Here is a 72089-nt window from a genome sequence, read left to right on the forward strand (position 1 = left end):
AAAGATAGAACATCTTGTAATACTGAGTGGAGGGAGTATTTGTGTGTTTACAATTATTTTTCTGTTATTTCGAGAAAACAAAAAGAAAAAAGATTCATTTGTGGAATGAATCAATGGAGCTGCCATTGTAGTTAGTTACAGAACCTTTCCTTGCATCAAATTCAGGTATAATGAGATGATGCCTAATTCTGATTCTAAACTTACTAGTTAAAGGCCCGTGCGTTGCCACGGGTTAAAAAAATATAGTTTTAAAATAGTTGCCTGAATTGATAAATACCCATCGATCATGAAGTCATGTAATTTTCATGCATACTTGACAACATGATTCTCTAGCAAAACAAAAACAAAAATAAGATGGCTCTGGCTTAACTGTGGCAGCTTTAAGCACTCTCATCAATGTGCCTATGTCAAACCGATGAAGATTTTCCAACAAGGATTTACTGACATCAACGAATGATTCACAACCAGTAAAAATGAAGCCCGGAAATAGAGGATAACTAGAATCTCAAAAAAGAAGCAAGCAAAAATGTTTTGGGTGCTCACAGTCTCACCCAAAGACCATGTTTCATTCAAGACGAAATTTGCAGTGTTTTCTACAATAGTATTAGTCATGTCCACCTTGCTAACCCTAGACAACACGAAATAGAAATACATACAAAAAATCAGACCTTATTCATTCACAGGAAATTAATATGAATTTTGTAGCGATTCTGCAAACAACAGTTAACATATTTACATTGTATGATAGGCTCGGACTACTCTCTCTCTTGCAAGGCTAGCGGTTGCTTCACTTTATTGAGTGTCACCATGGCTGTGTTCTCTCCTTGAATGTAATCTTCAACATTTCTGAAGAACGTCAAATGGAGCGCTTGTGTGTGCTCACCTCAAGGTGGCGCCTGACACCCTTATAGAGAAATTCATGCTGCCTCCCATGCTCAAGCGTCTACAAGCTTACATTTCAATCTATAGAATTACACAATAAGCAATTATGTTAAGCCCTGAGACCATGATTCCCTTTAGCAGGAAAAATAATTTCTCTGTATAAAGAAATTGCATTATGTACTTTGACCAGGTTCATTGTCAAGAAAATGTCTTTTTTTCCTGAAACCTTAACCCTAGCTAAATGATTTTGATGCATAGCAATCACGGCATATACTTTTCTTTACTCTGCAAGGCTTGAACAAAAAGTACAAATTAGGGTAAAGCATAATTTGTTAACAAAACATATTTTAGGTCTAATATGCTTAGATGGAAGACATTTTAGTAAAATAAAAATAGTCTATGTCTATTAATGTTTTTCTTCTTTTGCTAGATAGGAATTGGCTAGTTTGATAAAGAAAAGAGAGAAAATATAACACGTGACATTTTACTGATCCAAGTACACACTCATCCTTTTGCGGCAGCCTTTATTCATGTATCACCAAATTTAATCAACAGCTAGATGAGAAATTGAGAAACAAACGATATAAGTGTGCCCCCGTAAAATGACTAACAAGTTAAGTTTGTACATAAGAGATATCTTTCCACAACAGAATGATGCTCTGTCCAGTACTATTACCATTAGCAAATAACAACCAATGCCCACTATTACTTCGCTGTCATATTTATTATTTAGCATGCAAAATGGCATGAAAAGCTGCCTATGTACCTGTCTCCGTCTTGCCACCTTCATCTCAGTTGTCGTCGCGCTACCTCTGTATCCAACGCTCGTCTCCGACTATGTCTACCTTCACTCGTCCCGTCGCGTCGTGTCACCTCTCTACAGCAGCCGAGCAAGCTAACAAGCATGATACCAAAAACCACCAACGAAATCAATGTCGAAAAACAACAACACTTGGTAGGTAGCAAAATCAATGTAGTTCTTCAGCTTTTTTATTACAGCTGCAGATTTCTTCAGCTATTTTATTACAAGTGCAGATTATATCAAATTCAATAGTAGCTTCATGGAAGAAAATACCCACTATCTTGTAGTTTAAGTCAGCTGAAAGGAGATAGAGTTTAAGCTAACTTCTGATACAAACTAACTTCTGAAAGAAACTCATCACTGATATAAGTATTCATCTACGTGAGCAGCAAGCATCAAACCTTAAACATGTAGGACGCCACTGCTTGCCAGCTTTATCGCAGCAACCTCTGCACCTTCCACCCGCTGCAACTCGTTGGTCCCCTGTCTCACCAACACAAATATGACACTACTTCAAAGTGGCGGCATCCGGTAGTTTCTGATAATCTGCATGTCTTAGATGAATAATTAGTTACCATAATCATGAGAGGTTGGCACTTATTGTTTTTCAAACATAAGTATGTATTCAAGTCTAAACCATAATTGAACAGTAACGCACACTTAAGAGAAGTAACCTCCGTGCATGAACACTCGATCTAATAGCATGAGTATGAAATGACAAGTTGGGTCAGTTACAGGATATAATAGGAACAAACATAGCAATCAATAAAAAAGACCATCGGATCATATACACCAAAGTGAATCATTCTCCCCTATAAAAAGAATAATCACCTTCAATTTAAAGATCAGTGCTTGCATAGAATTGTAGTTGAAGATTAACTTCACTTTTAACAAATTTGAAGATTTTAGTTTTCAAATAATTCACTTGTTCCAAGAGGTCTCTTTCCACATGTAACAGACTAAAAAATTAATTTTCAAATAATTCACTTGTTCCAATAATTCGCTTTCTCCGGTTCAGCATCTAAAAAGTTCTAACAAAATCTCAAAACTGGCACATGAGAGGACATATCCGAATATTAATCGTAAGTCGGCATCAAGATGTCCCCAAGATACAAACTACGAGTAATTTATCATGAAAAATCTCCCTGATACGGTCTAAAGTCCAAATTTTCATCAACTTTATTATATAAAATAATCTTCAATTAAATATGCACACCAGACATCTCGAATAAAATGCACCCCTCCAAAATGCTTTATGAAGCTGACAGGTATAGAAAGCATGTAGCCACACCTATTGTTGAATCTTCATGTCTTCAGAGCTTCAAAAACGAGCTATCAGCATCTTTCCAATAGTTTGCTGAGTGGTAATCACCTTGCAGTCTGAACAAACACGATGGTCAATGTACTAACTAATTCAGACACAAACAACATAAAAAAACAAATTGAGATAGAAGCTACTGCACATGTACTATTCTGAATCTGACGATCAATTGAATTGATGCCTTTCTATGTGTACACATCTCTAATATCGCAACTTATAGTTCAACTTTTGCTCCCACATGATTGTGTTCACATACTCAACAATTACTGGTAGAAAAATGGTGTACAAATATAACCTGGTGTGATCTTCAAAAAGAAAAAGAATAGAACATGGTGTGTTTGTGTTGTCGCTTCAGCATTGCGTTACTAAAATGGATAGCATGATATTTCTTTCTGGGTAGGCCTTATCGTAATGATGAGAGCTTGGCAGTCACATTTCTTGTCGTGATGGTTCAACCAGGCCTTTCCTTGACGTGTAAACTCCCCGCACGCCAAAAAAACAAATCGCCTTGCCTCCTCTCCACACGTCGCACGAAAGGAAAAAATAAAACCATACCCACGTCCCAGGTCCCATGTCCCACTCCCATTCCCCAGATCCCTCCCTCTGAATCCCATTGCTCTCCAGAAATCAACGTCGGCAACCTCCTCCCAATCGTGGTCTGACTACCGAAGCACAACCTGAATTACCCAGAAAGTTCTATCAACTATTAGCAGTTTTCCCAATTCTGTAAAAAATAAATAAATCACCTAACAGCAATATTTGAGCACGCTGAACAGACGGCACAAACGAGCCAAACACATGGGACCAATCATACAATAGACTACTTGAACTAATTAACTCTGAGGATTTTTAGCAACATATAGTTATATGATGGCCACGCACAGCAGGATTCGAACAAACAAAAGTGACTGGATTACCTCTTCGCACATCAGGGGGCTTTGGGATTCACCTCCCTAGTAGATTGCGCAGAGTGGGTCGGCGAGGCATTCTTACTCCAGCGGCACTCGCGTGCAGACCGCCCAGGGCTGCCGCCGCTTCAACCCTGACACGCCTGACACCCTTTCGACCATCCCTACGCACCTGCCAGCGGCTTAGATTTCGGGTGTAGCTGAGCCCGAGCACCAAAACGACCCTCTCTTGACGTGATAAACCAAGGACAATTGGTTCCAACATGGAGAGAACATACTTAACAACTTTCTTCTTTCGTTTCCTCTCAGCATCAGCCCTCGGAGCAGGCTGAATCTTCGTAAGTTGTCGTGGAACTATATCATCAAATGGGTTCCAGAGTACCTATAAAAGCATAAACACACATAACTAATCAACAACCACTTAGGCGTCACAGGTAACACAAAAACAGATAGAAGAACCTGCTTTGTTTGAGAAGTATTCCATAACTAAATGAAACATGAGGGGAAAAGCTACCTCGACTAAAAGAACTTTCTACGGGTATACAGGCCGATCATCCTTATCAGTCTCGATATCAGCCAAGGCCAGAAGATTGAAGATAGAATCCCCAGTAACCTGGACGCGTGCACACACACACGGTAAACTGTAATCACCTCCAGTGAAACAAAGGTTTACACCAATACATGCACAACGGGGACAGTCAAGCTAGACACATACCTTCCCAAAAATTGTATTCTTCTTATCAAGCCAATCGCAGCGGTCAAGGGTAATAAAGAACTGGCTTCCATTAGAATGACGTGTGTCCCCGCATTGCCACACGCCAATAAACCCCTGTGATTAAACCTCAAACGTGAATGGAACTCGTCAGCGAACGGTGCCCCATAGATGCTCTCACCCCCTGCAGGTTGATATCTGATAATCATCAGGTTCAGTTCAGAACACCCCCAAATCCACCAATCATATATATGGCTCAAACAGATAGTTAACCAGGCACAAATTTCTAAACTTAGACACAGGTAATTATAAAGACCGACGGTGAAATCCGGAATCAGAAACCATATATTATATCTATACAGGTCTGGTTAGGGTTTAGGATCTCACCGGAGCCGGAGCCAGCGGGAGGAAGTGGGATCGTACGAGGTCGAACCATCACGACAGACGGCAGATCCTGCTTTAATAGTAATATAGTATATATAGATAGATGACTGACAAGGAGTGAGGTTCCTTTTCTAGCCAATGCAAACGCAAATGGTTTGTGTGCAAATACATACATTCTCAGAATATGTATGTCTTTGTGTACTTTTTTTTAAACATGTCTTTGTGTACTTAAAGTAAGTGTTCGGGGAAGAAAACCACATACTGTTTTCTGTCCAAGGACCACACTCGACACTGAACTCAAGCTCAGACTTTTTTGCTTTTCTTTGGAGTACCATATTAGCAGGTTTTCATCCTGCAAACAGAAAAGAGAAGTTATGTTGGGCTAGTGTGAAATGCCTTTTATTTTTTCTATACCTGAACTTTTTTACGGTTACAAGTTTTAGTACAATTATAAAATGCATACTTGGTATGAAAACAGAGAATACATGACCAATCCTGAAAGCTAGATTTGGATTTGTCTATTAACATGGCACGGTTCAAAATATATTGTGTATGAGGGTAGTGAAAGAACATGCAAATTCTTGTGCTGGTAGTATTCCGTAGTGCCAAAGAGGCTACTCACACATGATAGCCTGAAAGGGCAGAACCTGGGCTTCCCTCTCTTCCCACACTTGAGTAGATGGGCGCCTTTCGTGAGGGCAGCAATGGCCTGAAGAAAATGACTTGAGCAATTAAACCATGTAACTGGAAACGGATGGCATGTATCTTTTGCAGCATTGCTGCTACTTATTGTACTTATGTGAACACAAAAAGATCCAGACAAGAAAACTGTGAAATGAACAACCCAAGCTGTTTCAAGCTTCAAAATACTACGAGACTGAAAATGCAGAGTGCCTACTGGCTCGCTGAAAATAGCCAGGAAGAACAGATCCGTCAATGCAGAGAAGGATGCGGCGAAGTACGAGGGAGACGGAGGGGAGTCTGATCGGTGCGGTGATGTGGGTGAGGGAGCCCGTGGTGATGGACATACCGGAGGAGGAGGGTGCGGCGGCGAGGGTGCCGTCGCGAATCAGGAGGAGGCTACTCGAGGGCAGGACGAGTGGCGGCGGCGGTCCGGCCAGCGCCGAGGAAATCGAGGCCAAGCCCAAGGACTCCGACTCCCCCATGAAAAGGCTCAACCAAAGGATTCTTTCACAAGCCTAAAGTTAGTGTAAAATTCTTCAAAAACATCACCACTTTCTTAAAAGTATAAAATTATATAGCACTTCAATAGCAGGACATGCAACCATCGTTTCACCTGTAAAGATGGGAACCACCAACGAGGATAATAGCAAATAGTATATCGAAAAAAAGGCATTCCTTAACACTTCGAATTCACAGTTCACGCCCCCGACTTGTCAATCCACCGAGAAGGAAGAAGGGGAAAAGAGAAAAAGAAAGGTATCCGAGAGGGACACCTACCTGCCTCTAGTGGTCGGCCTTTACTCCTCAACTTGTTTCTCCTGTTTCTTCCTCGCCGTTCTAGGCACCGTAGTACCAAGTACTCCCCGGGGGAAGCGGTTTCCGAATCGCACAGCGGATCCAACGTTAGGGCCGGAGCCGAGACGTATATAGGACTAAGAAGAAGAAGAACATGGGTCGGGGGAGGAGACCTATGCATCCATGGCGGCGGCGGTGTGGTCCGAGGTCGATGGCGGCGTCCCGAGAAGAAGCACGAGGGGGGAGGGCGGCGTCCCGAGCCAGCCATGGCGTGGGCGCGGAGCAGGCGCCCCATCACGCCGCTAAGCAGAATCACGCGCCGAGGACGGACCACAGGGCCGACGGATCTGCGAGCGCCATGGTCGTCGCCTCACCTTCTCGCTCTCCCTCTTATCTTTCAGAAGGGAAGGGAAGGGAAGGGAAGACTACTTGAACTAATTTACTCTGAGGATCTTTAGCAACATATAGTTATATTTTAGCACGCTGAACAAACGGCACAAACGATCCAAACACATGGGACCAATCATACGGCACAAACGATCCAAAGAGGGAGAGCGAGAAGGTGAGGCGACGACCATGGCGCTCGCAGATCCGTCGGCCCTGTGGTCCGTCCTCGGCGCGTGATTCTGCTTAGCGGCGTGACGGGGCGCTTGCTCCGCGCCCACGCCATGGCTGGCTCGGGACGCCGCCCTCCCCCCTCGTGCTTCTTCTCGGGACGCCGCCATCGACCTCGGACCACACCGCCGCCGCCATGGATGCATAGGTCTCCTCCCCCGACCCATGTTCTTCTTCTTCTTAGTCCTATATACGTCTCGGCTCCGGCCCTAACGTTGGATCCGCTGTGCGATTCGGAAACCGCTTCCCCCGGGGAGTACTTGGTACTACGGTGCCTAGAACGGCGAGGAAGAAACAGGAGAAACAAGTTGAGGAGTAAAGGCCGACCACTGGAGGCAGGTAGGTGTCCCTCTCGGATACCTTTCTTTTTCTCTTTTCCCCTTCTTCCTTCTCGGTGGATTGACAAGTCGGGGGCGTGAACTGTGAATTCGAAGTGTTAAGGAATGCCTTTTTTTCGATATACTATTTGCTATTATCCTCGTTGGTGGTTCCCATCTTTACAGGTGAAACGATGGTTGCATGTCCTGCTATTGAAGTGCTATATAATTTTATACTTTTAAGAAAGTGGTGATGTTTTTGAAGAATTTTACACTAACTTTAGGCTTGTGAAAGAATCCTTTGGTTGAGCCTTTTCATGGGGGAGTCGGAGTCCTTGGGCTTGGCCTCGATTTCCTCGGCGCTGGCCGGACCGCCGCCGCCACTCGTCCTGCCCTCGAGTAGCCTCCTCCTGATTCGCGACGGCACCCTCGCCGCCGCACCCTCCTCCTCTGGTATGTCCATCACCACGGGCTCCCTCACCCACATCACCGCACCGATCAGACTCCCCTCCGTCTCCCTCGTACTTCGCCGCATCCTTCTCTGCATTGACGGATCTGTTCTTCCTGGCTATTTTCAGCGAGCCAGTAGGCACTCTGCATTTTCAGTCTCGTAGTATTTTGAAGCTTGAAACAGCTTGGGTTGTTCATTTCACAGTTTTCTTGTCTGGATCTTTTTGTGTTCACATAAGTACAATAAGTAGCAGCAATGCTGCAAAAGATACATGCCATGCGTTTCCAGTTACATGCTTTAATTGCTCAAGTAATTTTCTTCAGGCCATTGCTGCTCTCAAGAAAGGCGCCCATCTACTCAAGTGTGGGAAGAGAGGGAAGCCCAGGTTCTGCCCTTTCAGGCTATCATGTGTGAGTAGCCTCTTTGGCACTACGGAATACTACCAGCACAAGAATTTACACGTTCTTTCACTACCCTCATACACAATATATTTTGAACCGTGCCATGTTAATAGACAAATCCAAATCTAGCTTTCAGGATTGGTCATGTATTCTCTGTTTTCATACCAAGTATGCATTTTATAATTGTACTAAAACTTGTAACCGTAAAAAAGTTCAGGTATAGAAAAAATAAAAGGCATTTCACACTAGCCCAACATAACTTCTCTTTTCTGTTTGCAGGATGAAAACCTGCTAATATGGTACTCCAAAGAAAAGCAAAAAAGTCTGAGCTTGAGTTCAGTGTCGAGTGTGGTTCTTGGACAGAAAACAGTATGTGGTTTTCTTCCACGAACACTTACTTTAAGTACACGAAGACATGTTTAAAAAAAGTACACAAAGACATACATATTCTGAGAATGTATGTATTTGCACACAAACCATTTGCGTTTGCATTGGCTAGAAAAGGAACCTCACTCCATGTCAGTCATCTATCTATATATACTATATTACTATTAAAGCAGGATCTGCCGTCTGTCGTGATGGTTCGACCTCGTACGACCCACTTCCTCCCGCTGGCTCCGGCTCCGGTGAGATCCTAAACCCTAACCAGACCTGTATAGATATAATATATGGTTTCTGATTCCGGATTTCACCGTCGGTCTTTATAATTATCTGTGTCTAAGTTTAGAAATTTGTGCCTGGTTAACTATCTGTTTGAGCCATATATATGATTGGTGGATTTGGGGGTGTTCTGAACTGAACCTGATGATTATCAGATATCAACCTGCAGGGGGTGAGAGCATCTATGGGGCACCGTTCGCTGACGAGTTCCATTCACGTTTGAGGTTTTATCACAAGGGTTTATTGGCGTGTGGCAATGCGGGGACACACGTCATTCTAATGGAAGCCAGTTCTTTATTACCCTTGACCGCTGCGATTGGCTTGATAAGAAGAATACAATTTTTGGGAAGGTATGTGTCTAGCTTGACTGTCCCCGTTGTGCATGTATTGGTGTAAACCTTTGTTTCATTGGAGGTGATTACAGTTTACCGTGTGTGTGTGTGCACGTGTCCAGGTCACTAGGGATTCTATCTTCAATCTTCTGGCCTTGGCTGATATCGAGACTGATAAGGATGATCGGCCTGTATACCCGTAGAAAGTTCTTTCGGTCGAGGTAGCTTTTCCCCTCATGTTTCATTTAGTTATGGAATACTTCTCAAACAAAGCAGATTCTTCTATCTGTTTTTGTGTTACCTGTGACGCCTAAGTGGTTGTTGATTAGTTATGTGTGTTTATGCTTTTATAGGTACTCTGGAACCCATTTGATGATATAGTTCCACGACAACTTACGAAGATTCAGCCTGCTCCCAGGGCTGATGCTGAGAGGAAACCAAAGAAAAAAGTTGTTAAGTATGTTCTCTGCATGTTGGAACCAATTGTCCTTGGTTTATCACGTCAAAAGGGAAAAAATGTGAGAGGGTCGTTTTGGTGCTCGGGCTCAGCTACACCCGAAAGCTAAGCTGCTAGCAGGTGCGTAGGGATGGTCGAAAGGGTGTCAGGCGTGTCAGGGTTGAAGCGGCGGCAGCCCTGGGCGGTCTGCACGCGAGTGCCGCTGGAGTAAGAATGCCTCGCCGACCCACTCTGCGCCATCTACTAGGGAGGTGAATCCCAAAGCCCCTGATGTGCGAAGAGGTAATCCAGTCACTTTTGTTTGTTCGAATCCTGCTCTGCGTGGCCATCATATAACTATATGTTGCTAAAGATCCTCAGAGTAAATTAGTTCAAGTAGTCTATTGTATGATTGGTCCCATGTGTTTGGATCGTTTGTGCCGTTTGTTCAGCGTGCTCAAATATTGCTGTTAGGTGATTTATTTATTTTTTACAGAATTGGGAAAACTGCTAATAGTTGATAGAACTTTCTGGGTAATTCAGGTTGTGCTTCGGTAGTCAGACCACGATTGGGAGGAGGTTGCCGACGTTGATTTCTGGAGAGCAACGTGATTCAGAGGGAGGGATCCGGGGAATGGTAGTGGGACATGGGACGTGGGACGTGGGTATGGTTTTATTTTTTCCTTTCGTGCGACGTGTGGAGAGGAGGCAAGGCGATTTGGTTTTTTTGGCGTGCGGGGAGTTTACACGTCAAGGAAAGGCCTGGTTGAACCATCACGACAAGAAATGATGAGTGCCAAGCTCTCATCATTACGATAAGGCCTACCCAGAAAGAAATATCATGCTTCCCGTTTTAGTAACGCAATGCTGAAGCGACAACACAAACACACCATGTTCTATTCTTTTTCTTTTTGAAGATCACACCAAGTTATATTTGTACACCATTTTTCTACCAGTAATTGCTGAGTATGTGAACACAATCATGTGTGAGCAAAAGTTGAACTATAAGTTGCGATATTGGAGATGTGTACACACAGAAAGGCATCAATTCAATTGATCGTCAGATTCAGAATAGTACATGTGCAGTAGCTTCTATCTCAATTTGTTTTTTTATGTTGTTTGTGTCTGAATTAGTTAGTACATTGACCATCGTGTTTGTTCAGCCTGCAAGGTGATTACCACTCAACAAACTATTGGAAAGATGCTGATAGCTCGTTTTTGAAGCTCTGAAGACATGAAGATTCAAGAATAGGTGTGGCTACATGCTTTCTATACCTGTCAGCTTCATAAAGCATTTTGGAGGGGTGCATTTTATTCGAGATGTCTGGTGTGCATATTTAATTGAAGATTATTTTATATAATAAAGTTGATGAAAATTTGGACTTTAGACCATATCAGGGAGAACTTTCATGATAAATTACTGGTAGTTTGTATCTTGGGGACATCTTGATGCCGACTTACGATTAATATTAGGATATGTCCTCTCATGTGCCAGTTTTGAGATTTTGTTAGAACTTTTTAGATGCTGAACCGGAGAAAGTGAATTATTGGAACAAGTGAATTATTTGAAAATTAATTTTTTAGTCTGTTACATGTGGAAAGAGACCTCTTGGAACAAGTGAATTATTTGAAAACTAAAATCTTCAAATTTGTTAAAAGTGAAGTTAATCTGCAACTACAATTCTATGCAAGCACTAATCTTTAAATTGAAGGTGATTATTCTTTTTATAGGGGAGAATGATTCACTTTGGTGTATATGATCCGATGGTCTTTTTTATTGATTGCTATGTTTGTTCCTATTATATCCTCTAACTGACCCAACTTGTCATTTCATACTCATGCTATTAGATCGAGTGTTCATGCACGGAGGTTACTTCTCTTAAGTGTGCGTTACTGTTTAATTATGGTTTAGACTTGAACACATACTTATGTTTGAAAAACAATAAGTGCCAACCTCTCATGATTACGGTAACTAATTATTCATCTAAGACGTGCAGATTATCAGAAACTACCGGATGCCGCCACTTTGAAGTAGTGTCATATTTGTGTTGGTGAGACACGGGACCAGCGAGTTGCAGCGGGTGGAAGGTGCAGAGGTTGCTGCGAGAAAGCTGGCAAGGAGTGGCGTCCTACATGTTTAAGGTTTGATGCTTGCTGCTCACGTAGATGAATACTTATATCAGTGATGAGTTTGTATCAGAAGTTAGTTTGTATCAGAAGTTAGCTTAAACTCTATTTCCTTTCAGCTGACTTAAACTACAAGATAGTGGGTATTTTCTTCCATGGAGCTACTATTGAATTTGATATAATCTGTACATGTAATAAAAAAGCTGAAGAAATCTGCAGCTGTAATAAAAAAGCTGAAGAACTACATTGATTTTGCTACCTACCAAGTGTTGTTGTTTTTCGACATTGATTTTGTTGTTGGTTTTTGGTATCATGCTTGTTAGCTTGCTCGGCTGCTGTAGAGAGGTGACACGACGCGACGGGACGAGTGAAGGTAGACATAGTCGGAGACGAGCGTTGGATACAGAGGTAGCGCGACGACAACTGAGATGAGGGTGGCAAGACGGAGACAGGTACATAGGCAGCTTTTCATGCCATTTTGCATGCTAAATAATAAATATGACATTGAAGTAATACTGGGCATTGGTTGTTATTTGCAAATGGTAATAGTACTGGACAGAGCATCATTCTGTTGTGGAAAGATATCTCTTATGTACAAACTTAACTTGTTAGTCATTTTACGGGGGCACACTTACATCGTTTGTTTCTCAATTTCTCATCTAGGTGTTGATTAAATTTGGTGATACATGAATAAAGGCTGCCGCAAAGGATGAGCGTGTACTTGGATCAGTAAAATGTCACGTGTTATATTTTCTCTCTTTTCTTTATCAAACTAGCCAATTCCTATCTAGCAAAAGAAGAAAAAAAATTAATAGACATAGACTATTTTTATTTTACTAAAATGTCTTCCATCTAAGCATATTAGACCTAAAATAAGTTTTGTTAACAAATTATGCTTTACCCTAATTTGTACTTTTTGTTCAAGCCTTGCAGAGTAAAGAAAAGTATATGCCGTGATTGCTATGCATCAAAATCATTTAGCTAGGGTTAAGGTTTCAGGAAAAAAAACATTTTCTTGACAATGAACCTGGTCAAAGTACATAATGCAATTTCTTTATGCAGAGAAATTATTTTTCCTGCTAAAGGGAATCATGGTCTCAGGGCTTAACATAATTGCTTATTGTGTAATTCTATAGATTGAAATGTAAGCTTGTAGACGCTTGAGCATGGGAGGCAACATGGATTTCTCTATAAGGGTGCCAGGCGCCACCTTGAGGTGAGCACACACAAGCGCTCCATTTGACGTTCTTCAGAAATGTTGAAGATTACATTCAAGGAGAGAACATAGCCATGGTGACACTCAATAAAATGAAGCAACCGCTAGCCTTGCAAGAGAGAGAGTAGTCCGGGCCTATCATACAATGTAAATATGTTAACTGCTGTTTGCAGAATCGCTATAAAATTCATGTTAATTTCCTGTGAATGAATAAGGTCTGATTTTTTGTATGTATTTCTATTTCGTGTTTTCAAGGGTTAGCAAGGTGGACATAACTAATACTATTGTAGAAAGCACTGCAAATTTTGTCTTGAATGCAACATGGTCTTTGGGTGAGACTGTGAGCACCCAAAACATTTTTGCTTGCTTCTTTTTTGAGATTCCAGTTATCCTCTATTTCCGGGCTTCATTTTTACTGGTTGTGAATCATTCGTTGATGTCAGTAAATCCTTGTTGGAAAATCTTCATCGGTTTGACATAGGCACATTGATGAGAGTGCTTAAAGCTGCCACAGTTAAGCCAGAGCCATTTTATTTTTATTTTTATTTCGCTAAAGAATCATGTTGTCAAGTATCTATGAAAATTACATGACTTCATGATCGATGGATATTTATCAATTCAGGCAACTATTTTAAAACTATATTTTTTTAACCCGTGGCAACGCACGGGCCTTTAACTAGTAGAGATAGTATGCTTATTCCGTGCCCCACACACAAGATCAGAGCTTGAAATTGTAGCATCGTCGCACGGATTAAGCCACGGTCTGCCGCCTTTCATTCATTCCACAACAAAGCAGGGAAAGCAATACAAGCAGCAGAAGCCAGCAGGCGAGTTGGCCCTGACCAATTCTTCCCACAGGCCACACCCAATCTAACATCTTACAGGTGAACATCATTTTCTGTACATCTCACCATTGTAGCAGCGGAAATTTATTGGATATTATTACTAGATGGCGTAGTGTCACCGCTGCGCCAGAATTCTGGTCGCGGGGCTCACCGCGCCACACATGTTCCGACGTTCCACAACGGCGCCCTCCAGAACGAGGCCCGCCGCCGCCGCGGCTTCTCAGGCACCGGCCTGAGGCTGGGGGCATGTTTCTCCGAGCTCAGCATGTTCCACATCACCTGAACATCGTCGTATCCGCAGGTTTGCACGTCCCTTTGCAGGTCCACCACCCCTTTGCTCCCTGCGCCCGGTTTGCCAACGAAAATGGTTAGTGCTGCATCCTAGTAGTAGAAAATACTACAAGCTTTCATGTGGCAGAAAAATGCATCGCTCCTAGTTTTGTAGTAAGACTACATTTGGCTAGCAAAAAGAACAAGAAGAGAAATTCAAAGTGTCCAAACACTGGATAGTCTATAAAGAACATGTTCATTGGTTTTAGTACTATGTATATGTGTCCAAATAGGCCGTTAGAAGCAAAGGCAGCATAGGTTTAGCACCAGTAGCATTGTAATTCTCGCCGTTGATTTTACTACTTTATGCATGGACCAGTTCTTTCCCTACGCATTTGTCTATTTTTATTTCAGGAAAACATATACTCCTCTGTAAAGAAATACTATAAGAGTACTACTGTAATTTTATAAGAACTACTCGTATAATATACAGAGTGCAGCAACTGTAATCATTTCGTAGTTACGTACTAATCTTCCGTTTATTTGGGACGATCGAGGAACTAATGCACGCTCGATCAAGAAGCCATTATATACTAACCAAACCAAGGGATGTGCAAGCTAATTCAGAGATAAATTCGTTGCAGCGACGATGGAGGCTGATACGGTGAGCGCTAGGTAGCCGCACTTACTGCTGCCTCGCGCCCGCCGCGCCACGGCGAGCCACGCCCGCCGCACCGGCGCGACGACCCTCTCGCGCCACCACGCCATGGTTGGCCGGCGACGGCCTGCTCCCTGCTCCCTCGTAGCCCGCCACGGACAGCTGACAGCTAGCTCTCTCTCTCTCTTTCTGCAATAATAATGCTTGCTGAGCAGTGAGCTGTGAGCACCTTCTAGCCATTTCCGCCGATGGCTAAAGCCTTATATAGGACGGGCGGGCGGGCCTGTGATCTCTGATCGGTTCGCTGCGGTTCGGCAGCGATTCGATGGGATTCGGTTCCCGGGTCCATGAGATTCGGTTTACAGGGTCGTCGGGGCCTCTGATTGGGCGCGCCGTGCGTGTGATCGGCTGCGCATGTGCTGAGGATCGTCCGTGGACGTTCACGTGGCGCAAATGCGCTGTACTACTGGCGATTGCGGGGTTTTTTCTCCCGTTTGAACTGGCCGGTGGCAATCATAGCCATTTTGTTTCTGGGAAAATCCTATTCGCTGCTCGTTGCGGCAAATTGCCCAAGCTTCGCACGGGCGCAAGGGATGCGTATGAGCCGGCCACCTTTCAGTTTTGCCCAGCCGGTTTTGAGAACATTTTAGACCTTTCTCAATCGATTTTTTTCGGTTTTGAAAACTTTTTATAAGATTTCCTGAACCTTTTTTTTTTCGTTGTCTTTTTTCTTTGTTTTGTTTTGCTGTTTCTGTTTCAAAAATGTTTTGGATTTTCAAAAAAAATTCCGGATTTTGAAAAAATGTCTCATAATTGTAAAAAATGTTCTGGAATAAAAAAATGTTCCGGGACTTGAATTTCTTGCGAAATTTCAAAAAATGCTCCGAAATTTCAAAAATTTCAGAAAATGTTCCGAAATTTCAAAATGTTTCCAATTTTTTTTTAAAAAAAGGTTTCAGAATTCGAAAAAATAAGAAAAACAGTTATTATATTTTTTTGAAACACAAAAATAAGCTGGGACGGCCTAGTTGGGGGCGAACCGAAGATGGGCTGGTCGAGTACAGAGGCTACAACACGAACACGATTGCTACACCATGGGCCAGCCCAGTCTGGATTCACTGCGTGTGTCAGGTGCCTATTTGACGTAAAATGCGTCAAATAGGAGATCCCTTCTTTCTGTACACGGACGGGCGCCGGACTAGCCGGCCCGTTGCACTCTACTTCCCGCTCATCGATCCCGGGCCTCGTCCGTTCCGTTCGGCCGAAGAGCTGGATCACGGCTACGACACCAATTCTTTGGCCTGATCAAGCGGGCGGTCAGCCCTGATGCCGGCCGTTTCATACGAAAAAGTTTCTCCTTATGATGAAAGATGAAAGATATTTGGCTCAAAAAAGGGGGAAATGTTAGCTGGCATACGTCAACGAGAAGCTAGGTTCCAGTGAACGCCCTTCATGCCGTCTGATCTGGCCGCACGGATCTTAGCGCAAACCTAACGCCACATCAGCTCCGTGGATGATACGAGTCGTAGGTGCGAACATACGTTCTTCATTTTTCTCCAAAAAAGGCACGGATTCAGGGGTCAAACTAGTGCCATCATGGAGAACCCCCGAGCGCACTTGCCAGTTGCGCTAGTGTACTTTTTGGCGCTTAAACATCTTTTACGTATTCGAGTTATTTTTTTATTTTAATTTCATTTGAAAAATCAACAAATGCTGAATTATTTTCATCGTCTGAAAAAATAGAGGTGATTTTTTCTAAGCAGTGTGCATTTTTTATTACATGTACCATAGCATTTTCCACGTTTTACATGGCATTTCAATAATTAGTAACATTACATTTTAATATTAAGATATGACAATTTTATTGTTAAGATATGACATTTTTTATATCTAAGAAATCATGTATATTAAATGCATGTATATACCTACTGAAAAATCATGTACATAAGTGGGTATGTATATATGCAATGATTTATTCAAACTTTTATCTCATGATCAAATTGTGTACATGCATGGATATGTATATACCTATTAACAACATTATGTATATACACGGATATATGTATACCCATGAAATTATTTACATACATGAATGTATATATATGCCTAATTGTGAACACACGGATATTTGAAATAATATACACGCACAGGTATGTATATACTCAATTAGTTATTCCAAAAATCAATGAATGGTATATAAGTAAGTAATAAATGTTGATTAATCTCCTACATTTCTTGCATGCATGCACTGGTCAACTAATTTAAGCCTGTCAAATTAACTGGTAATTAACATATTTATATTGGTTTCCAAATCAACCGTTAAACACGATCCAACGACAGATATGCAAAGTGCCCATGCACTTAGGTGCCCCAGTTATTCTTCACCCCCTCTATTTACACATCAATACACCGTAATTTTATGTTTCGTAAATTTTAATCTTATCTCATACGTAAAAATAGACCGCAAAAAAATACATAGTCACCGTAAAAAATATGTCACATAAAATTACAAACATAGAAACACAGTGAAAATTATACATAAAATACGATTTTTCTGGTTTTATGAACTATATTTTTGTTTTCTTATGTGAAATTTACGTAGTGAATCAATATAAATGTTACTATTTGCATTTCAAATGTAATTTATTTATGAAATGATCGTAAAATTACCTCGGGTGAGGAATAATTTATTCTGCACCCTGGGTGATGAATAGAATTTTTATGAGAAAACATTTATATCAACAGATGTCATTTTTTTATTTAAGAGGTGACATTTTTATCATTAAGGTATTCATTTTTATTTATTAAGAGATGTCATATTTATTATTAAGCGATGGAACTTTTTTATTATTAATAGAAGTTATTTGCATTATTAATAGATGATATTTTTTTTATTATTAAGAGATGACATTTTTTATCATGGCATTTTTAAGGGATAGATTTTTTTATGGTCTATGGGGAAATTTTTCTCTATATTTTACAGCATGGGGATTTTTATATTTTTTAGATCATGGCATTTTCATAATTTTGTTCTTCTCTGTTTTCGTTTATAATAAAGTGTATTCTGTTTTTGTATTCATGACACATTTAAAAAAAAGACGAGGTAATGGGCCTCTGGGCCAATGGGTGGGTTGCCTTAGACCACCACCACAACGATCGCTTGAGACTGGAAGGGTCACCTCTAAGAAAAAGGAATGGAAGAGTCGTTCGCTTGATCAACCTCCCATGACGAATCTAAACGTTCGGTGGCGTCCTCCTCCTAAGAAAAGGCAGCTAAATATTGGGGTACACAAAAGGAGATGAAAGAGATTTGGAAAATGTTTTAATCAGCAGGTTGATTTTGGTGCATGCGTCAGCCGCCCGCAATGTGGTCCGATCGCGACGCGATTTCTCTTGGTCGCTCGCTGCACAGTACGTGTCCTTTCGCATGTAAGTGGTCCCATTTAATACACTTTGATTACTTTGAATATCATCGTCACTACCGTTAGCTTAGTGAACAAAGCCACAACAATAGTCCGACATAATGCGACGACTTTAGAATGTCTCTTCATGTCGTCTTCATTGTATTTTTTTTGCAATAGTTTTATGGCACGCATGTTGCATATGTGCAATATTGCATACCATCATGCAAAGGCTGTACCGGGGCAGCGTTGCTCCTTTAAAAAAAATTGTTGCATACGTCTCGACATTTTCTGCTACAACCAAATGGAATTTGCTGCATATAATAGAATAAAAACACCCGCTCGATCCATGTGTCGCGTCGCCCGGGGGCTTCACTTCGAGCCGGAAGCATGTCAATGGTGCAAGCAAGGCATCATTGTTTCTTTGTGTTGCAAATTCGTCTGCACAATGTTGCAAGGATGGTCGAGGTTGCTGCAATGCCATTGACGATCGCTGCAAGATAAAAAGAACACCGATACTGCAAAACCGACCTTCTTTGTTGCAAAGTCAAACTATTGTGTTCCAAAGCCGGTTGCACAACTCTACATGGCGATTCCGCTGCTGCAAGACGGATGCTCAACCATGCGAGGCTGGTTGATTTTTTTCTGCTACAATCTTGGACTCTCATGCTGCAAAGTCGTTTGCACGATGATGCAAAACTGGATGACAAAATCTTGCAAGGCGGCCCCCTAATGTTGCTGCGAGCCGGACGCTCCATGCTACAAGGTCATTGTTCTCTTTTCCATGCACTCCACTAGATGCGACGGTGTCGTCGCCAGCGTGCAAGCTCTTCGCCTTCTTCCCCTCGGTCGTCGGCTCACCCCTCTCCTTTCCACCCTCTCCTTGGTCATGGCTACCACCGACCTACTACATGCTGCCCCGACCATCATCGTCCGCTCTACCAACCACGAGGCGTGCTTTAATGATCATAGCAATGCTTCAACGACCACGACCATGACAACGAGGCATGTCGTGACGGTGTTGACTACCGCGACCATGCTGCAAGGCGTGTTTTAGTGGTCGTAGCAATGCTTTGACGACCACGATGACGTCGATGACCACACATTGATTCGACGACGAGGCTTGTTGTGATATCATCGATGTCCGCAGCCATCATGCGAGGCGTGCCTCAACGATCATGGCAATGCTTCAATGACCACGACGATGTCAAGACAGTGGCAATGCTTCAACGACTACGACAACGATGCATGTCATGACGGTGTCGACGATCGCGACCATGCTGCTAGGTGTGCTCAGTGATGTCACGCCCAAGATGCGACCCTATCCTCAATTTGGCACGAGGGCCTCGTCAGGGATAGAAGCGCATCTTGTCGTGTCGCAAGAATGGATATCGTTACAAGTACATGTACTGAAAAGAAGAGATATATAAAGAGTTGGCTTACACTCGCCACAAGCTACATCAGAGTCACATCAGTACATTCATAAACATCAAGAGTAAGAGCAGGGTCCGACTATGGACGAAAACAAACGACAAAAGAAGTACGACGTCCATCCTTGCTATCCCAGGCTACCGGCCTGGAACCCATCCTAGATCGATGAAGAAGAAGAAGAAGAAGCAACTCCAAATGAACAATCAACGCGCTCGCGTCAAGGAACCTTTACCTGTACCTGCAACTGGTGTTGTAGTAATCTGTGAGCCACAGGGGACTCAGCAATCTCATTTCCAAAGGTATCAAGACTAGCAAAGCTTAATGGGTGAGGCATGGTTAAGTGGTGAGGCTGCAGCAGCGGCTAAGCATATGTATATGGTGGCTAACTTACGAGTACAAGAAATAAGAGACGGAAGATCTACGCATAGCGGACGTGAACTACTGATGATCAAATGAATGATCCTGAACACCTACCTACGTCAGTCATAACTCCACCGTGTCCTCGTCCGGAGAAGGAACTCACGAAAGAGACAGTCACGGTTACGCACAGAGTTGGCAAGTTTTATTTAAGTTAACTTCAAGTTATCTAGAACCAGTGTTAAACAAAGTTTCCACGTTGCCACATAACCGCGGGCACGGTTTTCCGAAAGATTTAACCCTGCAGGGGTGCTCCAACTAGTCCATCACAAATTACCACAAGCCACATAGAAATCCTCAATCACGAAGCTCGCGATCTCGTCGGATTCCCTAGTGGAAAACCTCAACTCTGAGATTACCCAAAGCATCATCGGAATTCCGATGCACAAGATATCTCGTCAAAGGTAAAACTAATCCAGCAAGGCCGCCCGACGTGTTGACGAACCCGATAGGAGCCGCGTATCTCGTTCTCAGGACACGACGGATGGAAAAGCCTACAGGTGCCAAACCTCGAGTTGCCCCGTGGTGGCCCCGCAGTCTGTCCTTTTTGGACCAATACTCATGAGGAGCACTGGCCCGGGGGTTGATTAAATTTCCTCGGGTGCCGGCGGGTCCCTATGCAATTTTATTAGGTGATTAGGCAAATGTAGTACCAAAGTTGGGCCTTGCCAGACCAGCTTTAATCTAAAACGAATTATCAAGGGGTTCCCCATAACAACCCCGACCGTGTTAGGAGCGCTCAATTATGTAACATAACACCGGTAGCCGGAAACTAAGGGGGCAAAGGTGGAACAAAACACCAGGCTAGAAAAGGCCGAGCCTTCCACCTTTTACCAAGTATATAGGTGCATTAAATTAAATAGCATTTAAATATGGTGATATAACAAGGAACCCATCCTTTCACATGGAAGCATCTGCACCTGCAACTAGCAACGCTAACAACATGGTTAAGCAAGCAGTAACATAGCCAATCAGTGGTTTGCTAGGTCGAACAAGTTGAAGGTAATCATGGCATTGTTGAGAGGATGATATTTAACATGTGGTAGGCAACGAGACATATTCGATAGAAGCGGTAAAACTAGCATGGCAATGATAGTAATGGTATCTGGGGAAATGGTCATCTTGTCTGAGATCCCGCTTGGAAGAAGGATGCCTCCTTGAAGCAGACGAACCGACGTAGTCGAACGGGTCCTCACAATCCAGCACGCTTGCGGAACTCTATCGAGACGAAGCAAACCGGAAACACAAATCAACACACAAATTCACCATACGATGCACAACACAAATGATGCATGAGCAGCTGAAAACATGCAAGTCACGGCATGACAAATCACACAATCAAACACTACACATTAAGTGAAGTTCAATATGCAACGAGTTGCATATTGACGAAACTCCACGTTAATTATTTAGTTATATCCCGATTAGGTACACGACAATATTAAATGTGGTTAAACATGACAAGAGGTGAAGCGTAATTAATCTACCTATCTAGGCATTTTAAATGAGGTCGGAAATGACATATAGCACCTCCGAGACGATCTCACATGTTAATTTACAATTCTGTCCAAATCTGAACTAACAAATTTAATTAGTTGTTAAACAACAAAAAAATAGGTTCACGTGATTCTACGCGTCAAGGCAAGCAATCTACACATGGAGAACATCTCCAACAGAGCTACGGATCAAAAGATACAAGCACCGCAAGATATAATGGCATGAATGCAATATGTGTGCAACGACGGTCACGAGCACTTCAAAACATACAACCAGCAAGAGAAAATGAAACTACACGAGATTCTAAGCAAGTTTCATATAGGACACGATCAAAACGGAATAGAAGGGGAATCTTCTGGAACGCCGGCATCGGGCTGTCACAACTCTCCTACACTACAAGAGGATCTCGCCCCGAGATCCAAGAATGAAAGGGGGAGAGGATGAGAAAGCAGGAGGTAAAAATTAATTGCTTCTTTGACAAACGAGTGAAAGCAACGATCCTTGAAGGTTGCAAGCGATGAGGAATGATATGAGAAAGAAGCAAGAATTCACGGAAAATTTCGGCAACACTTCGGTAGGAAGATGGGACAAAAAAATCGATAAGATGGAAGAATTAGACAATATTCACAACCAACAAGTAAATAGAGCAAGGGAACACCATGATCTTGATAGAGCAAGATGATAGACCCAAAAGAGCAACATCACAAAGCCTCCGGAACAATAGAATAGGGACTAGCTCATACAGAAGAAGAGAATGAAGAGAGAATGACAACTAGTAACTCCAATGAACTTGGCAAGCATCCTTGGAAGAAGAATTGAACAGAGTTGTTGGAAAAACAACAATGAAAAGAACAAGACAGTAGTGGGCTTATGGAAAGCTTTTCAAACTAATTAAGTGACAACCCGCCACTAACAGAAACAAGGATTGATTGGGAAAAACAAGATATGAACAATTTCTTACACCAAGAGGATACATTGAGAACTTGGATTAATGACAACCACCATAATAGGACAATCCATAGGAAAAGCTTTAGGTGAAGTTCAAACCAAGATAGCTCAATGAAGAAATCATGGGTTGAAAATATCTCATGATCATAGAATTGGTGGGTTTAATTATCTCATTCTTGAAAGGAAAACTCTTCGAGGCTCCTACACTAACAAGAGTGCTATAATACCACCTCAAATGATAAAGGAAGAACAATTGCACATATAAATGCAAGAGAAAGGACACTTGAGGTTCTCCAACAAGAATCTTGAAGAACATTTGATAATGGATTAAAACCTTGATGCACCACCAAGAAGGACCTCCGTATACAAATGAACGATGCAAAGATATGAAGGTAGAAAATAATATGATTATGACCTGCCAAGATTTAGATGTAGCCTCACAAAGAGATACTTAATAGGACTTGGAACTCCGGAAAAGAAAGATAGTCACACGAGAAAAGAATTGAAACCATGAGCCACTCCGGAAAAAGAATTGAAATCTCTTGGAAGAAGGAAGGACAATAATAAGAATTAAGTTATGCTCATCCTTCATCAAATTAAATTGATGACAAGCAACAGATATAGCATACAACTTATTCTTCTAGAAATGAATCTTGGAGAGACAGAGAGGAAAAGCACCACTTGAGGCAAAAATTGAAGGAAGCACCGGTAAGAATTCACAATTGAATGGGAAAACCAAGAATTAATGGAGATACATGAGAATGAAGAGCTCATGAGCCACCTGAGAGAAAACTTGAAAAAGGCGCCTGAATAACCGAGAGACGAACGAAGAGACAACAATTAAGAAGAATTGAGGATGAAGCTGAAAGATGAGAACAAAGAATCTTCTAAAATGATGGCCTTCGGAGGAACGAGAATGAAAACAACTCAGAAATGCACCGGATAGCAAGAAAGAGATTACTCATGATTGGAACAAATAAGATGATGGCACAAAGCTGAAATGATGAATCTGCAAGAGAATGGACCAAGATTCGAGACAAACACTCCTTCGGTCTTGAAAGAAGAGAATGATGAGAAGAACACCACCAAGAATTAATGAGACACTCCGGAATAAAGAAGAATGAAATGTTGAGCCGATATGAGAATTTACTCAAATAGATCTTGAAGAAGGGATATGACTGATGAAATTCATACTTACGTCATAGTTGAAAAGAATTAAAGATCTCCAAAAGATTACAAGAGCAATAACAGATCCTGGGAAAAATCTGTGGGTTATGGGCCCACTGAAAGAAATCACCGTTGAAAAGATTACTAGAACGGGAGATATTGCACCGGTACAAGAATACTAGATGAGGTTAGTACCTCGAAATAACCGAAGGATTGAAAACCAAAACTTCTGAAATATCTTTAACACTTCGGATAGAAAGAGAGAGGAATTAATAAACAAGATAGGGTGAAAGAATTTCCAACGTTGGAAAGAATTTAATGGTTGAAAAGGATATGATGACCATGGATAACTGAACTGAATTCAACGGTAAGGATGACAAGAATGAATAAAGATGAACACGAAGGTCCTGGGAATCTTCACAACGAATCACCGGCTACGAAAGGAAGAAGAGATAGCGGAAGCCTCACTGAAAATAAAGGCACTTGGATGAAATCCAATCACCAAAGAAAAGGGCGGAAGGGCGGGGAAAACAAAGACAACATGGGACAGATGAGATGACTCCGGAAAGAAATGAGAGATTGATCTTGCAAAATTGAAGAGGATTGAATTACTGAAGAGGAGCACACCTGTTGAAAAGAATTAACATGACGACTCCGGTTGACAAGAATTGACATGGCAACTGAACGAACAAAAGAATTTGCATTCTCACATAAAATTATGAGAACACCTCTTGGAAAGATCTGAAATCACCACTTGACATCGAAGCAACTTCAATTACCATATTCCAACAAAACAAAGAGTGAGGCTTATGAAACAAGCCAGAACAAACTCATGAGAAAGATTTCGTCCGATATTTTCGTGGACAGGAATCCACTAGATGTCAAAGCCCAACCTAAAATCATGCATTTGTTGGAAGATTATCCTATAAGTAACTACTTGAATTCCCACCTATGAATTCCCGAAATATCTGGTCATGCAATCTGGTACACGGATACAAGGAGTAATATCACACAACTCCTATACTAACCCGTCACTTGTATCACATCCGTCAACACACAACCAGAATCTTGGACCTTCATCTACAACAGACCCTCATGATCACAACGATACAAAGTATGGCAGTACTCCCGAACAATCTGCACCAGTACTGGGGACATCGGGGTTATCTCGCCACTACTAGTATTGAAGTAATTACGAACATCCTTCGTTCTGAGATACTAAGAAATCTGAATGATAACGATGTGCTCAAGAATCCCCTGGAGCTCAACTCCCCCGAGACTCAAAGCAGATAGGAGGCACCAAGACAGAACTCCGTCACATCGGCATTATATAGATCCCAAAAATATCCGCGTGATCCTAATTTTTTTTTGAGTGAGAAGAGGAGTAGAATTAAAATATTACGTCAAGATTCCTCACCAGAGCATAGAAGAGGAGAAAAAAGAATCCTACTCTCCGATATATAACTAGACTCAAAGTATTTTTTTCACTAGACTCGACTCGGCCAAGTTCAATCAATCAAGGGGGCTCCTAGGTCGGTACTGCTCTGATACCAACTTGTCACGCCCAAGATGCGACCCTATCCTCAATTTGGCACGAGGGCCTCGTCAGGGATAGAAGCGCATCTTGTCGTGTCGCAAGAATGGATATCGTTACAAGTACATGTACTGAAAAGAAGAGATATATAAAGAGTTGGCTTACACTCGCCACAAGCTACATCAGAGTCACATCAGTACATTACATAAACATCAAGAGTAAGAGCAGGGTCCGACTACGGATGAAAACAAACGACAAAAGAAGTACGACGCCCATCCTTGCTATCCCAGGCTGCCGGCCTGGAACCCATCCTAGATCGATGATGAAGAAGAAGAAGAAGCAACTCCAAATGAACAATCAACGCGCTCGCGTCAAGGAACCTTTACCTGTACCTGCAACTGGTGTTGTAGTAATCTGTGAGCCACAGGGGACTCAGCAATATCATTTCCAAAGGTATCAAGACTAGCAAAGCTTAATGGGTGAGGCATGGTTAAGTGGTGAGGTTGCAGCAGCGGCTAAGCATATGTATATGGTGGCTAACTTACGAGTACAAGAAATAAGAGACGGAAGATCTACGCATAGCGGACGTGAACTACTGATGATCAAATGAATGATCCTGAACACCTACCTACGTCAGTCATTACCCCACCGTGTCCTCGACCGGAGAAGGAACTCACGAAAGAGACAGTCACGGTTACGCACAGAGTTGGCAAGTTTTATTTAAGTTAACTTCAAGTTATCTAGAACCAGTGTTAAACAAAGTTTCCACGTTGCCACATAACCGCGGGCACGGCTTTCCGAAAGATTTAACCCTGCAGGGGTGCTCCAACTAGTCCATCACAAATTACCACAAGCCACATAGAAATCCTCAATCACGAAGCTCGCGATCTCGTCGGATTCCCTAGTGGAAAACCTCAACTCTGAGATTACCCAAAGCATCATCGGAATTCCGATGCACAAGATATCTCGTCAAAGGTAAAACTAATCCAGCAAGGCCGCCCGACGTGTCGACGAACCCGATAGGAGCCGCGTATCTCGTTCTCAGGACACGACGGATGGAAAAGCCTACAGGTGCCAAACCTCGAGTTGCCCCGTGGTGGCCCCGCAGTCTGTCCTTTTTGGACCAACACTCATGAGGAGCACTGGTCCGGGGGTTGATTAAATTTCCTCGGGTGCTGGCGGGTCCCTATGCAATTTTATTAGGTGATTAGGCAAATGTAGTACCAAATTTGGGCCTTGCCAGACTAGCTTTAATCTAAAACGAATTATCAAGGGGTTCCCCATAACAACCCCGATCGTGTTAGGAGCGCTCAATTATGGAACATAACACCGGTAGCCGGAAACTAAGGGGGAAAAGGTGGAACAAAACACCAGGCCAGAAAAGGCCGAGCCTTCCACCTTTTACCAAGTATATAGGTGCATTAAATTAAATAGCATTTAAATATGGTGATATAACAAGGAACCCATGCTTTCACATGGAAGCATCTGCACCTGCAACTAGCAACGCTAACAACATGGTTAAGCAAGCAGTAACATAGCCAATCAGTGGTTTGCTAGGTCGAACAAGTTGAAGGTAATCATGGCATTGTTGAGAGGATGATATTTAACATGTGGTAGGCAACGAGACATATTCGATAGAAGCGGTAAAACTAGCATGTCAATGATAGTAATGGTATCTGGGGAAATGGTCATCTTGCCTGAGATCCCGCTTGGAAGAAGGATGCCTCCGTGAAGCAGACGAACCGACGTAGTCGAACGGGTCCTCACAATCCGGCACGCTTGCGGAACTCTATCGAGACGAAGCAAACCGGAAACACAAATCAACACACAAATTCACCATACGATGCACAACACAAATGATGCATGAGCAGCTGAAAACATGCAAGTCACGGCATGACAAATCACACAATCAAACACTACACATTAAGTGAAGTTCAATATGCAACGAGTTGCATATTGACGAAACTCCACGTTAATTATTTAGTTATATCCCGATTAGGTACACGACAATATTAAATGTGGTTAAACATGGCAAGAGGTGAAGCGTAATTAATCTACCTATCTAGGCATTTTAAATGAGGTCGGAAATGACATATAGCACCTCCGAGACGACCTCACATGTTAATATACAATTCTGTCCAGATCTGAACTAACACATTTAATTAGTTGTTAAACAGAAAAAAATAGGTTCACGTGATTCTACGCGTCAAGGCAAGCAATCTACACATGGAGAACATCTCCAACGGAGCTACGGATCAAAAGATACAAGCACCGCAAGATATAATGGCATGAATGCAATATGTGTGCAACGACGGTCACGAGCACTTCAAAACATACAACCAGCAAGAGAAAATGAAACTACACGAGATTCTAAGCAAGTTTCATATAGGACACGATCAAAACGGAATAGAAGGGGAATCTTTTGGAACGCCAGCATCAGGCTGTCATAAGTGATTGTGGCAATGCTTTGATGACCAAGATGACGTCAACGGCCACACGATGATTCGACGACGAGGCTTTTCATGACATCGTCGACGAGTGCGGCCATGGTGTGAGGCATGCTTTAGTGATCATGGCAATGTTTCAACGACCACGACCACGACAAGGAGGCATGTCGCGACGGTGTGGACTACCGCGACCATGCTGCGAGGAGTCCTTTAGTGATCGTGGCAATGCTTTGATGACCATAATGACATCAAGTACCACACAATGATTCGACGACGAGGCTTGCTATGAAATCGTCGAGTCGATGACTGCAGCCATCATGCGAGGCGTGCTTCAGTGATCATGGCAATGCTTCAACGACCACGACAATGTCACGCCATCGGCAATGCTTTAACGACCACGACAACGAGGCATGTCATGATGGTGTCGACGACCGCGTCCATGATGCAATATGTGCTTTAGTGATCGTGGAAATTCTTCTATGACAACGATGACGTCGACGACCACACAATGATTAGACGACGGGGCTTGCTGTGACATCATCGACGAGTGCGGCCATGGTGCAAGGCATACTTCAATGATCATGACAATGCTTCAACGACCACAACCACGACAACAAGGCATGTCATGACGGTGTCGACTACCGCGACCATGCTACCAAACGTGCCTTAGTGATCGTGGTAGTACTTTGATGACCACGATGACGTCGACGACCATGCAATGATTCGACGACGAGGCTTCTTGTGATATCATCAACAACCGCGGCCATTGTGTGAGGCGTGCTTCAATGATCATGGCAATGCTTCAACGACCACGACGATGCCACGACAACGGCAATGCTTCAGTAACCACAACAACGAGGCATGTCATGATGATGTCAACGACCGCGTCCATGCTGCTAGATGTGCTTCAATGATTGTGGCAATGCTTCGATGACCATGATTACGTCGACGACCACACAATGATTCAACAGCGAGGCTTGTTGTGACATCCTCGACGATTGCGGACATGGTGTGAGGCGTGCTTCAATGATCATAGCAATGCTTTAACGACCACGTCCATGACAACGAGGCATCTCGTGATGGTGTCGACTACCACGACCATGCTGCAAGGCGTGCTTTTGTGATCGTGGTAGTGCTTTGACGACCACTATGGGCGAGGCTTGTCGTGACATCAACATCGACAACCATGGCCATGCAACGAGGCATGCTTCAGTGATCGTGGCAATGCTACGACGACTACGCCGATGATGGCCACGTCAATGCTTCAATGACCATGATAACGAGGCATGTTGTGACGGTGTTGACGACCCGGCCTTGCTGCGAGGCGTGCTTTAGTGATCGTGGCAATGCTTCGATGACAACCACAACGTCGATGGTCACACAATGCTTTGACGACCACGACGACGAGGTGTGCCATGATGGCGTCAACCCATGCAATAAGGCGTGCTTCAATGGACGCTGATGGGTGTTGTGGCCGGGTAGGGCATCGAGGGTGCTTCTTCTATGACAATGGTGGTGTTGCAACAACGGCAAGGGGTACTCCACTGACAACGAGAGTGTTTGCTACGACAAGTATGATGCTCCTGCAATGGCGGCCCTGCGATGGCAATAATATTCTGCAACAATAACGTTGTTGCAATGACGATGTCGCACACCCACGATGGTGTTGTGGGGGTGCTGACGCGCGTGGTGGCAATCTAGTGATGGATGCGTTATGAGGCAACAAGCTAGTATAGTGGTATTTTGAGTAGTGAGCGAGTACAAACATGCGTCTGCCGTTGTGAGCCAACAAGTTGTGGTTTTTGGTCTTTTGGATGTGAGCAAGTAAAAAGGTGTGTCTGCAAGGAAAAACGATTCAAAGCCTTAATCCAACGGTCAAAGGTAGCTTAATCGAGTGGTGGGCAACACGACTTAATTTTCTTTTGCATCAGCCGGATGATTGGTAGTATCCGCCAAGAGATTTTGCATCCCGCGACTGCCTCTCACCACTGCACGTCCACGCGAGTCATGTCGAAAAAAAAAGTCCACCCAAGTCAGGTGTCCTTCATACTCCTTACTTTTCACCTGCCTTTGTATGCCAAGTGCACTCAAAACACATCGATGGCAGAGCCCGATAGAACCCAAACCTAAAAGCAAGTAGAAGACGTAATCGGACTGTAAGACTTAAAATAATATATTCGTGATGAGTTTGAAGAGAGAGAAGAGAAGAAAGAGAAGAAGCGGGCTACAATCTAACACCCGAGTGTAACACACGCTTATGAGAGAGGATGATGGGTCTTGTATCAATAAAGTAGTACTTAAAGCATCGAGCGGGAACTTGCAAATCCGGCCCCTCAAATGCCCGCGGACACGAACGGTAAGTGAACGGGCGTGTCCGTCTTGAACCCCTACTTTTTCATCCGTGCAACCGCACCTCTCATATTTGTCCTCATATGCCCGGTCACTTGCACGTGATTGATGGAGAAGAAGAGAGAGAGAAAAAAATAAAGAAATAAAAAAAAGTGGTTCGGGATGGGGCCGCGTCCTACGTGGTGGAATGCCCGGGCGTGCCCGGGCGCGTCCGCGAGTCCTCATATCGTTCTCATATTTGAGATGGATATGAGGGGTGTCGGTCAATCTGGGCGTTTGAGATGGGTATGAGGGGTACGGCTGGATTGATTTTTCATGACCTGTGAGTGACCGGGCGGGCTGCCCGGGCGCTTGAGTCAGGTTTCAGGGGTCCGGCTGTAGATGCTCTTATTTACTTGTAGCTATTGTATTGTCGGTTATAAGCTTGGCTATAGATGACATGTCAACATTATATAGCCAACAACTAACTGTATTATGAACCATGCTTTAAGCCAAATGACCAGGCCGGGTTGGTCGGTTCTTATTGTTAGGCAAAAGACGATCGGTCTTGCTTTGATGCTTACCTTCAAGGCGCGCCCGCATTACGCCCGGACCGCGCGATCCGAATGCGGTTTTCCATCCAAGGCGGTCGTGCATCGATCCGTCGAGCGGTTCAGTGGTATTTTTTCCAGGAAATCCAGGAGAAACATGGGGGCTTTACGGAAGTTCGGACAAGAGTCACGTCGAACTCCAACACCCATGGCCCACCCAGAACTCCATGAAAACCCTTTCTGAATCCCGCGCCACAATCCTCCTCATTTTCTCTTCTTCCTTCTTTCTCTCTTGTCTTTCTCGCCACAGCATAACCCCGGCTGCCACGCCACACCCGTGCTGGAATTCTACATCTCTGTCACCTTAAGTGTTTCACTCGGGAATTGCCCCGCTTCCCCTCTCTCATCGTTCAACCCCTCTCCTTCAAAATCTTGGTCTCACAATGACATCAGTGTGTTGCAGTGATCAGCGATGTTTATGACTCTGACTGAAGGAAAAGCTCTTCCTTGTCACTATACTATCAATGAACATGAGTACAACATGGGCTACTATCTGGTTGACGGTATCTATTCTCAATGGGCTACATTTATCAGCACCATCTCTAACCCAGTTGGCTAGAAAAAGACCCACTTTGCTCAAAGTGAAGAAGCAGTTAGAAAAGGCTTCGAGGGGGCATTTTGAGTTATGCAGGGGCATTTCGCGGTTGTTCGTGGACCTGCTAAACAATGTGATCCGCAGACCTTGTGGGAGCTGATGACATGTTGTGTGATCATGCACAACAAACACGTTTGGTTGCCTGCATTAGGCCCAACCAGGCCCGCGCAGGATGTATTTGGGTTGTTTGGTTACCTGGGTTGCATGGAATAGTTGGTCCGCACAGAACTTAAAGCAGGCCCCGGCCTGTCTCTAGAGGTACGGTCAAATCGGTCATTTTTGGGAACCAGGCTCGTGTGAGCCACACGTGGCGAGCGCCTGCACGCATGGGGAAGCATGAGAGACGACGCGATGGCTCATAGCTACCCACACCCCTCCCGTAACCCCCCTCGTCAGTTCAACCCACTCCCTCTCTCTCACCTCTCACCACTCGCTCGGTTTCTCCGATGGCAACGCCACCATCTCGCTAGACCCCATCCACTGCAGTCATCGCTCATAGCATTCCCATCCAAGAGAGGTGGGTTGCCGGCCTCTCCTCTGCCAAAGTAGATCTACCGACGATGCTATGAACCCCCTCCCATTTCTACACCATGTCGTCGCCCGGGCCAATGCAGCGTCGACGCCGGTCGCTCCGGCTCCGCCACTGGAGCCGGTCGTGTACTCCTTCGGCGGAAACCTAGCGGGGATCCAATACCGTCGACTCGGTCCTTTGTTGGACCCTCTTATGGGGGTGTTTTACCCCCATACGAGGGTTTTCTCCTCTGCGTCCGGTGCAAGGGGAGGGGAGCTCGAGGACGCCGACGTCTGATACGTCTCAAACATATCTACTTTTCCAAATACTTTTGCTCTTGTTTTGGACTCTAATTTGCATGATTTGAATGAAACTAACCGAGGAATGATGTTGTTTTCAACACAACTGCAATGGTGTTATTTTTGTGCAGAAATAAAAGTTCTCGGAATTGGACGCAACTTTTTGTGTTTTTTCTCGAAAATATGAAGATTTATGGAGCGAAGACCCGCCAGAGGGGGCCACCTGTTGGTCACAAGACAACAGGGCGTGCCCACTCCCTTGGGCGCACCCTCATTGCTTGAGGACACCTTGTGGCTGCTTCGACCCTAATTCTAGTCCTACAAAATTCACCATTATGAAGAAAAAATAAGAGGGAAGTTTTCATCATGTTTTACGAGACGGAGTCATCGCCACCTCCTATTCTTCCTCGGGAGGGCTGATCTGGAGTCCGTTTGGGGCTGTGGAAGAGGGATCCATCATCGTCGTCATCATTAACCCTTCTCCATCAACAATTCCATGATGCTCACCACCGGTAGTGAGTAGTTCGTTCATAGGTTGTTGGACGGTGATGGGATTGGCTGAGATTGATCATGTAATCAAGCTATTTTGATAGGGCGTGATACTTGATGTCTACTACACAACTTGTTTTTGTAGACCCGTGTTGGGCTCGAAGCACCGAGTTTTATATGACAGTAGCAAATTTCCTCAAGTGGATGACCTAAGCTTTATCAATCCGTGGGAGGTGTAGGATGAAGATGGTCACTCTCAGACAACCCTACAACCAAATAATAAAAAGTCCCTTGTGTCCCCAACACACCAAATACAATGGTATATTGTATAGGTGCACTTGTTCGGCGAAGAGATGGTGATACAAGTGTAGTAATGATATTATATATTGATTTTGGTAATCTTAAAATATAAAAACACCAAGGTAGCAAGTAACAAAAGTGAGCACAAACGGTATTGCAATGCTTGAAAATGAGGCCTAAGGTCCTTACTTTCGCTAGTGGAATCTCTCAACAATGCTAAGATAATTGGATCACATAATAATCCCTCAACGTGCGATAAAGAATTCCTCCAAAGTTCCTATCTAGCGGAGAACATAAGAAAAAATTGTTTGTAGGGTACGAAACCACCTCAAAGTTATTCTTTCCGATCAATATTTCCAAGAGTTCGTACTAAGATAACAAGTTATCCTTTCCGACCGATCTATCAAGAGTTCGTACTAAAATAACACCATAACATATTCAGATTCGTAATACTCAATCCAACTAAAAGAATTCATGGAGCACACCAAGATTTCTATCACAGAACATAGTGTGAAATGTGCAATCAACCCCTATGCCTAGATTACCCCAATGTCACCTCAAGAATCCGCGAGTTGACGCCACAACATATATCAAGTGAATCACTTGAATACCCCCAATGTCACTAGGGTATCCGCATGCAAGACATATATCATGTGATGTCTAACCTGAATATTCAATCCAACATAATGAGATCTTAAAGCGAAAGACTCAATTCATCACAACAATATCATGGGACAAACACCATATGATCCAACTATACTAACAAGCCATATGATATATCAAGATCATGACATCTCAAGAACATGAGAGAGAGAGAGATATTAAACACATAGCTACTCGTACAAACCCTCAGCCCCGAGGGTGGACTACTGCCTCCTCGTCATGGCCGCCGCTGGGATGATGAAGATGGCTACCGGAGATGATCTGCCCTCTCCGGCAGGGTACTGGAACGTCTAGATATTGGTATTTCATGGATACAAAGGCTTGCGGCGGTAGAACTTCTCGTCTAGGGTCATTCGTGGAGGTTTCTATTTATAGGATTTTTGGGCGTTGGAATCACGCCAAGATGGGCCGCAAGGTGCCCACTAGACATCACCCCACACCAGGGGGGTTGGCGCGGCCTGGTGTCTAGTGGGCACCACGGCCCCCTCTGGTGATTCTTTGCTCCACCATTACTCTTTTCTTCCAAAAAAATCCTCAAAAGTTTCATCCAATTCCGAGAACTTTTATTTCTGCACAAAAACAACACCATGGTAGTTCTGCTAAAAACAGCGTTAGTCCGGGTTAGTTCTAAATAAATCATATAAAGTGCAACAAAACCATATAAAAGTATTGTAAACATAGGAAAACATGACATGAATACTTCATAAATTATCGGTACATTGGAGATGTATTAGCATCCCCAAGCTTAATTCCTACTCGTCCCCGAGCTGGTAAATGATAAAAGAAATAATTTACGAAGTCATAATGCTAGCATACTGCATAAGTTTGATCAATGATGATTTCAATCACTTTTCCTAGCAGCATAACAACAACTCTTACTCATAAAACTCATCATGGTAAAGTAGCAACCAATACATGTTATGGTTTAAACAATGAACTCTCTTGAAACTTAACAACCTATGTTCTTAGTCACCAAAAAATTGCAATTCAACTTATTCTTAACAAAGTCTAAGTAAGAGCTCCACATACTCAATCATCATATAGCCTTCTATGATTACTTGTACTCAAAGCATATTTTTAGAACAAATGGCATCCATCAAACGCATAGAGAGATGGGGGCTTAATGTTTCGCCTCCCAACTCATTTATCATAGAGATAATTGTCAACGATAAGTCATGATCAAATATATTTGACTGGACACATGATGCTTGCCAACTAGAGAATAATTGAGATTGAAATGAGAATGCATACTATTGACTCTTGCATAAAAGTAAATACTGAAAGGTAAAAGATAGGCCCTTCGCCGAGGGAAGTAGAGGTTGTCATGCGCTTTTTGGTTTTGTATGCACAACCCCTTAATGCAAAAGAACATCACGTTATCTTGCCCCTTATGATAGCATCCTATGTTATGAAGTCATTCGCTTTTATTACTGTGCGATCACAAGTTCATACACCGCTCAATTTTCTCTTACACTAAATGATAGAACACATTTAGAAGCAATTTTTATTGAATGTTTGCACCGATGACAACTTACTTGAAGGATCTTATTCAAATCCATAGGTAGGTATGGTGGACACTCATGGAAAGAAACTAGGTTTAAGGGTTTTTCGATGCACAAGTAGTATCTCTACTTAGTACGAATTCATGGATAACAAAAGATCCTAAGCAAACACCACATGTTGGAGGATCCATAACAATATAACTTCTATGCAAATATACACAACCATAACTCATTACGTTATCTTCCTTGTCCAACTTCAACTAATTTTCTCAAGTTTGAAAATAATTAATGGGTGTTCACAATCATAGAAGATTTCAAAGATAATATATTTATATGTGAAAGTTCTCTTCCTTATACCAATCTTTCATGAATTGCTTGTATGCCCAATATTGTGATTGACAAGCTTCAAAAGATTTCACATTCTAAACCCAATGTGAAGCTACTACTAGGCATGGCATGAACATATAATTTCAACTTCATGGTATTCAATTCATTCCAAAATTTACTTATAGGATATAAGTGAAGCACAAGAGCAAACAATCAAATTACTCTCAAATGATATAAGTGAAGATCAATGAGTAGTTAAACAATCAAGTAGCTATGTGAGGACTCTCTATCTCTCTCTCTCTCTCAATAAATATTTTAAGATCTGATATTTTATTTCAAACAACAAATAAAACAAAAGACACTCCAAGAATAGCACATATCACGTGGACAAATAAAAATTTATGCTCAACATAGGCTAACTGATAGTTGTTTGATGAAGAGAGGTGGGATGCGTAGCATCCCCAAGCTTATATGCTTGAGAATTATTGATATATTTACTTGGGTTCCTTGGGCATCCCCAAGCTTGAGCTTTTGTATCTAATTAAATCCTTTTATATATAGGTTTCACCTAAGTCTCAAAAACTTCATCCACACAAAACTTGAAAAGAACTCGTGAGATAGGTTAGTACACATAAAAGTAAATCAACTATTTATGTACTGCCAAGATAAGTTGCATAACTATTTTCAAACATTAGGTAATGTATACTATCGTTTCTACAATTTATATCGACCAATATAAGCTATGGAAACTATAGGATAAGTAGATAACAAAACTATGACAATAATCTGTCCAAACAGAACAGTCTGTAGTAATCCATATAAAACGTCCACTTATGTATCTCAAAATATTCTGAAAATTTAGTATGTGATAAATATTTTGTATGAAATTACTGTGTAGAAATATAAGAAAATTTTCACTTTCCAGTAAAATATGATAATTCACATACTACAACATAAGTTTCTGTTTTTATACAACATATATCACACATGCAATTCAAGCATTCTGAAGGCAATTCTTGGAAATTTTTATTGAAAAATAAGATTATAAATAACATCTAACATAGAAAAAATAAATAAAATGACACTCAAAGGAAAACACATATTATGAGATGAATACATATATAGCTCCAAGTAAGATATACTGATAATGTTGGAGATGAAAGAGGGGATGCCTTCTGGGGCATCCCCTAGCTTAGACGCTTGAGTCTTCCTTGGATATTACCTTGGGGGTGCCTTGGGAACCCCCAATCTTTGGTTCTTTCTGCTCCTTATTCTATTCATTTGGTATCTCACCCAAACTATAAAACTTCAATCACACAGAACTTAATGAAACTTCATGAGATGGGTTAGTATGACAGATATAGATCATTCACTTAGGTATTGCCAAGACAAGATTCATAATTGCTATCACAAAATAACTACTGCATTATATAATTCCCATAATTTATATCACTCAATATAATTTATGGAAACACTAAAACAAGCAAACTATGCACGCAAAACAAATTTGTCAAAAACAGAACAGTCTGTGAAGATCTGCATCAAAACAATACTTCCCTAACTCTAAAAATTCTGAAAAATTAGGACAACGTAGAGAATTTGCATACCAGGAATTTGTATACATTTCAAAATTGGTTGACAGTCCAGTAAAATCAGAGAAATTCTGCACTAGATGCAAAAGTTTCTGTTTTCGCACAAAAGCAAACAAGCAAGTATCCACACTATCCCAAAGGCTTTACTTGGCACTTTATTGAAATAAAAGCTATAAAACATGATTAATACAACATATTAATCATGTGAACACTCAAAAACATAAAGGGTAAACATTGGATTGTCTCCCAACAAGTGCTTTTCTTTAATGCATTTTAGCTAGGTATGATTATTTCAACGATGCTCGTATAGGAATAATAGTTGAAACATGCAAGAGAGCATCATGAATAACATGACAAGCACATTTCAGTATAACCCACTTCCTATGCATATGGATTCTGAAAGAATACATTTTATTGTAGTAAGAATCATCTTGCATAGTTAGGCAAAACAAGCATAACTTCAAAACTCTGAACACATAGAGAGGAAACTTGATATTATTGCCATTCCTACAAGCATATGTTCCTCCCTCATAATAATTTTCAGTAGAATCATGAAGGATTTCAACAATATAACTATCACATACAACATTCTTTTCATGATGCACAAGCATAAAAATTTTATTGCGACCCACATAAGAAAAATTCTTCTCATTCACAATAGTGGGAGCAAACTCAACAAAATTTCTATCATGAGATACTTGATTCATATAGTCCAAATGAAAATTAAAATCCTGATGTGAGGTTTCATGTTTATAATTATTCTTTATAACATAAATGTCATCACAATAATCATCATAGATAGAAACATTGTTGTCATAGTCAATTGAAACCTCTTCCAAAATAGTGGACTCACCATTAAATAAAGGCATGCCCTCTTCAAATCCACTTTTGTCATTATGAAAAGATTCAACACCCTCCAAAATAGTGGTATCATTAGTACCTATAGTTTAGACTCTTACAAACCCAATTTCATCAATATAATCATCATAAATAGGAGGCATGCTTTCATCATAATAAATTTGCTCATGAAAACTTGGCGCGACTAAAAATATCAACTTCATCAAACATAGCATCCGAGAGCTTGTGGATTTGCATATCATTAGCATCATGGATATTCAGAGAACTCGTACTAACAATATTACTATCATGCTCATCATCCAAGGAATTCACTTTAAGAATTTTCGTAAATTCTTCCTCTAGCAATTGAGAACAATTTTCCTTTCCATCATTTTCAAGAAAGACATGATAAACATTTCAAAAAAAAATACATGGTAAATATGCAAAATATGATACCACCTAAATTCCATTTTTGTAATTTTCTTTTATAAAACCAAAGTAGTGAATAAAAGAAACTTAAAGATTTAATTGTGAGGTCTAAAGATATACCTTCAAGCACTCACCTCCCAAGCAACGATGCGAGGAGAGAGCTTGATGTCTACTACACAACTTGTTCTTGTAGACTCGTGTTGGGCCTCCAACACAGAGTTTTGCAGGGTAGTAGAAAATTTCCCTGAAGTGGATGACATAAGGTTTATCAATCTATGGGAGGCGTAGGATGAAGATGGTCTCTCTCAAACAACCCTACAACCAAATAATAAAAAGTCTCTTGTGTCCCCAACGCACCAAATACAATGGTAAATAGTATATGTGCACTAGTTCGGCGAAGGGATGGTGATACAAGTGTAGTAATGATAGTAGATATTGATTTTTGTAATCTGAAAATATAAAAACAGCAAGGTAGCAAGTAACAAAAGTGAGCATAAACGGTATTGCAATGCTTGAAAATGAGGCCTAGGGTCCGTACTTTCGCTAGTGCAATCTCTCAACAATGCTAATATAATTGGATCACATAACAATCCCTCAATGTGTGATAAAGAATCCCTCCAAAGTTCCTATCTAGCTGAGAACATAATAAGAAATTGTTTGTAGGGTATGAAACCACCTCAAAGTTATTCTTTCCAATAAATCTTTCCAAGAGTTCGTACTAAGATAACAAGTTATCCTTTCCGATCGATCTATCAAGAGTTCGTACTAAAATAACACCATAACAAATTCAGATTCATAATACTCAATCCAACACAAAGAACTTCATGGAGCACACCAAGATTTCTATCAGAGAACATACTATGAAAACGTGCAATCAACCCATATGCCTAGATTACCCCAATGTCACCTTGGGAATCCACGAGTTAATGCCACAACATATATCAAGTGAATCACTTACCCCAATGTCACTACGGGTATCCGCATGCAAGTCATATATCATGTGCTCTCAAACCTGAATATTCAATCCAACATAAGGAGATCTTGAAGTGAAATACTCAATTCATCACAACAATAGCATGGGACAAACACTATATGATCCAACTATATTAACAAGGCCCATGGTATATCAAGATCATGACATCGCAAGAATACGTGAGAGAGAGAGAGAGAGAGAGTAAACAAATAGCTACTGGAACGTCTCTAGATTGGTATTTTGTGTCCACAAAGGCTTGCGGTGGCAGAACTTCTCATCTAGGGTTATTTGTGGAAGTTCCTATATTTATAGGATTTTTCAGCATTGAAATCACGCCAAGATGGGCCACGAGGTGCCCACTAGACATCAGGCCACGCGAGGGGGCTGGTGTGGCCTAGTGTCTAGTGGGAACCAGGGGGTTCTTTGCTCCAGTATTTCTCTTTTCTTCCAAAAAAATCCGCAAAAGGTTTCGTCCAATTCTGAGAACTTTTATTTCTGCACAAAAAACGACACCACGATAGTTCTGCTAAAAACAGCGTCAGTCTGGGTTAGTTCTAATAAATCACATAAAGTGCAGCAAAACGATATAAAAGTATTGTAGACATAGGAAAACATGGCATGGATACTTCATAAATTATCGATACGTTGGAGACGTATCAATCCTTACTATCCACTATGTTCTGAGATTGATGTTGCCATGATTTCAGATTTGAACCTATTATGTTTTCTCTAAATATGAAAGTATTTAGGTTCAATATTGCAAGTTGTATGCACCTACTACATGTTATGATCTGCATACCCCAAGTTGATAATCATTGGGATTCTTTTCGGTGATTGTCGTAGTTTGAGGAGTTCATGTATTCACCATGTGTTAATGCTTTGTTCCAGTTCGCTATTAAAAGGAGGCCTTAATATCTCTTCGCTTTATTATCGATCACGTTTCCACGGGAGGGTAGGGCAAAAACATGTCATGAAAGTTCCTATCGCAAGCACGTATGACTATATACGGAATACAAGCCTACATTATAGTGATGAACCGGAGCTAGTTCTGTGTCGCTCTAGTGTGTAACTGTTGCATGATTGATGTCATCTAAATCATCATCCATGACCGGTCCACGTGCCTATGCTTTTCATATACTAATTCTTGCAAAGTTATTATTGTTGTTGCTATTGTTATAATCACTACAAAACTGATGGAGTTACCGTTACTACTACTATTTTGCTGTGCTACTAAAATCTTTGCTACAGAGAGATATCCCAGGTGTGGTTGAATTGACAACTCAGCTTCTAAGACCAATAAATATTCTATGGCTCCCCTTGTGTCGAATCAATAAATTATGGTCTAATAGTACCCGCAAAGACTGTTACAGTCCCCTATACTTGTGGGTGATCAAGACATTTTTCCGACGCCATTGCCGGGGAGCATTCCCTATTTATTGTGTTCACTTGAGGATATCCAATTGCCACTATGAAGAATGTGAAAGATATTAGAGCTAAGACCATACCCTCTAAGACGGGGGGAGGTAAGGATTTGCCATCTAGCTCTGATTTTGATTCACCTACTGTTTTGAATTAGCTTATGACACCACCACTTGCTGCTCGTTCTGATATGTAGCAATTACTTGATGATGATACTTCTGAAACTCATGAAACTTATGATGATGCTACTTCTATGCTTGATAAAAATAAATTTGTGCCACTTGGTGAATTGCTTGATACTCATATTGCTATATCCTTAGGAACTGAAAATGATAAAAATGAAGAAGATTATGATTCACACCTATTATGCCTAGGTCCCCTAATAGATGTGAATTACGTGGTTTACCTGAGGGTTATATTATGGATGGGGTATAGCTAGAGAGTTTATTGACTATAATGATACACATGATTTGAAGAAGCTACTATGCAAACTGAAAGGAAAATCTATGATGGAGAAAATGAAACATGACCCTAAATTTGCTACTTCTCCTATATGTGTTACTGATAAGGATTATTAATTCTCAATTGATCGTGAGCTAATCACTATAGTACAATCTCAACCTTTCCATGGTTATGAAATTGAAACTGTTGTGGGGCACCTCACTAAATTGAATGATATTACCACTTTGTTTGCTCATGAGGAAAAGATGCGTTAATATTATATCGTTAAGCTTTTTTTGCTAAAAGGTGATGCTAATAAATGGTTCCTCACTCTTGCTCATGGTTGTATGCGTACCCCCAGGATATGATAGATTTCTTCTCTGAAAATATATTCCTGCTTGTCGTGGGTATAAGCCTGACAGTAGATGTGTGGGGTACGAATGAGATGGGTAGAGTCCTAGCTACGGCGAGGTTGTATGAGTTCAGGCCCCTCTGCGGTGGAGGTAACAACCCTACGTCTCAGTGCTCTCGGAGCTTGTTACCGAGTGTAATATGGAGTACAGTGATTCGCTAACCCTTTTACCAGTGGGGGAGGGCGGCTTATATAGAGTGCGCTGCCCTCCCCAACGGTTCTGATTCAGGGGTGGAGTAGTGGCGATTGAATGCGTACGTTACAGGTAACGTATGCTCTAAATGCTAATAAATGCACCCGGAAACGTACGGCAGTTTCCCTCCGGAGAGGTTACGATGTACCGAGTGTATCCAGTCGGTTAGCCTGGTGTCCTCCGAATGCTAGTCTCCGACTGGATGATTCAGGGCCTGTTACTGACTGGATGATGGAAGCCATGAAATCCGAGATAGGATCCATGTATGAGAACAAAGTATGGACTTTGGAGATACTGCCTGAGGGCCGCAAGGCTATTCAGAACAAATGGATCTTTAAGAGGAAGACGGACGCTGACGGTAATGTGACCGTTTATAAAGCTCGACTTGTGGCAAAGGGTTTTTCACAAGTTCCAGGAATTGACTACGATGAGACTTTCTCTCCCGTGGCGATGCTTAAGTCCGTCAGAATCATGTTAGCAATAGCTGCATTTTTCGATTATGAAATCTGGCAGATGGATGTCAAAACGGCGTTCCTTAACGGTTTCCTTAAGGAAGAGTTGTATATGATGCAACCCGAAGGTTTTGTCGATCCTAAAAATGCTGACAAGGTGTGCAAGCTCCAGCGATCCATTTATGGACTGGTGCAAGCATCTCGGAGTTGGAACAAACGCTTTGATGAGGTGATCAAAGCATTTGGGTTTATACAAGTGGTTGGAGAATCTTGTATTTACAAGAAAGTGAGTGGGAGCTCTGTGGCGTTTCTAATATTATATGTGGATGACATATTACTGATTGGAAACAACGTAGAGCTTTTGGAGAGCATAAAAGGTTACTTGAATAAAAGTTTCTCTATGAAGGACCTAGGAGAAGCTGCTTACATTCTAGGCATTAAGATCTATAGGGATAGATCAAAACGCCTGATAGGACTTTCACAAAGCACATACCTTGATAAAGTTTTGAAGAGGTTCAAAATGGAACAGTCCAAGAAAGGGTTCTTGCCAGTGTTACAAGGTATGAGATTGAGTAAGACTCAGTGCCCAGCAACTGATGAAGATAGAGAGCATATGCGCTCCGTCCCCTATGCTTCAGCCATAGGTTCTATCATGTATGCGATGCTGTGCACTAGACCGGATGTTAGCCTGGCCATAAGTATGGCAGGAAGGTTCCAGAGTAATCCAGGAGTGGATCACTGGACAGCGGTCAAGAATATCCTGAAGTACCTGAAAAGGACTAAGGAGATGTTTCTCGTGTATGGAGGTGACGAAGAGCTTGCCGTAAAAGGTTACGTCGATGCAAGCTTTGACACAGATCCGGACGACTCTAAGTCGCAAACCGGATACGTATTTATTCTTAATGGGGGTGCAGTAAGCTGGTGCAGTTCCAAGCAAAGCGTCGTAGCAGATTCTACATGTGAAGCGGAGTACATGGCTGCCTCGGAGGCGGCTAAGGAGGGTGTCTGGATGAAGCAGTTCATGACGGATCTTGGAGTAGTGCCAAGTGCGCTGGATCCAATAACCTTGTTCCGTGACAACACGGGTGCCATTGCCTTAGCAAAGGAACCACGGTTTCACAAGAAGACCAGACACATCAAACGATGCTTCAACCTCATCCGCGACTACGTCGAGGAGGAGGACGTAAATATATGCAAAGTGCACACGGATCTGAATGTAGCAGACCCGCTGACTAAACCTCTTCCACGGTCAAAACATGATCGACACCAGAACTGTATGGGTGTTAGATTTATTACAATGTAATTCACATGGTGATGTGAGGGCTGGATTATTGATTCTAGTGCAAGTGGGAGACTGTTGGAATTATGCCCTAGAGGCAATAATAAATGTAGTTATTATTATAATTCCTGTATCAAGATAATAGTTTATTATCCATGCTATAATTGTATTGAATGAAGACTCATTTACATGTGTGGATACATAGACGAAACACCGTCCCTAGCATGCCTCTAGTTGGCTAGCCAGTTGATTAATGATAGTCAGTGTCTTCTGATTATGAACAAGGTGTTGTTGCTTGATAACTGGATCACGTCATTGGGAGAATCACGTGATGGACTAGACCCAAACTAATAGACGTAGCATGTTGATCGTGTCATTTTGTTGCTACTGTTTTCTGCGTGTCAAGTATTTATTCCTATGACCATGAGATCAGATAACTCACTGACACCGAAGGAATGCTTTGTGTGTATCAAACGTCGCAACGTAACTGGGTGACTATAAAGATGCTCTACAGGTATCTCCGAAGGTGTTAGTTGAGTTAGTATGGATCAAGGCTGGGATTTGTCACTCCGTGTGACGGAGAGGTATCTCGGGGCCCACTCGGTAATACAACATCACACACAAGCCTTGCAAGCAATGTGACTTAGTGTAAGTTGCGGGATCTTGTATTACGGAACGAGTAAAGAGACTTGCCGGTAAACGAGATTGAAATAGGTATGCGGATACTGACGATCGAATCTCGGGCAAGTAACATACCGAAGGACAAAGGGAATGACATACGGGATTATACGAATCCTTGGCACTGAGGTTCAAACGATAAGATCTTCGTAGAATATGTAGGATCCAATATGGGTATCCAGGTCCCGCTATTGGATATTGACCGAGGAGTCTCTCGGGTCATGTCTACATAGTTCTCGAACCCGCACGGTCTGCACACTTAAGGTTCGACGTTGTTTTATGCGTATTTGAGTTATATGGTTGGTTACCGAATGTTGTTCGGAGTCCCGGATGAGATCACGGACGTCACGAGGGTTTCCGGAATGGTCCGGGAACGAAGATTGATATATAGGATGACCTCATTTGATTACCGGAAGGTTTTCGGAGTTACCGGGAATGTACCGGGAATGACGAATGGGTTCCGGGAGTTCACCGGGGGGGGGGGGCAACCCACCCCGGGGAAGCCCATAGGCATTGGGGGAGTCACACCAGCCCTTAGTGGGCTGGTGGGACAGCCCACAAGTGCCCAATGCGCCAAGAGAAGAAAAATCAAGAGGAAATAAAAAAAAGGAAGGAGGTGGGAAGGGAGGGGGACTCCTCTCACCAAACCAAGTCCAACTCGGTTTGGGGGGGGGGAGTCCTCCCCCCTTGGCTCGGCCGACTCCTTGGGGGTCCTTGGACCCCAAGGCAAGGCCCCCCTCCCTCCTCCTGTATATATGGAGCTTTTAGGGCAGATTTGAGATGACTTCCTCACGGCTGCCCGACCACATACCTCCATAGTTTTTTCCTCTAGATCGCGTTTCTGCGGAGCTCGGGCGGAGCCCTGCTGAGACAAGGTCATCACCAACCTTCGGAGCGCCGTCACGCTGCCGGAGAACTCTTCTACCTCTCCGTCTCTCTTGCTGGATCAAGAAGGCCGAGATCATCGTCGAGCTGTACGTGTGCTGAACGCGGAGGTGCCGTCCGTTCGGTACTAGATCGTGGGACTGATCGCGGGATTGTTCGCGGGGCGGATCGAGGGACGTGAGGACGTTCCACTACATCAACCGCGTTCCCTAACGCTTCTGCTGTACGATCTACAAGGGTACGTAGATCGCTCATCCCCTCTCGTAGATGGACATCACCATGATAGGTCTTCGTGCGCGTAGGAAAATTTTGTTTCCCATGCGACGTTCCCCAACAGTTATTACTTAGGTGATTCTTGATCACAGCTAAGTCCCCGAGTGTGACGTGTAGTGCACACTCGGAGGAAGTTAGTACTTAGGCGATTCAGGATCACAGCTAAGTCCCCGAGTGCGACGTGTAGTGCACACTCGTAGGTAGTTATTACTTAGGTGATTCTTGATCACAGCTAAGTCCCCGAGTGCGACGGTTAGTGCACACTCGGAGGAAGTTAAAACTTAGGCGATTCAGGATCGCAACTAAGCCCTCGAGTGCGACGTGTAGTGCACACTCGGAGGAAGTTAGTACTTAGGCGATTCAGGATCGCAGCTAAGTTTTTTTTTGTGACCGGAGTGTGCGACTGTGGGAGAACTCTGAATCTGCACAAAACTGAATCTGCTGTATATATTATTTCGTCAAAACTTGTTCGGTTACACTGCTTCAGTCGATGATCACGTATAAAAACGCTTGACGAGATCCCCGTTCCATGCGCGCGGCTCGTCTGTCTCCCTCTGAATGTTGTAGAGCCCGTATGCTCCGTTGTTCAGCACCTTGAAGATGATGAAAGGCCCTTCCCAGGCCGGAGCCAACTTGTGGGGTCTTTGCTGATCCACTCGGAGCACTAAATCGCCTGCTTGGAATGTGCGACTCCTGACATGACGCGCATGAAAGCGTCGCAGATCTTGTTGGTAAATTGTTGAATGAGTGAGTGCCATATCGCGTTCCTCCTCCAGAAGATCGACTCCATCTTGCCTTGCTTGTTCTGCTTCAGCTTCGGAGAAGAGTTCGACTCATGGGTCATTGTGAAGCAGGTCACTCGGAAGGACCGCTTCTGCTCCATAAACGAGGAAGAACGGTGATCGCCCCGTTGATCTGTTCGGAGTGGTGCGGAGGCCCCAAAGGACTGAAGGTAACTCGGTGACCCATGCACCAGCAGCGTGTCCTACCTCTCGCAAGAGTCGGGGCTTCAAACCTTGAAGGATAAGTCCATTCGCATGCTCAGCTTGTCCGTTGGATTGTGGATGTGCTACGGAAGCAAAATCCACTCGGATACCCTGACTCGCACAGAAGCCTTTGAACCTGTCCGAGTCGAAGTTTGTCCCATTGTCCGTGATTATGCTGTGAGGTACCCCGAATCTGGAGATGATGTCCCTGACAAACTTGACAGCTGTTGAGGCGTCGAGTTTCTTGATGGGCTTGGCTTCTATCCATTTTGTAAACTTGTCGACTGCCACCAACAGATGTGTGTAGCCTCCTTGGCCTGTCTTGAATGGTCCGACTGTGTCTAATCCCCAAACTGCAAATGGCCACACAAGTGGGATCGTCTTTAGTGCCGATGTTGGCTTGTGGGACTTGTTGGAGTAGAACTGACAGCCTTCACATCGGTCAACCATAGCTTTAGCCATCTCGTTAGCCTGTAGCCAGAAGAATCCAGCTCTGAACGCCTTGGCGACGATTGCTCTCGAAGAAGCGTGATGGCCGCAGGTTCCCGAGTGAATATCCTCTAGGATCAACCGCCCTTCTTCTGGGGAAATGTAGCGTTGAAGAACGCCTGAAACACTCTCCTTGTACAATTGACCGTCAATGACAGTGAATTCCTTCGACCTGCGAACTATTTGCCGGGCTTTAACTTCATCTTCTGGAAGTTCTTGTCTTAGGATATATGCAATGATCGGCTCAGTCCAATCGGGAATGACAACCAGAATCTCTGTGACCAGATCAACCACAGCAGGTACATTGACTTCAGTCGGATCTGTTGCGCTCTTGGGTTGTACCGGTTCTTCTGTGAAGGGATCTTCTTTGACTGAGGGAAGATGGAGGTGCTCGAGGCAGACATCACTCGGGACTGGTCTCCGAGTGGATCCGAGTTTCGCCAACTCGTCAGCTGCTTGGTTCTTCAGTCTTGGAACATGATGAAGTTCTAGACCTTCAAACTTCTTCTCCAGCTTCCTCACTGCATTGCAGTATGTTGTCATGGTGGGGTTCCTTACGTCCCACTCCTTCATCACTTGGTTGACCACCAAATCCGAATCGCCGTAGACCATCAGGCGACGGACGCCGAGTGAGATGGCCATGCGCAATTCGTAGAGGAGAGCTTCATACTCTGCCTCGTTGTTGGAGAAATCAAAGTGTATCTGAAGCACGTACTTGAGCTTGTCACCCTTTGGCGATATGATCACAACACCAGTGCCGGATCCATTCAACATCTTAGACCCATCGAAGAACATTGTCCAATGAGCCGAGTAGATGTGAGTCGGTTGCTGTTGTTCTACCCATTCTGCTATAAAGTCAGCCAGGGCTTGAGACTTAATAGCTTTCTTGGCCTCGAACTTGATGTCACAGTACAACATCTCCATTGCCCACTTCGCCACTCGGCCTGATGCGTCCCGATTGTGGAGAATTTCCGACAACGGAGCATCAGAAACGACAGATACCGAGTGGTCTTGGAAATAATGGGCCACCTTCTTCGCAGTCATATAGATCCCATAGATAAGTTTTTGATAATGGGGATACCTCTGCTTGGAAGGGGTCAGGACTTCGGAGACGTAGTACACTGGCCGCTGAACTTTGTACGCTTTGCCTTCTTCTTCTCGCTCGACTGTAAGAACAGTACTGACGACTTGATTTGTAGCCGCGATATATAGAAGAAGGGGATCTTTACTGAGCGGAGCAGTAAGAACCGGCTGGGTGGAAAGTAGGACTTTGAGGTCGTCGAATGCGACTTGGGCTTCGTCTGTCCACTCGAAGGTATCTGACTTCTTCATGAGTCGGTACAGAGGAAGTGCTTTTTCGCCGAGTCGACTGATAAACCCGCTCAAAGCCGCTAGGAAACCTGTGAGCCGTTGAACATCGTTTATTCTGACCGGCCTCTCCATTCGGACGATGGTCCCGATCTTTTCAGGGTTGACGTCGATCCCTCATTCGGAAACGAAGAAACCGAGTAACTTTCCGCTGGGGACACCGAATGAACATTTGGCTGGGTTGAGCTTGATATCGTACCTACGAAGGTTGGCGAATGTTTCTGCCAAGTCAGTCAGCAGGTCGGAACCTTTGCATGACTTGACTACGATATCATCCATGTATGCCTCCACATTGCGACCGATCTGGTCGAGGAGACATTTTTGGATCATGCGCATAAAGGTAGCTCCTGCATTCTTCAGACCGAAAGGCATAGTGATGTAGCAGAAGCACCCAAACGGGGTGATGAAGGCTGTTTTCAACTCATCGGGACCATATAGACGGATCTGATGATAGCCCGAATAGGCATCAAGAAATGACAAACGCTCGCATCCCGCAGTCGAATCGACAATTTGATCTATGCGGGGGAGCGGAAAATGTTCTTTCGGGCAGACCTTATTGAGGTTCTTGAAGTCAATGCACATTCGGAGTGACTTGTCCTTCTTGGGCACCATGACGACATTGGCAAGCCACTCGGAGTGGTGAACCTCGCGAATGAAGTTGGCTGCCAACAGCTTGGCCACCTCTTCTCCGATTGCCTTCCTCTTGTGCGTGGCGGACCGGCGCAGGCGCTCTCGGATGGGCCGAGCAGCGGGATCCACATGCAGTCGGTGCTCAGCCAACTCCCTGGGTACACCTGGCATGTCACATGGTTTCCATGCGAAGATGTCCCAGTTCTCACGGAGGAATTGGGTGAGCTCGGCTTCCTATTTAGGATCGAGGGTGGTGGAGATGTTCGTCGGGGCGGCATAATTGTCCGTCGGGTGGATGATGACTTTCTTCGTCTCTCCCGCCGACTGGAACGCGGACTCAGAAGCTGGTTTCTTTGAGCGCATCAGGTCGGCAGGGTCGACTGTCTTCTTGTATTTGTCGAGCTCGAGTACCGCCATCTGATGGTCGACGATTCTTGATCCCTCTTGCAGACACTCCTCAGCTCGCTGGCGGTTGCCGGTGATGGTGATAACGCCTTTTGGGCCCAGCATCTTCAACTTCAAGTACACATAGCATGGACGTGCCATGAAGCTCACGTATGCTGGGCGGCCCAGAATTGCATGGTAAGCGCTCTAGAAATCCACCACCTCAAATGTGAGCTTATCCTTGCGAATGTTTTTGTCGGAGCCGAAGGTGACGTTCAACGCGATCTGGCCGAGTGACCTGGCCTTCCGTCCAGGGACGACTCCGTGGAACTGCATACTGCTCTCACTGAGTCTGGACATCGGAATGACCATTCCCTTGAGAGTGTCAGCGTACATGATGTTCAGTCCGCTACCACCGTCCATGAGGACTTTGCGCAGTCGGACTCCTTCCACCACCGGGTCGACGACCAGAGCCTGTCTTCCTGGGGTGGGGACATGCGTTGGATGATCCGACTGATCAAAGGTGATCGTAGTCTGAGACCATTTAAGGAACTTGGGAGCAGTCGGAACGGCCATGTTGACCTCTCTGTTCACCAACTTCAGTCGACTCTTGCTTTCGACGTCAGCAAAAATCATGAGGGTTGCATGGACTTGGGGGAACGAATCCTCTTTATCCTCCTCATCTTGTTCAGGATTCTTCTCACTCGGTTGCCCTTCGCTGAACCCCTGGATCAGGAGACGACATTGCCAAGTGGTGTGCTTCGCGTATATGGGGTTGCCTTCTTCCTTCATCTTTGTGTGGACCGGACAAGGCTGATCCAGGATGGGATTGTTGAACGGCTTCTTCTTGGGGGCAAACTGCGCTTTCCCTTTACCCTTGAACTTGGCGCTGGTCACACCTGCAGCTTCTGCCTGCGGTGTGGGCGGAACTTTCTGTTTTTTGCTTCCGAGTGTTACCTCCGTTGGCATCGCCGACTGTCTTGTGTTTGCCACTCCGGATGCGGTCCTCTTCCTCGCCATTTGCATAGCGAGCCGCTATCTCCATCATCTTGCTCATGGAGATGTCGCCTGTCCGGCCGAACTTTAGGTACAACTCCCTGTACCGTACGCCTGCCTTGAATGCGCAGACTGCTTGATGCTCGGTGACGTTCTCCACCGTGTGGTAGAGAGTTGTCCATCGCTGGATGAAGTCGCGCAAGGACTCATTCGGCTTCTGGACACAGTGCTGAAGCTCCACAAGGCCTGAAGGGCGTTTGCAAGTCCCTTCGAAGGTCCTGACGAACACTCGGGCCAGATCTGCCCAACTGTAAATGCTTGAGGGGGCCAACTGGTTCAACCAAGCTCGCGCCGAGCCGTCGAGCATCAGAGGGAGGTGCTTCATAGCGACATGGTCGTCTGCTCCTCCGATCTGGACTGCCACTCTGTAGTCGTCTAGCCATGTTTCAGGCTTGGATTCCCCTGTAAATTTACCGATTCCCGCAGCCAATCGGAAGTTGGGCGGGATGTCAGCCGAGCGGATGGCTCGACTAAAACACTCGGGGCCGGACACGACGGTCCTGCTGGCACTTGGACGATCCAGATCGTGACCATCGCGGTGGGCTCGACCCCTGTCGACTCTTCGCTGGGCGATTCGCCCTCTTGCGTCGGGTCTTGGGTCGTAAGTGTCGCCGACTGAACGACGATCATCATGATGTTGGGACCCATAGGGCCCACCCCGCGGAGGGGTGCGCGAGCGGCGGCGATCTTCACGGATCATGGAACGGCTGCCTCCCCTGTGGTGCTGATGGGAACCAGGGCTGTGAACCGACCAATGTGTGTTTGCATGGACGGAACTATTGTAGATCCGATTGTGCGACTGGGAGACTGCCGAATTCTGCTGCTGCGCCGTGTGCAACAGGGCACGGATCTGCTCGATTCCCCTTCCTGCCTCTGAATCAGTCGGCTGGAGGGAATCGACGATCTTGGCAGCCACAACCAAGTTGAGGAGAGTTGTGCGGAACAACTCCACGTTGCTCCGTCGGGTGTGCCGACTGGCAGAACGATGATGCGGACGGCGTGCACCGGATGCTTCACCGATTTCGCGCTCGCTCCGGCCGGCCTGACGGGGATCTTTATGGGTGTTAGCCATGTGTACTTCTGCTGCAGGCCTGCGGCCCGTGTACTCGGAAGGGAGCTCAGTCGGAACCGAGCCCGAGCACTGGGAACGCGGGGCAACCACAACAGACTCCAAAACTGCCACTTGAGAGGACGCGATCTGACGCGCTCGGGCATGCTGCACCCAATGTTGGAGACGCGGACTGCGGGATCGTTTGGTGCGGCGCATGACGGAGGTGCAGGCCGACAATGGAGCCGATTGTTGGAGAAGAAGAACGCCGCGAGCGCCAGCACGGAAGTGCATGGCCCCGCGACGGGGAAGCGCCTCGACGTCGAGAGGCGCCTCCCGAAGCCACACCGAATCGTCGACGGTGAAGGAGAGAGCACCGAAGAGGATCTGGTGACCCATGCTCGAATCTCCACCAGACGACATGACGAAAGGAAGTAGTCGCAAACTCGCTTAGACGCCTGCCCCACGGTGGGTGCCAACTGTCGTGGGTATAAGCCTGACAGTAGATGTGTGGGGTACGAATGAGATGGGTAGAGTCCTAGCTACGACGAGGTTGTATGAGTTCAGGCCCCTTTGCGGTGGAGGTAACAGCCCTACATCTCAGTGCTCTCGGAGCTTGTTACCGGGTGTAATATGGAGTATAGTGATTCGCTAACCCTTTTACCAGTGGGGGAGGGCGGCTTATATAGAGTGCGCTGCCCTCCACAACGGTTCTGATTCAGGGGTGGAGTAGTGGCGATTGAATGCGTACGTTACAGGTAACGTATGCTTTAAATGCTGATAAATGCACCCGGAAACGTACGGCAGTTTCCCTCCGGAGAGGTTACGATGTACCAAGTGTATCCAGTCGGTTAGTCTGGTGTCCTCCGAATGCTAGTCTCCGACTGGATGATTCAGGGCCTGTTACCGACTGGATGATGGGGATTCCTTAATTCAGTCAGGGCAGACTTAGGGTCCTGTTCTTTATGTGGGGTAGTCCTTGGGTAGGACACGTACGGCAGGTCTATGACCCTACCCTAGGACTATGACCCCATCACTGCTCATAAAAAACAAGATGCTTTAGAGGAAATATTTAACTTTGTGCAAATTGAAGAAGAGAATCTCCTTCAAGCTTGGGGAGGCTTCTCCAGCTACTAAGGGCTTGGGGATAAGGAACAAAGAGTGATAAAAGACTAAGCTTGTGTATGCCCCATGGCACCCCAAGGCAATATCTAAGGAGTACCAAGCAACTAAGCATGGGGATGCCCCGGAAGGCATCCCCTCTTTCTTCCAACAACATTGATAATTTTACTTGGAGGTATATTTTTATTCGTCACATATCATGAGTTTTTCTTGGAGCGTCTAGTATCATTTGTGTCTTTGCTTTATTTGCTGGTTAGTTTTTCATAATAAACCTTGTTGGACACACCCATTTGAGAGAGCTAAATTATGCTATGATTTATTGGAATTGCTCTTTATGCTTCACTTCAATCTTTTGAGCCATGGAATTGCTGAAGTACTTCACTTATATCTTTTTGAGCAGGGTGGTGCTATTATTTTGAATAAATTTGCTCTCATGCTTCACTTAGACTATTTTGGGAGTTGCTGAAATTTTGAAGAAATCCTCCCATGCTTCACTTATATAATTTTGAGAGTTGAAGATTTTAAAGAAATTTGTGCTCTCATTCTTCACTTATACTTGTTTGAGAGCTTGTTATTTGCAATGGCAATTTGCTTTAAATGAAAATTAGTTCCAAAGTGATGAATGTCCAGGAAAGATATAATAAAAAATCTCATGAAGATCATTGGGCATTAAGCTTGATTCTTTGCAATATTTTTGTGATACGAAGATAGTAATATGTGAGTAATGTTGCTGAGTAATTATGCTCTAGTAATAATATTGTTGTTAAGGTTTGTATTTTCCTATGCATGCACATGAAGTCAATAATTATGCGATGAAATTACATCCTACTTGTATTGCATTATTCAGTGTTAGTTATGTTTAATGTTCACCTATGATGATTTTTTCCTTGGTTGGGCGCTTCTCAATCTATTTGCTAGCCTTCACTTGTAATAAGCGGGAATACTACTTGCGCATCCAAATCCTAAACCCAAAGTTGTGCAAAATGCACCATACCTACCTATATGTGACTTTTCAACGCCGTTCCAAGTAAATTTGCAAGTGCCAACTCTAATGTTGAAAATAAATTTCTGTTTTGTGTGCCCGTGCGGCTCATGAGGAGGCGAGGGGTGGCTTGTGTCTTCCATGTTAAATAGGTTATTCTCAAGATGAGTGTTTATTCACTTGTCATTGCACCAGAGTATGTCGGTAATAGGGATGCCCACTCGCAAAATGCAAACAATTATATCTTATGTTGTCAAATAACTAATTCCTTGGAATGTGAAAGAATGGTGGAAAAAGGAATAAAATTTATTTTCAGTTTGGGATCCGCCTATAATTTGTTTAGCATGGAGGATATTGGAAACTCCTAGTCATTCTCGTTGACAGGAAAAGCATACTATCTAAAAAAATTATCTCTAAGTTTTTCACTTTGACTTGTGGCACCTCTATAAATCCGTGCTTCCCTTTGCGAAGGGCCTATCTATTTACTTCACAAAAAAGTTATTTTTGAATTTCAGTCTCCATCTTATCTTATAAAGCACCAACTAAGGAACACCATTATCTTACTTGAGCATTCAATGTAGTTAATGTTTGAGTGTGTTGCATGAATGGATCAATGGTACATCATGATGGGCTAGGGGTAACATTATTTAGCGTTGATATTTTGAAAGACTTGGTTGCTTGTTGATATGCTTGAGTATTGAAATGTTCATGTCAAATTATAGACTATTTCTTTGCATCATCTACAAGTTCATATGACCATGCTGAAAAGAAAAAGAATATGATGAACATGTCAGGCAACATTCCACATCAAAAATTCTATTTTTATCATTTACCTACTCGAGGATGATCAGGAATTAATCTTGGGGATGATGATACGTCTCCAACGTATCTATAATTTTTGATTTTCCATGTTGTTATATTATCATTCTTGGATGTTTTATGACCATTTTATAGTAACTTTATATCATTTTTTGGGACTGACCTATTGACATAGTGACTAGTGCGAGTTGCTATTTTTTGCTGTTTTTTTCATTCGCAGAAAATCCATATCAAATGAGGTCCAAATGCCACGAAACTTTATGGAGATTGTTTAGAACCAGAAGGAAACATGGGAGCCAAGAATGAGTGGCACACCAGGCCCGGGGGGGGGGGGGGGGGCACTAGACATCAGGGCACGCGAGAGGCCCGTTGCGCGGCCTGGTGTCTAGTGGGGCCCTCAGGCGCCTCTCCCAACACCTCTAAGCTCTATAAATACCTCAATATTCAGAAAACCATAGAGGAGTTTACGAAAAATTGTTTCACCCGCCACAAGTTCCAGAGCCACGAAATCCAAACTAGAGCCCGTTTCAGAGAGGAACACGATCATGGAGGGGTTCACCATCCTCATTGGTGCTCCTCCGATGATGCGTGAGTAGTTCATATTGGACCTACGAGTCCGTAGGTAGTAGCTAGATGGATTTCTCTCTCATTTTGTTTGTCAGTATAATGGTCTCTTGGAGGTCCTTATGATGTAGCTCTTTTCTGTTGCGATGTGTTTGTTGGGATCCGATGAATTGTGAGTTTATGATCAGATCTATGAAAACATATTCATGCTTGATTATTATAGCCTCATATTTCTTCTCTGGTATTTTGTTTTTGTCTGGCCAACTTGATCTTTTATCTTGCAATGGGAAGAAGTGCTTTGTGATGGGTTCGATCTTGCGGTGCTCAATCTCGGTGACAAAAAGATACATGACACGCATGTACCGTTGCTATCAAGGATAAAATGATGTGGTCTATTCCTACATGAATAGATATTGTCTACATCATGTCATCATTCTTAAGGCATTGCTCCGTTTCTCCATGAACTCAATATACTAGATGCATGCTGGATAACGGTCGATGTGTGGAGTAATAGAAGTAGATGCAGGCAGAAGTCGATTTCTTGGACGTGATGCCTATATACATGATCATTGTCTTGAATATTGATACGTCTCCATCGTATCTACTTTTTCTAACACTTTTACTCTTGTTCTGGACTCTAATTTGCATGATTTGAATGAAACTAACCCGGACCGACGCTGTTTTGAGCACAACTACCATGGTGTTGTTTTGTGTAGAAATAAAAGTTCTCGGAATGGAACAAAACTTTTTGGATAATTTTTATACAATAAAAGAAGAATACTGGAGCTAGGAACCACCAGAGGGGGGATCCATGGTGGAGCACAACCTTCAAGGGCACCCCCTACTGGCGCGCCCAGGTGGGTTGTGCCCACCTGGTTGCCCCGCTAACCCTATCTCCGACGCTATAAAATCATATTTTTGGAAAAAAGAGGAGGAAGAATTATCTCGTTTCACGATATGTAGCCGCCGCCACCTCCTGTTCTTCATCGGGAGGCCAGATCTGGAGTCCGCATGGGGCTCCGGAGAGGAGAATATTCGGTCTTCGTCATCACCAACCCTCCTTCATCGCCAATTCTATGATGCTCCCCATCGGTAGTCAGTAATTCTTCGTAGGCTCGCTGGTCGGTGAGGAGTTAATGAGATTCATCATGTAACCGAGTTAGTTTTGTTAGGGCTTGATCCCTAGTATCCATCATGTTCTGAGATTGATGTTGCTATGACTTTGCCATGCTTAATGCTTGTCACTTTGGGCCCGGGTGCCATGATTTCAGATCTGAACCGTTTATTTTATCACCATTACATCTATGTTCTAGATCCGATCTTGCAAGTTATAGTCACCTATTACGTGTTATGATCCGTAAACCCCGGAGTGACAGTATTCGAGATACCTTCCGATGATGACCGTATTTTGAGGAGTTCATGTATTCACTATGTTCTAATGCTTTTTTCGGTTCTCTATTAAAAGGAGGCCTTAATATCACTTAGTTTCCTTATGGACCCCGCTGCCACAGGAGGGTAGGACAAAAGATGTCATACAAGTTCTTTCCATAAGTACGTATGACTATTTACGGAATACATGCCTATATTATATTTATAAACTAGAGCTAGTTTTGTATCGCCCTAGGTTATGACTTTCACATGACAAATATCATCCTACGAATCCACCAATACAATGCCTACGATTTACCTACATATTGCTCTTGCTAAGTTACTACTGTTAGTGCTCACAACTCCTACAAAATCATTGCTATCATTGTTACTGTTACTGCTACTATCGTCACGACTATCAAAACTATTATATTACTGTGCTACTGATCACTTTGCTGTAGGTATTTAATCTCCAGGTGTGGCTGAATTGACAACTCAGGTACTAATACTTGCAAATATTCTTTACCCCCCTAGTGTTGAATCTAGAAATTTGGCTTGAATACTCTACCCTCGAAAACTATTGTGATCCCCTATACTTGTGGGTTATCAAGACCTTTTTGTGGCGCCACTGCCGGGGAGCATAGATATATTTGTTGAGTCACTTGGGATTATTACCTATTTATCACTATGAAGAATCTGAAGGATGATAGAACCAAAATCTTTCCTTCGAAGACGAGGGGAGTTAAGGAATTGCCATCTAGCTCTGCACTTGATTCACCTTCGGTTATAAGTAAACTTGCAACACCATCATCTGCTATTAATCCTGATATGTCTCAAGTTATTGATGATGATACTTCTGCTTATGATGATGCTAGTACCTTGCTTGATAAGACTGTGACATTAGGTGAACAACTTGATGAACAACTTGCTAGAATTAAAGATAATGAGAATGTTGAAACTGATGAAATTATTGAAACCGATGAAGTACTTGAAGGTGAAAACCATGAAACACGTGTTAGATCTATCTCTCCTAGGTATGAATTACCTAAGGTACCCGAAGGTTATATTATGGACGAGGAGACATCTAGAGAATTTCTTGTTTGCAATTATGGAGCTGATCTTGAGAAATTACTATGCAAAATGAAATAAAAATCTTTGAGTGCTAGAATGAAATGTGATCCTCAGTTTGCTACTTCACCTATCTGTGTTACTTATAAGGATTATGAATTCTATGTTGACCCAAAGTTAATTACTTTGGTAGAATCTGGTCCTTTCCATGATTATGAAACAGAAACCGTAGTGGCACATCTTACTAAACAGAATGATATAGACACCCTATTTGCTCATGATGAGAAAGATCGCTTCTACTTTAAACTCAAATTATTTATGTTACGATTAAAGGATGATGCTAAAGCTTGGTACAATACTCTTGCTCCTGGTTGTGTGCGTAGTCCCGAGGATATGGTTTATTATTTCTCTAAAACATATTTTCCTGCTCATAAGAAACAAGCTGCCTTGCAGGAAATATTTAACTTTGTGCAAATTGAAGAAGAGAGTCTTCCACAAGCTTGGGGTAGGCTTATCCAATTGCTTAATGCTTTGACTGATCATCCACTTAAGAAAAATGAAATACTTGATATCTTCTTTAATGGACTAACCGATTCTTCTAGGGACTTCCTAGATAGTTGTGCTGGTTGTGTTTTCAGGAAATGAACCATTGAACAAGCGGAGGAATTATTGAATAATATATCTAAGAATTATGATAACTACATCAGAAAATAAGATCACTTCAATGCCAATGTCATGAAACAATTGAAATACAATTCTGATATGATTGCTCGCTTGAGTGACTTGTTATTTAGAATCTCCAATGATGTTAGAGGTGTAAAAAAACATGCCTCTATGGTTCAAACTTAATTAGAACAAGTTGGTAAATCTCAAAGAGAACTTCTTGATGAAATGAATAATAATATGAGTGATCATGCTATTAGAGTAGTAACTAGAGGAGGTAGAATGCCTCAAGATCCAGTTTATCGTGAGGGACACCCTAAGAGAACTGAATAAGATTCGCAAAGTGTTAACACCAATGCACCTAGTCCTTCTAGAGAAAAAGAAAAAGAAACATGATAAGACTCTACATACCTCTAGTGAACCTGAAATAGAAAAACCTCGTGAAAGTAGTAATGATGTCTCTATCTCTGATGCTGAAACCCAATCTGGTAATGAACATTCATCTAGTGATAATTAAGATGATGATGGTTTTCATAAATACACTCAACTAGACAATGATAAACAACCAGATAATGATGTTGAGATATAACATTCTATTGATCTTGATAACCCACAACCCAAAATAAAAAGTATGATAAAACAGACTTCGTTGCTAGAAAACATGGTAAAAAAAGAGACCATGGGTACAAAAACCCATGCCCTTTCCACCTAAGTCAACTAAGAAAAAATATGATGAAGAATTTGAACACTTTGCTGAAATGCTTAGGCCAGTATTTTTGCGCACTTGCTTGACTGATATTTTAAAGATGGACCCTTATACAAAAGACATGAAAGAGATCATCACCAATAAAAGAAAAAGAACGGAAGCTGAAATCTCCGACATGCTTGCTAACTATTCTTTTAAGGATGGAGTACCTAAAAAACTTGGAGATCCGGGAATACCAACTATACCTTACTCCATAAAAACAAACCATGTTAAGACTGCTCTATGTGATTCATGAGCTAGTGTTACTGTTATCCCTTTATCTTTATATAAAAGACTTGATTTGAATAAACTCACACCTACCGAAATATCTTTGCAAACGGCTGACAAATCAACTACCATACCTATCGTGATTTGTGAGGATGTGCCCGTTGTTGTTGCAAATGTTACTATCTTAACTGACTTTGTTATACTTGAGATGCCCGAGGACGACAACATGTCGATTATCCTTGCTAGACCCTTTTTGAATACTGCACGGGCTATTATTGATTGCAATAAAAGCAAGTTCACTTTTCATATCAATGGTAATGAGCATACGGTGCATTTCCCGAAGAAACAATTCCAAGTGAATGGTATAAATGTTATTGAAAAATCTCTGACACTCACTATTGTAAGTATTCAACTACCTCTACCTACTACCAAAAAGAAATATGAAATGCTTATTGTTAGGGACATGCATATCCCCATTGAGGTAACTTAGTGTTTTACGAAAGCTCTTCGGTTTCATGCTAATCAAAGGTGGTTGTTAATAAGACTTGATCAACCTTATTAATGGATCATCTTTGAGAAGTATGAAGTTGATGAATTTAGTAAGAACAACCTTTTGTCCTAATTTTTATTTTCTATTTTTCTTAGGTAAATAAAATAAAATCCCATGCTTTGTTTGCTTTCTGAATTTCCCGTGCAAAAAAATGACCCTAAAATAAAAGTGCTCAGAATGCCCTGAAAATTTAATACGATTTTTTCTGATTTTTTCTGATTTTTTAGTGCAAATAACATCAGCGGGTGTTGCACGAGGTGGGCACAACCCACCTGAGCGCGCCAGCAGCCCCAGGCATGCCCTGATGGCTTGTGGTCCCCACGTGGCCCCCTCACTTATCTCTTTAGGTCACTCCTTCACCTACCTCCACAAAAAAATCACCATTGCTCTCTCTCTCTCTCTCTCTCTCTCTCTCGTGTTCTTGCTCTCAAACCCATAGATTTCGATCTCTTTGCTCGAAACTTCGTTACCAAAATTATTTTGGGGGATTGCTACTTGGTATGTAACTGCTCCATTCCTCTAACTAGTTTTTTTTTATTTAGTGATTTATATTTTGAGTAATTAGCTACTCTTGGTGCTGCTGTAGATGAGCTTGCATGATGAATTCTTAGAGTTCTAAGTAGTTTGAATGCTCAAAATTGTCTCTATGCAAGCTCTTGAGTAGTTACTATTAATCTTGAGAAGTTTTGTTGACAAAAATTTTGTGGACTAAAATTTTGAGAATTTTATATATAGGAATAAGATGAGGTTATTTAGGAAGTTTTCCTCCAATAAAAATGCCAAGGTAGTCATTGGGAAATCGGACAATGACCTACAGACTCGGAGAAGGGCAGAAGTGCAGCCATGCGAATGGTCGCATAATCCCTTCATGGAGGCGGCGATATTCATCAAGAATTTGTACAATTATCTGCAAACGCCGGTCTAACTAACTTCATCATAGTTGAGTGTGAACAATGCCATCTCCTTACAAATTCCTTTGTTCAAAATTTTCATTTCCTTAGTAGGAATAAGCCCCCTGAGGTGTAGTTTTATTTATATTCTGAAACTCGTCAGATACCACTCACTGACTTTTGTAACATATGCTTGATTCCTGCTGACGGGGAAATTAGAGAGCCTAGGCCTACAGAGTTTGATGACTTTTATCGTACTCTGTCAGTGGGAGATGAGAGAGGTGTATCGAGAGTCACATCCACTAGCTTGCAATTTCCTTCTATGCATTATTTTTCTCTATTCATTGTGAAATGCTTACTTGCTAGGGAGAAGGTTGGTGTACTTAGTGCCCTCAATTTCACTATCTTACGCCGTGCACTATACGACAATAACACCTTTAGCCTTGGGGCCATTATCACATAACGTCTACACGTTAACGGGACTAAGGGTAAAATTCATGGAGGCATTTATGCTACTCTCTTAGTGAGTCACGTCAACATTCAGATACGCTAACATGATCATCGTTTGCCCAAGGTTTATCTAGATCATGAGTCGATGGAGGATCATGAGTTTATCGATATTGATAACTCTATTCATAATATTCTTTATAACCTAGTTTTCAGTGTGGATACTCGTGATATTATTCCGTTGCCTACACCTGTTTTGTTTGATTCTATTGCCAGTGGCGGATACACGATTATGCTAGACGACATCATCGCCTACCGGAATGCCCAGACAATTGCACAGGAGGAGCCTAGGGATTGGGACGCTCAGGTGGCGCCTCCACAACACTTTGACTTGGGACTGGATGGCTACTACGGATGGTGATTACCAAGCTATGCCAAAAACCTAAGCTTGGGGAGTACATGTCTCCACCGACATTACATTCGTGTTCACACATCTCATTCTAGTTGTCGGTGTTCACACTTTTGCATTGTATTATCCATGCAAGATTTATTTTCTCGCTTTCTTATTGTGTGTTTGAAAAACTTTGGAATAATCAAACAAATATATATTTCTTGCTTCTTTTTGGTTTTTATTTCTAGCCTAATTATTTGTAGTATTAAAAGAAAACCCAAAAAGATCTCCTCGTTCTTCTTTTGTTTGTTGGGAGCTTTCCCGTGTAAATAGTTTTTCTCGTTTTTGTTTTCCGTTCTTTCTTTAACTTGCTTTCTTCTTGAAAAATTAAAAACTCCAAAAATTATTCAGTGTGTTTCTCTGAATTTCTTTTCTTTTGTTGAGTTGTACCAAGGAGAATACCACGATGAAAATGTAGAGTGGCTCTCTTGTGCTCTATTGTTTATCTAACAAAGAGCTCAAATTACATTGTCTTCTCCTTTTAAATAAATTGTGTTGCAGATTCGAGCTTAGTCCATGGCACTCTTATATTATTATTATTTTCATATCATTCGGTCGTGCAAGTGAAAGGCAATGGTGACTATATTTGATGAATTGGCTGAGGCAGAGCGGAACAGGTATGAACTCAACTTGTTCTGTTTTTGTAAATATGTTTAACATAGTATCCAGGATTCGGCTCATTATGATCAAACATGTTTGCAATGGCAATTATAGATTATAGTTTCTCATGCCATGTATAAGTAGCTAGGAGTGGATAATGATTTATCTTGGATAGCAACATGCATTAAAATGATTATGATGTAGTATGATGATATAGTATCCTCCTCTGAATGATTCAAGTGGCTTGACTTGGCACATGTTCATGCATGTAGTTGAATCAAAACCAACATAACCTCTATGATATTTATGTTCATGGTGTTCATATTCTACTCATGCTAGTATTCAATGTTTATTATGCATAATGCATGTTCATGGCCGTTTTCGCTCTCTTGTTGGCCGCTTCTCAATCTATTTGCTAGCCTTCGCTTGTACTAAGCGGGAACACTGCTTGTGCATCAAAATCCCAAAACCCAAGTTATTCCTGATTAGTCCACCATATATCTACCTATAAGCGGTATTACCTTGCCGTTCTAAGTAAATTTGCATGTGGCACCTCTAAAAACTTCAAATAAACATCCTCTTTTGTGTGCCTGGATTGTTCATAGAGTGACAAGAGGTGGTCAATATCTTCCATGCTAAGTGGGTTATTTTGATGATGAGTGTTTATTCACTCGTCCATGCATGAGAGGGTCGGTAATAAGGATTCCCGGTCCTGAATTCCAAAAATGCAAATAATTAAACAAAAATCCCCCAGGACTGATGTTGGCATGGACGGTACCCGTGGATTCGGCTAGCCGTGGAGTGTGATTGTTGGTGGAGGGGGAGTAAACCTTTACTTTATCACTTGGGAACCACAACTAATGTGTTTATCATGGAAGATATCGATAACTAATGGTCGGGAAGTAAATAGGAAGGGTGCATTTCTCAAAATTTCATTTACCTCTTTTTTTAAAATCTGAGCTCTCGCACCACTGCAAATTCCTGCTTCCCTATGCGAAGGGACTATCTATTTAATTTGTTGTTGTTTTATCACCTTCTCAAACAAGCGCCACATCTGAGAGCACTATTGTCATCCTCATGCATTATGTATAGTTAATCTTGAATGCATCATCACTGGATCTTTTCTATCATGAATTACAATGTTTAGTCGTTGCTTGAACTTTGGAGGTGTTCTTCATTTATGTTTTGCGGTATCAGGAAGGGCTAGCAAGATACCACTGTTGTCATGTTATATCATGGTTGTTTTGACAAAGTATTGTCATTTGAGATATTTTATTATTTCTCGCTGGTTGCTTATGCCATTGATACGAGTTAATATAAATTTTAAGAGTTATTGTTGACATGATTAGTTATAATCCTTGCTGAAAACTTGGGTGCTACTTAAGCTTATTTATGTAAACAAGAGCAAAAGAGTTTGTAAAAGTTTTTCTTTTTCACTTTCGGTTTATCAACTGAATTTCTTGAGGACAAGCAAAAGTTTAAGCTTGGGGGAGTTGATACGCCTCCATCGTATGTACTTTTCCTAATGATTTTACTCTTGTTTTGGAATCTAATTTGCATGATTTGAATGAAACTAACCCGGACTGACGATGTTTTCGGCAGAACTACCATGGTCTTGTTTTTGTGCAGAAATAAAAGCTCTTGGAATGTAACAGAACTTTTTTTAGTTTTTTTATACAATAAAAGAAGAATACTGGAGCCAAGAACCACCGGAGGGGGGGGGGTCCTTGGAGGAGCACAACCCACGAGGGTGCCCCCTCCTAGCATGCCCAGATGGGTTGTGCCCACCTTGTGGCCCCACTGGCCCTATCTCCGACACTATAAAATCGTATTTTCGGAGAAAAAATAGAGGAGGTAGAATTATCACGTTTCGTGATACGGAGCCGCCGCCACCTCCTGTTCTTCATCGGGAGTGTCGGGGCATAGTTTATGCCTAAGTAATTTTGGTGATTGATGACAGTACCGTAAAGGACTAACCGTGTGTGTTAAGGTTTCAGATAACACACGTCAACGACACAAGATGACTCGTCTCCTCATTCATGGAACGGAAGCACGGCGCTCTCTACGATTCTCTTTATTTGAGTCACAGGAAAGCCGTACTATTAAGAGGGGATCCGTAGTGGAAAGGTTTGGGTAGAATCTATCTTTGCACGCGCACACTTCACATTTCTCCCCTACCTTCATCTTTGGTTCGGCCCCCGCCACTTTGTTTCTTGTCTCTTTGCAAAATGGTCTCCAGCGGTAGTACCGCTGGCCCTAGCGGTAGTACCGCTAGCTGGCGGTAGTACCGCCCCTGGTCAGCGGTAGTACCGCTCCAGGAGCTTACTACCGCTTGCCTAGCGGTTGTTCATGGACGGACCTTTTTGCGAAGACTTTCCTGGCGGTAGTAGTGCTTTTGCACTACGAGGGGCCCAACGGTAGTACCGCTGGGGTGAGAGGTAGTACCACTAGAGTCCCAGCGGTAGTACCGCTGCATCCAGCGGTAGTACCGCCAGGCGGCGGTAGTATCGCTGGAGTACCAGCGGTAGTACCGCTGCAAGCCAGCGGTAGTACCACTGGAGCTCGGGCAGAGAGTGGGAAAATGGTCTGATTTCTCCCCCCACTATATAAAGGGTTGTTCCAGCTGAGGAACTCTATCTCTTACCTCTCTAAGCTCCATTGTTGCGCCCCAAGCTCAAAAGTGCCCGATCTCTCTCCCTAGCCAATCAAACTTGTTGATTCTTTAGGGATTGGTTGAGAAGGCCTAGATCCACACTTCCACCAAGAGAAAAGTTGATTCCCCCACCAATCCCTTGCGGATCTTGTTACTCTTGGGTGTTTGAGCATCCTAGACGGTTGAGGTCACCTCGAAGCCATATTCCATTGTGGTGAAGCTTCGTGGTCTTGTTGGGAGCCTCCAAGCTTTGTGTGGAGTTGCCCCAACCTTGTTTGTAAAGGTTCGGTCGCCGCCTCCAAGGGCACCTATAGTGGAATCACGGTACCTTGCATCGTGCGACGGCGTGAGGAGAATACGGTGGCCTTAGTGGCTTTTTGGGGAGCATTGTGCCTCCACACCGCTCCAACAGAGACGTACTTCCTGTCAAAGGGAAGGAACTTCGGTAACACATCCTCGTCTCCATCGGTTCCACTTGTGGTTATCTCTATCCTTTACTTTGTATTTGCTTATGCTTGTGACTATATCTTACTTGTCTTAATAGCTCTCGTGGTTAGCTTGTTTAGGGTTCACCTCATTGTCGTATTATTTGTGAACCCGTATGTTGTTTACCTTAACTTGCTAAGATTAACTAAAAAGTGGTTGTTGTCTATTCACCCTCCCTCTAGCCAACCATATCGATCCTTTCAATTGGTATCAGAGCCAGGTTTCTTTATTAAGGGTTTAACCACCCGAAGAGTATGGAAGGCGAAGAGGGAATTAACCATGGTCAATCTGAGGCCATGGACTTGACTTCGGTCACAAGGGATGACTTGAATACGGCTATGGCCGCTCTCAAGACGTCCTTGACGAACGAGGTCAAGACCATGCTTAAAGAGTTAATTGAGGGATTTAAAAGTTCACCCGAACCGGCTATAGTGGTTAAACCCACCGTTTCCGATTCGGAGGCCAACTCCTCTAAGGAAGCGGCTAAAGGTATGCAACCTCCCTCATCTCACGAAAAGGATGGGACTGGAACATATGCCTCAGTTCCACCCCCCATGGTCTATGGAGGATCCGTTCCCGTACCTTGTCTTAATCCTGTTGGTCCTCCTCCTAAGCTTGTGAAAGGTGACTTTGCTAACTGGGTATTTTCTATTAAGTCTCACTTGAATCACAGCTCAACAAACTTGTGGAGAATCATGGAGCAAGGATATTATCCCCATGATCCAAGCAACCTCAGTCCAAGAGAAGATGCAGACAATCAATACAATCACTCTGCTTTGTTTATTCTCCAGTCTGCCGTGCCACCTGAAGATCTTCCTCACTTGTGTCCCTTCACTTTGGCCAAGGACTGTTGGGAGCATATTATGGTATTGTACAAGGGAAGCTCAAGCATTCAACGATCCAACTATGAAGTGATACTTGATAAGGCCGATGAGTTTGTGATGAAGGAAGACGAGGACCCTCGTGATCTCTATCGGAGGGTGACTGCTATTGCTGTGGCATTCAAGGATCATGGGAGCAAGGATGTGGATGATACATGGGTCAAGCGCAAGTTCCTTAAAGCCATCATGCCTTTCAACAAAGCCATGTCATCTGTCATTCGTCAGCGGCCAGACTTCCACTCCTTGTCTTCCAGTGAGGTGTTGGATGAATTCATTGCAATGCCAATCATGAACGAAACAGCCGACAATGCACTTGCTCGTGTTTGATCAAAGACAACTTCATCCAACCTTGTGTTGAAAGCAAAAGCAATGCTTGAAGAAGAAGAAGAAGATGAGGAAGAGGAGGGCTGCCCTGAAGAAACAAAGTATGCCTATCATGAGCACATGGCTCTTGCATCAAGGCAATTTTGGGGCAACAAGAGGCACTCAAGACCCTCCTTCACCAAGAACAACTCGAGTGGATTCAAACCCAAGCAACGAGTAAGGACATGTTATAACTATGGTAACGTGAGTCACTTCGTGGCCGAATGTCCCTATGAGAAAAGGGAAGACAACGGAGGCAAGCTCATTCGCAAAGACAAAACCAAGTCATTTCCAATCAAGAACAACTTTGTGAAGAAACCTCACCCAAAAGGGATGGTGGCCCTTGAAGAGTATCCTTCTGATGATGATGGTGATGATGATGATACAGTGGCAACAGCAACTGTTGCTATTGCCACCACGCCTTCCCAGAAGGTGTCTCTCTTCAACGCCCCCAACGATAACCACATCACCAAGTGCCTCATGGCAAAAGGTATCAATCAGGTAACTCCCATCATTAAGACCAACATTGCTTCTGCTCCTTCATTGTTAAATTGTGTTGAAGATAGTGATGTTGGGGAACTTAATGAGCATGATCTTGATAAGTTTCTGTGCAGTATTAAGGGAGAACCCAAGAAGCACTTTGTTGCTCTCTTGGAACAACTGGGTGAGGCCACTGACCTCATTGAGTCTCATGAGGAGACCATCTCCGAGCTTCAGGGACATAGTCGTGACTATGCCGATGAAATTGCCGAATTATCTAGTGCTCTAGAAGAGGAGCGCACTCTTCGTTTGGCTCTTGAGGAGTCATATAACGATGACTGCGCTAAAATGCAAAAGAAACTAGATCATGACGTTGTTCTTACTCGTATGCTTAAATCTGAAAAGTATGCTCTTGAGGTTGGCCATGACAGACTCAAAGAGGAGTTTGACATACTTGACAAGGCCCACAAAGCCTTGAAAGGTGCTCATTTATCTCTTAAAGAGTCTCATGATCAACTCCAAGCAAAGCTTACCAAGGAGATCTCTACTTGTCCTCCCTTTGTGTTAATTGATAATGCTTGTGCAACTAACCCCTATTGTGAGCATGTACATCTTGTGGAGGAAAATGACAAGTTAAAGGAGAAACTTGAGAAGGGCCTTGTGACATGCATACAAGGTGAGAAGAGTCTGAACGATCTCTTGAGCACTCAAAAGGGTGTTGCAGGAAAGGAAGGACTTGGACTTACCTCCAAGTCAAAAGGTAAAAGGAAGAACAAGAACAAACGATCTCTCACCCTCATGGATATCTTTGTCAAAGAGGGTGAGGGGACTCAGAAGGTGAACAGGAACAAGGTGGACTATGGGAACCCCAAGAAGGGCAAAACCGTTCCTACTAACACAACCGACAAACTCAATTCTTCTTATGTTTTGTGTTGTGCTAGTGATGGGCATGTTTGTGCCAGATTTGTTGGTTCCTACGATGAGGATATTGAATGGGCTATCTGGGTTCCTAAGACCCTTGTCTCTAACATGAAAGGACTCATTAAAAAATGGGTACCTAAAACCAAGCCTTGATCTATTGCAGGAGTTTGCTTCCGGTGGGGTGTCATGGTTGCTCGATAGTGGAGCAACAAATCATATGACCGGAAGCAAGGACTTAGTGGTGGATGTGCATCCTTCTCCATCTATGTCCACCCATGTCCAATTCGCCGATGCATCCTCTTCAAAGGTATTGGGATTTGGTAAGGTGGTCATCTCTCAAGATTTATCTATTGAGAAGGTCATGCTTGTTGAGTCACTTGCCTACAATCTACTTTCGGTTCGTCAACTTGCAATTATGGGTTTTTCCACATTCTTTAATATTGACTCTGTGGTCCTCCTGAGGAGCAAGACTCTTAAAGTAGCCTATGTTGGACATGTCGACAATGGTCTTTATGTGGTGAACTTCTCAAAGCGACCCACTAAGACTGCGACATGTTTAATGGCTAAAGTTGACGTGGGCTGGCTTTGGCATCGCCGTTTAGCTCATGTTAATATGAGATCTTTGCAAAGTCTTCTGACAAGGGACCATGTTCGTGAACTAACAAATGTGAGCTTTGCTAAAGATCGTGTTTGCAGTGCCTGCATTGAAGGAAAGATTCATGAAACTGCTCATCGTCCAACGACTCTTATCTACACTAAGAGGCCATTGGAACTTCTCCATATGGATCTGTTTGGTCCTCCATCATTTGATAGTCTTGGAGGCAGAAAGTATTGCTTAGTGATTGTTGACAACTACTCAAGATATACCTGGGTATACTTCTTTAAAAAGAAGAGTGAAACTCAACAAACGGTCATCAACTTTGCTAATGAAGCGCAACGTCAACATGAAGCAAAGATCTTGATGATTAGGAGTGATAACGGCACAGAGTTCAAGAACTACACCTTAGATGAGTTTCTAGGTGATGAGGGAATAAAGCACCAATATTCTGCACCATATACCCCTCAACAAAACGACATGGCAGAAAGGAAGAACCGGACCTTGATAGAGGCTGCAAGGACAATGATGGCAAAATTCAAATCTCCATATAACTTCTGGGCAGAGGCCATCAACACAGCATGTCATGCGTCCAATCGGCTCTACATCCGCAAAGGCTTGAACAAGACTCCGTATGAGATTCTAACTGGAAACAAACCCAATCTCAAGTACTTCCGGGTATTCGGTTGTAAGTGTTTCATTCTCAAGAAAGGAGCACGACTAGCTAAATTTGATTCTAGAACACATGAGGGTATCTTGGTTATGCTACAAACTCTCATGCTTACCGTGTCCTCAACAAGTCCACCAAACTAATTGAGGAGACGTGTAACGTAGAGTTTGATGAAAATAATGGCTCCCAAGTGGAGCAAAGTGGTCTTTGTGATGCAGGTGATGAAATTCCTCCCCAAGCCATAAGAAGAATGGGGATTGGTCAAATACTCCCCATTGAGGAACCCCTTGTGGCCGAAGGAGAAGGACAATGCTCTACTCACGTGGAGCCATCACCCCCACAAGCCCCACACGCTTCCGATGAACAAAGAGAAGACTCTTAACAAGTTGAACAAGCTCAAGGTCAAGATCAATTTCTCAACAAAGATGATGTGTCTCAGAATATTCAAGCACTACCCCAAGACTCCGAACCTGCTCATGATCAAGATCAAGTGCAACCCCGAGATCCAGAGCAAGTAGAAGCACAAGATCAAGATAAAGAGAAACCACAAACACAAGAACAAACGAGTGAACCTGCTCAACTCGAAGGACAAGATGATCAGGAGGCTGTTTCACAATTCCCCTCTGGAGCTCCAACAGCCGGCTCAAGACGCAAGGGCAAGCAAAGGAGACAAGTCGATGCTCCCCCGTTATCTAATGAAGAACTCTTGGAGCGTCGAGCAGCCAAGAATGCGAACAAGCTGAGAGCCAAGTCACATCTTATGAAGAATGTACTTGGCAGTTTAAAAAGGGGAGTATCCACCCGTCAACAGCTTTGGAATTATTGTGAGCATCACGTGTTTGTTTCGTATTGTGAACCTCAACAGGTACAGGAAGTGCTCAATGATGAGGATTGGCTTATGGCCATGCACGAAGAACTTAACAACTTCGAGCGCAACCAAGTCTGGGATTTAGTGCCTAGGCCAACGGAGGAACATAATGTCATCGGGACCAAGCGGATATTCAAGAACAAGCAAGATGCCAATGGGATTGTGATTCGAAACAAGGCAAGATTGGTGGCTCAAGGCTACTCCCAAGTCGAGGGTATCGACTACGGTGAAACCTTTGCCCCTGTTGCTCATCTAGAATCTATTCGCATGTTGCTTGCATTTGCTTCTCATCATAACTTCAAATTACAACAAATGGATGTGAAAAGTGCCTTTCTTAATGGTCCCTTAAATGAGCTGGTCTATGTCAAACAACCCCCGGGATTCGAACATCCCAAGCTTCCCAATCACGTGTACAAACTTAATAAGGCACTCTATGGCCTTAAACAAGCCCCACGCGCGTGGTATGAGTATCTTACTGAGTTGTTACAAGATCGTGGGTTTGAAATTGGGAAGATAGAACCCACTCTTTTTACTAAGAGAGTTAAAGGGGATTTGTTCATATGCCAACTATATGTTGATGATATTATCTTTGGCTCTCCTAACATTTCATTCAATGAAGAATTTGCTGCACTAATGACTGAGAAGTTTGAGATGTCCATGATGGGAGAGTTGAAGTTCTTCCTCGGGATCGAGATTAAACAAGGTCTAGAAGGGACATTCATCAAACAAGCCAAGTACACTCAAGACATGCTCAAACGGTTCGAGCTCGAAGATGTCAAACCGGTCAAGTTCCCCATGCCAACAAGATGCAAGCTTGACAGTGATCCCAATGGTAAAGCAGTGGATCAAAAGGTATACCGCTCCATGATTGGATCCCTTCTTTACATTTGTGCATCTAGACCGGATATTATGTTGAGTGTAGGGATATGTGCACGGTTTCAATCCGCACCAAAAGAAAGTCATTACATGGCTGTTAAGCGAATCTTTCGATATTTGGCTCATACCCCAAACTTTGGCCTCTGGTATCCCAAAGGAGCAAACTTCAATCTAGTTGGCTATTCTTTCTCAGATTGGGCAGGAGATTGTGTGGAGAGGAAGTCAACGTCTGGAGGATGCCAATTCCTTGGTCGCTCTTTGGTAAGTTGGTCTTCAAAGAAGCAGAATTGCGTCTCCTTATCATCCACCGAAGCTGAGTATGTGGCAGCTGCAAGTTGTTGTGCACAATTGCTATGGATGAGACAAACTTTAAAGGATTATGGTGTCACATGTGACAAAGTGCCTCTTCTAGGTGACAATCAAAGCGCTATCAATATTTCCCTCAACCCAGTGCAACATAGCAAGACCAAACATATTGATATTCGTCATCACTTCATTCGTGAACATATCAAGCTAGGTGATATTGAGGTTCACTTCATCCACACTGAAGAGCAACTTGTAGATATTTTCACTAAGCCTCTAGATAAAGCAAGGTTCCGGGAGTTAAGGCATGAGCTAAATATCATTGATTCAAGTACTGTGGATTGAAACTAGGCATATTGCACCTCACTTTGCATTCCATCTTGGTCTAGATGTAGGCATGGACATAGGGGGAGTGTTGTTCTCTTAATGAACTTTCCCTCCCCCCATTATGCATAAATCAATCTAGTCTTTCACTTTAGCCATTGTCAAATGGCACTTGTGCTTCAAAGACGAGCATTGGTCATGAACCCAAGGATAATTCTTCACGGTGTCATACCATTGTCTCAAACATAGGTGGCCTCGGCCACCGCCCCTTTCTTTTGTATAAAAGAAAGGATATACAATGACAAGTCAGTACATTTTTCTAGGTGCTATCTCATTTTTACTTACTTGTCATTTGCCCAAGTTCTTCTCTAATCCTAGGCCGCGTTGTGACATTTGCAGCGGTACTACCACCAGGGTAGCGGTACTACCGCCAGGACCCCAACGGTACTACCGCCAGGGGTAGCGGTACTACCGCCAGGACCCCAGCGGTACTACCGCTAGGGATAGTGGTACTACCGCCAGGATCCCAATCTAACACGACCAGCTAGGAAATTTTTAGGGCTGTCTCAAGGGGGAGCGGTACTACCGCCAGGGGGAGCGGTAGTACCGCTAGGACCCCAGCTACCGCTGCATCCAGCGGTACTACCGCTAGTCCCTCAGCGGTACTACCGCTGGCCCGTACCCCTTGGGCTATATAAAGGAGGGGGAACCCGTTTTTCTCAGCCTGTTTCTTCTTTCTCGCGGCTCCTCCCTCCCCTAGCCCGAAATCTCCCTGTTTGGATCTCGTTCCGTGGAGCTCTTTCTCTCCGTTGGATTGGAAGGGTTGCTCCACCTCTCCTTCCTCCTCCAAGGGCCATGAATCCCGGTAAAGCTCCTCCCCTTCTTCTATTTGGTTGATGTTCGTGTTCTAGGGTTAGGAGCATTGGGGATTGGATCCATGTCTTTGATCTTGTGCCTTGTTCTTGGATGGCATGAAGGAGATATTTGAGGGGAGTGTAGGTCCTATGAATCGTTGTTTTTTATGTTGCCATGCCCTAGGATTTACTTGTTTTAGATCTAGCACTT

The 72089-nt window shown here is 43.2% G+C and overlaps 1 protein-coding gene across 1 annotated transcript; it reads right to left on the minus strand.

Annotated features, from left to right (window-relative positions):
* Positions 1-13792: 13792 nt before the first annotated feature.
* LOC123403869 lies at positions 13793-15044 on the minus strand. The gene is made up of 2 exons (XM_045097787.1): positions 14848-15044; positions 13793-14229 (listed from the first exon to the last, which is right to left on the minus strand). Exons 1-2 carry the CDS (start codon positions 14924-14926, stop codon positions 14036-14038), a joined length of 273 nt encoding a protein of 90 aa, XP_044953722.1. The 5' UTR covers positions 14927-15044; the 3' UTR covers positions 13793-14035.
* Between the last annotated feature and the right edge of the window lie 57045 nt (positions 15045-72089).

This window comes from Hordeum vulgare, chromosome 6H (assembly GCF_904849725.1).
Source record: "Hordeum vulgare subsp. vulgare chromosome 6H, MorexV3_pseudomolecules_assembly, whole genome shotgun sequence".
Lineage (NCBI taxonomy): Eukaryota > Viridiplantae > Streptophyta > Magnoliopsida > Poales > Poaceae > Hordeum > Hordeum vulgare.

Coding starts and splice junctions, on each gene's coding strand:
- LOC123403869 (XM_045097787.1), bottom strand. CDS start 14,926: ATGGCGTGGTGGCGCGAGAGGGTCGTCGCGCCGGTGCGGCGGGCGTGG. Junction 14,230..14,847: donor GCGGCGGGCGCGAGGCAGCA/GTAAGTGCGGCT, acceptor AACCGGGCGCAG/GGAGCAAAGGGGTGGTGGAC.